This window comes from Chiloscyllium plagiosum, unplaced genomic scaffold (assembly GCF_037043375.1).
Source record: "Chiloscyllium plagiosum isolate Xiang-an unplaced genomic scaffold, Cpla_swu_hap1 HiC_scaffold_40, whole genome shotgun sequence".
In the NCBI taxonomy this organism is placed as follows: domain Eukaryota; kingdom Metazoa; phylum Chordata; class Chondrichthyes; order Orectolobiformes; family Hemiscylliidae; genus Chiloscyllium; species Chiloscyllium plagiosum.
The window spans coordinates 18931268-19003356 of NW_028270178.1; the positions used below are offsets into that span (position 1 = coordinate 18931268).

General features: G+C 40.1%; 1 protein-coding gene across 1 annotated transcript; it reads right to left on the reverse strand.

Moving 5' to 3' along the window:
• Positions 1–1407: 1407 nt before the first annotated feature.
• Positions 1408–58679, reverse strand: LOC122544125 (uncharacterized). The gene is made up of 24 exons (XM_043683164.2): positions 58549–58679; positions 55109–55701; positions 48051–49764; positions 44693–44779; positions 44052–44243; positions 43783–43855; positions 40680–40824; positions 39594–39763; positions 37876–38026; positions 33491–33606; positions 31538–31673; positions 29080–29195; positions 27924–28065; positions 26167–26279; positions 23306–23444; positions 21045–21461; positions 18869–19285; positions 17380–17772; positions 15865–16245; positions 12516–12682; positions 10749–10920; positions 8654–8820; positions 7101–7267; positions 1408–1813 (listed from the first exon to the last, which is right to left on the reverse strand). Exons 2-24 carry the CDS (start codon positions 55251–55253, stop codon positions 1786–1788), a joined length of 5748 nt encoding a protein of 1915 aa, XP_043539099.2. The 5' UTR covers positions 55254–55701; positions 58549–58679; the 3' UTR covers positions 1408–1785.
• Positions 58680–72089: the final 13410 nt, after the last annotated feature.

Genomic DNA, 72089 nt, shown 5'->3' on the forward strand with positions numbered 1-72089 from the left:
AGGTGACCTCCTACAGTTACTTCATGTGCAACCCATAACACTTCCTGTCTGTATGCTACCAACAACACAATTTGGTGCACTTCTGGTCATTTCTACTCTGCAATCAACAGTCGTAATCTCGGTTTTGTGTTTGGGTACTACCTTTAAGGTAATAAGCCTCAGGAATGCTCGCTGACTTTTTTTCTGAGTGTGCATCTCTCTCTCTCTCTCTCTCTCTCTCTCTCTCTCTCTCTCTCCCTCTCTCTCTCTCTCTCTCTCTCTATATATATATATATATATATCTTTTATTGTCTCGCTGTTCTGTTGTAAGCCCATGAGCCTTTCAGGAGTAAACACTTCTGCCTGATCATGGTTTTCCTTGCACCATTACATCAAACAGCGTGGCTTCTAACTGAACCTCAACACCTCCACACCTCCATCTTTCTGTTTAATTTTTGCTTCGTGCTGTGATTTATGATAGTGGAATTTTGTTACTACAGAGTCTGCAATACTTCCTGGTTACGTTTCTTTTAACTCATTGTTTCTCTGGTTTTTCTTTGGTTTCTCCACAACAAGAGGCGTCACCCCCACCTTGCCTCCTGCTAAACTATTCCCAAGAAAAAACACACATTCCTGGAACTGACACTCTGTCAATCACTCCCACTGTCAGTTGATGTGTTTAATCCTTGCCATCTCTATATATTAAATAGCAGTTGATCAAATCATTCTATTGCGTGTTCTGTGCAGTATAGTAGAATTTTCCTGGCTTCACATATTCTTCATCATTCAAGGTGTAAGGAGAATGTTTCACTGTCCTAAGACCATTACTATATATAATTAAACAGCCATTTATTCATAGATCCCTTGCTCTCTTACTTGGCCTTTGATGACATCCTATCCACAACAGTAAGTTATCTTCTATCTCGACACTGAAGCATGTTTCCTCTAGTGCCGTACTTTCAGACTATTGAAACATCAGGTTGCTAATTCCTTCATCAGTAATGATTTTCAGACTATATTTTGTCTTGTCCTGAGCCATTAATGACAACAATAATGACAAAACTGACTGACAGAAACGTAAGGAATAAAAGGAATGAGAAAGAGAAACAATGTTATTGATCTATCTGTCAGAATCGCAAACTAGAAACCACTTGTCAAACAACAATGCAAACTGATGTGCTGATGTAAATCAGCACCAAGCAACAAAAAGGCAAAAAGGTTTTACTTGCGTTCTGAAGACGTTGTACTGAAGCCGCAACGTTAACTCAGCATATCCTCCGCATATGCTGCTAGATTTGCTGGGTTTCTACTGCAATTTCACTTTCTGTTTATGCCTGATGTTTGATTCAATGGTTGGTGATTCTGCGCTAGTGTAGCTATTATGATGTGGTGTTAGTGAAGTATATCAAACAACACAAAGAGAGAAGATAGCATACGCAGGAGCTGAATTTACTGATTGTGCTTTCCACACAAATGAAAAGCAAACTGAATACTACAAGTAATTTCGAGCATGAAACTAGAACATCAACAATTTTTTGACAATTTTATCCTCAGTACTGAAATTTCTCAAAAAAGATTGGATACATTTAGACTTGAGATTAACTTCAACCACTTCTGATGTTGGGTAACATTGTGCATACTGGACAGAATAATTTCTCCTCCTTTTCGTGATTTCTCTCTCCTCCCGGCGAATGAAATTATATACTCATGTACAATGCAGAATGCGATTTGCAAATTCCATACCAAAACGACATTTATATATTCTGATAACGTCAGGATTTTGGCTTGGACACTATGAATTAACATTTAGGAACTGTGTGTGCTGTAAACTTGCCTGCAAATGAGAAAATGATAAAAGCCACATGTTATTTAACTTTAAAGAAGAAAGAAAATTAATTGTAATTCCAATCTTCATAATTACCGATTCATTGCTAATTAAGGATTGTTTCAATAAAATGTTCATGCACTTCCAGTAAGAGAGTCATTACCAACGTAAAAATCAAACTAACTTTGCAGATAATTTTTATCAAATAAATTGTAAACATCAGCACACTGTTTTAAAATTGCTTGCTTCTTTCTGACAATGCAAACCACTTAGTTCTCCATTTTCCAATTGCTCATCTAAAAAAAGTAAATTTGTGAAGTTAGTCATGGTTAAAAAAAAGGCAAAGAGAAAATTATTGCATGTTTGTATTGGTCTTCCCAACAGCCAAGGCTCTGAAAATAGCTGCATGTCAGGAAATGCAGGAAATGAGCAAGTCAAGAAAATCAAACAAAAATTAAATCATCATGAATATGTGACTGAACAGTATGAGTGGTATGGTTAACAATCCAGGGGACTTGTGGGACCTATCAGTGGGCATTTAAAGAAATGGCTAGTGAGATGAATTCGAATTGGTTTCAGTACTGTAAAATTGTATAAATTTCAGAATTGGAAACTGAATGCAGCAGCAGGAAGTGATCAGCTATCGATCTTAGCACCCCTCTGAGAGAACATGTTAGAACCTATTTCAAAGATATTAGATCATGACAGGAAAAGTGGAAATAACCGGGCAGAGTCAACGTGGTTTTGTGAAAGAGCAATTGCATTCAGCCAATTGATTTGAAGTTAATGACAAAATTAATATGACATGGCTGCTGGGAAACTGATGGGTGTACTGAGAAATCTGGACTTTATTTGATTGCATGCCACATGAGGAATTTTGTAGAAATCAAAGACCATGACGTCAGGGTAACACTGATATGGTTCTTAAATAGTCTAGTTAACGGAAAACAGACTGTAATTATAGGTGGTTCATTATTTCATGGCAAGATACAATGATATTGATTCTCGGGACGCAGTTGTTTACAATTTTTGTGCGTGACTTGGAGAAAAGGACTGGAACTTGCTTTTACTAATTGGCTGATGACACCGGGGGGAGGGGTTTTGGGGAGATTGAAACTGATGACGGGGAGATAAGGATAGTACATAAATAGCTTAACTAATTGCCAAAGATTTGAAGAAATGAAACAAAACGTGTGAAAATGTGATTTTCGTGATTTTGGCAGAACGCACAAAAGAAATATACATAAACAATGAGTGACTGATCCTCTGCATTGCTGGAGGTTCTGGTTAATCCTGGTCAATCATTGAAAAAAAGATTAGCTTTGCACAGAGAGCAAGTGATTATGAAAGCTTTCTTACTTTCATTGTTTGCAGTCTTAATGATTGAGCTCCTTTAAATTTTGAGCTAATGCTTCTCTTATTGTCAATTCACTTATGCCCAAATGTCAACTTATTTCTTTTCACCATGTATGTACTTTCATGGATATGCATCGATTCATGAATCTATCAGTTACCACCATCAGTATTGGGGTTATTGTATTCAGGGGACGTAATCAGTATTAATCCACGGTCGTGTTTATATTCTGGAAATCTGTGTTTGAATACTGCCACGGCAGATGGTGGAGCTTGAATGCAAAACTAGTCTTGAAACAGGATTCTAATGATGACAATGAAACCGTTGATATTTGTCTGGGAAATCCCCATCTCTTACACAACTGCACTTGAGGGAATGAAATCTGCTGTCCTTATCGAGTCTGGCCTACATGTGACTTCAGACCAACTACAATGTGGTTGAGATTGAGGAATGACCTTATAGAGGTGTACAAAATCATGAGGGACATGTATGGGTAAATATGCAAGGTATTTACCAGTGGTATGGGAGTACAGAACTAGAGAGCATAAGGTTAGTGTTTTTTTTTTGGGTGGGGGAGGATTTAAAGGGACCTAAGGCGGAACATTTTTTCATACTGAGTGCAGTGCATGCATGAAATGAGCTGAAAGAGGAAATGGTAGAGGCTGGTCTGTTTGCAACATTTAAAAGGCATCTAGATGGGCATATGAATAGAAGTGTTTTACAGGGATATGGGCCAAGTACTGGCAAATGGGACTGCATTAATTTAGGTTAACTGTTAAGCATGAACGAATTGGACCACCAGTCAGTTTCTGTGCTGTACATCTGTAAACTTTCAACTTGAAACAATGAATGGTGGGCTAGCCTGTGACTGCTACATCCCATATATGAATAATAAAAAACAGTTCTTAGAGTAATATATCCTTAAGCCAACCCAGGCAGCAAGCTATCTTATACCTGGTAAAAATGGAAAGTGAGAGAAGTAAAATATGATGTGAGAGGAAAAAAATCTCCAAGGAAGAAATAATCGCAGTAAGACAGAATCTAATATTCACTTTAACAGTGAAAATCCTAGTTTGAAAACAGTTATGTTTAACGAAATAAATGGAATTACCATGAAATTAGGACGAAGGTGCCTGAAGTGAACTGGTTAGGAAGAATAATAGGAAGGAAGCAGTGGGAGATAGTTAAGAAGGTAAATCACGATTTTCTTCAAAAAGGCATCCTCTTAAGCAGAAAAGACTCTAAGAGAGGAGTAAACAAACCGTGGTGAGCCAAGGAAGTTAGGCACAGTACAAAAAGAGTAATTGCTGGAAAAACTCAGTGTCTGGCAGAAAATGGAAGAAAAAACAGAGTTCATGCTTAAGGTCGCTTGACCTTTCCTCAGAACTGATGGTAGCAAGGAAAAGGTTGGGTAACATACAGAAGATAGGGTGGGCGGTGTGGTGGGAGGTAAGGAGTAAATGATAGGTGGTGAAAGAGTCCAAATGAAGGGAAGTAGAGTTAACCAGACAAAGTAATATATACCGATCTCACTGGGATGGTGAATGGTTGTTAATGGATACTGTTAGTGGCTAGAAATAGACAGTGTGTAATGACAGATTATGCAATAACAAGGCTTGCTGTGTGTGGTAGGCAATATGATAATTGGTCGAGATGGTTGCAGTGTTCCCAAGTGGAAATGAGGAGATATGGATAATGTGGAAAATAGAAAAAGTGGAAAATGCACCGAGCTTCGCTGGAGCTCAGCATCAAGCCTGAGACAAAGGTTTGGCCAAGGAACAGGATGGTGCGTTAAAGTGAAAGGCAACTGGATGCTCAGGGTCTTCCTTGCACGCAGAATGTAGTTATTTTGGGAAACGGTCACCCAGTCTATGCTTCGTTTTGCCAATGTCGAGGAGGCCACATTTTGAGCAGAGAATGTAGTAACTAAATCGTGGGAAGTGTAGGTAAAGTGCTGCTTCACCTGGAATGCTTGTTTACACTCGTGGATACTGAGGACGGTACAGGTAATAGTCAGGGGAATGTACTATGGGGCTATGGAGAGATGTTGGGAATGAAGGAAGTGTGGACGAGAACGTCCCAGAGGGAACAGTCCCTGTGGAACGTGGACAATGTACGGGATGTGAATATCTATATGGTGGTCGCATCTCGCTGCAGGTGGCAGAAAATGTGGCTGACGTTCTTCTGGATGTCAATGCTGGTGGGCTGGTAGATAAGGACAAGGGGAACGCTGTCACTGTTGCAGGAAAGAAGAGAGGGTGTGAGGGCTGAAGAGCCAGAGATGGTTCGGGCCTAGTTGAGAATTCTGTCAAAAGTAAAGCTCGGAATCCTCGGTTGAGGAAAGAAGGTAGACATTTCACAGGCTCCCTGTTTGAATTTCGTCTCATCAGAACATATGCAACGGAACTGGAGAAAGTTGGAGAATGGAATAGATTCTTTACAGGAAGCAGGATACGAGGGTGTAATAGTCCAGGGAACTATGGGATCCCGTGAGTCTTTGGTGGGCATTCGTGGTCAGCTTATCTCAAGAAATGGAAAAAAAAGATGTTAAGAAATGGAAGGGAAGAGTCATGGATAGACCAAGTGAATGTGAGGGCGGGGAGGAAGTTGGCGTTGCATTCCATTAAATTTCCAATTCCAGATAATTGAGGGAAACAGTACCAATTAAGTTATCCATATATTGTGGGAAGAAGGGTCAGGCATAACTGGGGTGCATGGGAGCCCACATGGCCACTCCTCTGACCAGAACAAAATGACAGGACTTAAAATAGAAGTCGTTGAGGGTGAGGACGAGCTCGGACAAGCGGAGGAGGGTGGTGGAAGGTGGGGATGTTCAGGCAATTGCGGAGAGGACTGAGACCATACTGGTGGTGGATGGATGTAAGAGGGATTGCACGTCCATGGTAAAGAGGTAACTCCAAAAGTGTAAAGCATCAGAGAAATCACAAAAGTTACTGCGCAGGAACTGGACCAGGGAAGTGTAGATCATCGTTATTTATGTTAAAGACTCTATTAATTTGAAAGAAAAAAAAAGCATATAAATCGGCATGAATTGGTGATGGCACTGAAGACTGGAATACATTCAGAATCCAGCAAAGAAGGTCTTAAGAAAAATGGTAAATCAGAAAGAAATTAAACCGTAAAGGCTATCAATATAACCGTAAAGGTTATGAATATAAAAGCTGGTAGTAAGAATTAGGATCCTAAAAGGTACAGCTATGGATATAAAGGATGCTTTGATTGTGTTCCTTCAATTGTTCTGTGGTAACAGCCCTGTGTTAAACTCTTTATGTGGCATTTGTATTCAGAAAGGGAGCGAGATAAAGAGTGGTTAATTACAGGCTAATTGGCCCAACATCTGCTTTGTGAAAAGGACCGGAATCAATTATTAAGGAAGTAAGAGTAGAATGTTTGGAGAATCATCTTTCAACCAAGCAAACTTAGTATGGCGTCATAAAAGGGAAATCTAGCCTGAGTATTTCATTAGAATCTCTTGCAGAATTCTCAAAGAGAATCATGTCTGATTGGGAACGGCAGGAAAGTGAACATGAGAAATATCGGATCAATTGTGATCCTTTTGACTGGTCGAGAAGATTATGGGACCCAAAAGGCCTAATCCTGCTCCATTTTTATCTTTTCTGATGGTGTATGGTCATCTACTTGTCGCATAATATTGCATGCAATATTTTACATACAAGAGAGCAATGGATTTGAATGTATTTTTAAAATTAATTTTGGAAGAACAGCACTTTAAAGGAATATGAATTATGACTGCATCACATTCCTTACAATATCTTCATTAATTCAAGGTGCTTTCAGATTGATGCTCGTTAGCCTATTAAGTAATACATGATATCTAAGTAAAATAAAAAAGATCAGAATCAACGACTTCATGCATTTGAAAACTAACATGATGTATATAACAGAAAGATAATGTCATACTTTAATAGATCATTCCGTATTTTACTCAGCTTTGGTGTCATATCATTCATCTTCAAACATGTTTCCCACATTATCTTCATTGCTCCAATTCCATTCACTGTTACTTTATCAAGAATCAACTGGAAAGCCTCGCTCTTCCCCTTTTCATGTATCATTTTTCTCATATGCTAGGAACATATTGCAAGATGATTTAAAATCAATAGCATGAATTGCAACATTAAAAAATATAAATGCAAAGAACTGCAGTTGCTGGAAATTTGAAATAAAGCAACAGAAAGAGCTGGAGAGAAATCAGTCACCACTTCGTATCTCGTGATTCTTTCTCAGAAGTTTTCCAAAGACGAGTCTCTGTGGCTGAAATGGTACCCCTGTTTCTCTCCACAGATCCTGCCAGACCTGCAGTTTTGCCAGCTATTTCTGTTTTTCTTCCAAAACAAAATAAGACCAGATGGCCAATTGCACAGGTACATCCAAATACGCATCCACTCACATGCATAAACCCATCACAGTCACGCACACATAATTGACCAAGCTGAAACACACATTCACACACTCACATGAAATTGCACCCATATACACACACTTACATGCACACACTCGCGCTGTCTCTCCTGCATGCGTACAGATGGAAGTTTATGAGTTTGATTTGTATTTGCAGAATTACAATATGTTTTGCTCAAAAACTGCATATCAAGGATTCTATAAGTTCAACTTTCGAAATAGAACCAGTCTCACTCAGGTTTGGGAGATAGACAGACTTTAATCTCACACCTTTTCGGCATTGTCTGAGCTGAGGTGGCACCAATTGTTACAAAAGCTGAAGCTGTTTTGAGAATGTAATTTAAATGAAGTTCTTACTTATTTACTTATTAAAGAACGAGAACTTGCATATCCCATTCTAACAGATGAAAGACATAATCTGATTTTTTTTTTAATCTATCATTACAGCTCCATGACACTGCAACACTTTTGCTCTAAATTCTGGGCCTTATGGTCTTAGACGTTGCAACCAACTGATGAAGAGACAGCTCTTTGCAAGCTAATGTTTCAAAATAACCATACTGAAATGTGTTTTTTTTCGCAAATTAAAACAATGAGGTCAAGCCCTTCATTGTCTTCATAGATTATCAATGCATCATGCTTCATTGTGACAATGTGGTCCTCAACTATTGTAAATTTCTGACCTGGTTACAAATGGTCCCGATACCAACCTGGTAGCAACAGTTGCACTTCTAGAATGTAGTCACTAAAGTTTTGTAAGATCCTATTGCAATGCATCACCTTTTAAATAATTTCCTCTCTTTATTTGAAAGCTGAAAATAGCGCCTTTGTTAAGGAGTTATTCACTTGTCACTTTTCTAAATGTTCTCTGTAGATGTGCCCATTTATTTCTGGTTCTGTGATGTGATGTGATGTGTCTTAATGATCGTAATTTGGAAATTTGATCACTAAGTCTCTCTGGACCTGAAATCCAGGCCGAAAATGAGAATCACAAATTGAATCGGAAAAGTGTATATGGCTTCCGATCACAATCATTAATTGAAACAACGTACCTCGCTCTCTTTGTCAGAGATAAAACATTTCTTCAGTAAATTCAACGCAACATGTTGACCAAATTCGTCGACTGCATCTTCCAAGCTCTTTCTGTAGTCTGCTGTGATAACTTGCAGGTCAGATTCTGAGACATTCCTCAGAAATTCGTTTAGCTTAACCTCCTCAACTGCAACGTGAAGGAAGTGAAGAGAAATATTGTTTCCAGTACAATATGTTGGGAATTATTTCTTAATGTGGTGTTTGTGTACTAAGTAACATTTGCGGTACATAATTCACTGTTAATGACTATTTCCAATAATTTCCAGCAATTTAACAACCCCTTGACTTTTAATAGTTTTATCATCATTGAAACGCCTTGCAATCAGCACAGAAAGGCACTGAACTCGCCATGCTCATACAGAGGCTGCAAGAGATAGTCAGAGGCTAGGGATTATTCAGTGAGTATCTCCAAACCTAAGTCCCCAAAAATTGTCCACAAACTACACAGCACAAGTTAGGATTGTGATGGAATACTCCCCACTTGCTTTGATGGGAGCAGCCCCAACAAAACTGAATAAGCTTTGTCCATTCAGGACAATACAAACTGTTTGATTAGCATCACATGCACACATGTCCACTGTCTGCACTGCTGATACTCAACAGCAGCATTGAAATTCATCTACAATATGCACTCCTGAAATTTACCAAATATCTTTGACAGCACCTCCCAAACCTACGGCCACTTACATCTGGAAGAGAAGGTGCTGGACACAAGTGTGAACACCACTGTCTCCACATTCTCCCAGCCAAACACCATCCTGACTTGGAAATACATCACCATTCCTTCACTATCGCTGAGTGAAACTACTGGATCACCTACCCCAAGTGCAAAGTGTATTGACGCATATCAGGGAGATTGCAGTATTTCAAGAAGGCAACTCTTCACCGCTACATTCATGGCAACCTGGGTTGAGTAATAATTGCTGGCCCGACCACTGAGACCAATATTTTATGAAAGAATGAAAGAGAATGCTTTGATTTTCATTTATTTCATTCTCTGGCCTAGTGAACATTCTCATTTTGTTTCTTCAGTCCACCTTTCAGTGACTATTGGAATGATTAGTAAGATGTCAAACACAACTTCACGGTGATTTTGAAATGATATAGGGAGCGATGACATCGAAGCTGTATCCTTCACACAATGTTAGATATGTTTTTAGTTTGTTAGTATACGTTTCAAATCATCCTACAAAAATAGTTCACTCTCTTCACCTGCAGCGTAGTGGACGTGTTCAGAGGCTGACACTGAGACACACGCCAACTATACAACAGTAGACGGAAGTGAATCATTTTCTTTATCTGCAGAGTAGGTGTATATGTTCGGCACAAAACCATGGGCTGAATAACCTATTCCTGTTGTCTGCTGTTCTATGTTCTATGATTACTTGGACATGTACAGCGGCTGAGATTGAGACTGATGTGAGCAGTACAACAGCAGATGGAAGTGATGGAAATGTACAGTGAAGTAACTTAAAACAGCTAACTGATGATTGGATGGAATAGTTTGAAGGGAGATGGAGTGGTGAGGCCAAGAAGGGATTTACACAAACACGAATGCAGAATTATCAAATGTAGTTGTTGAACCGGGAGCCGCTGCTCATCAGTGAGCCAAGGTCGTGTTGAGGAAAAACACTTAGTTGCAGAGTTGTAAAATGTAGGTAATACAGAGACACGCAAGAAGGTCCTGAGACTCACATTTGCACAACTATTTCAGTCAATCATGTCTGCCCAGACCCTCACTGATCATCCAAATAACACACCTTGGGAAAAAATCCAATTCACTGCCCAGCAATCTCTGTTAGAGGGTAGGGGTGGGAGACTGGGAGTAGGTTTGTTCACGATCAGGGTATTCATGCTGAGAGTGGATCACTGGTTGGTGATTACCCACAAGTGTTTATTTAAAGAGTTGTGTGAAACGCTGCACACTGGCCATCTGTCTGCATGAATGCCGTTGTTAATTTGAATGGATGCAATGTGATGCTGCCCTCCCTCTTACCGAATCTTTTGATATGTATGCACAACATGTGCTTACTATTGTACCTAGCGAGATCATACCTTTCTTGAGTAGATCATTCCGTATTTCATTCAGCTTTGGTGTCACGCCATCTATGTTCACACATATTTCCCACATTGCCTTCACTGCTACGGGTCCAATTGTTCTTACTTTATCAAAAATGAATTTTGAAGCCTCACTGTTGCATTTCTCTTTTATCAGCCTCCTCGAATGCTAGAAACACATTGCAGTATGATTCAAAATCAATACCATGAAATGTACATGTATGAAATTAAAAAAAAATAAGTTTGCCAGTCATGGCTGACAGGTTATATAAAATTACATTCAAAGTCACAGTAATGACCCTTAACTTCACCCTGTGGCATTGATTTGTTTGCTTGCCATTGCTACATTTTCTTTTCAATTCAACTGTAGTAACACAGTGGATACATTTTGCAATGCAGTCTTCAACATATTTCCACTTTATCTGATGCTGAATATACGGTATACATAAATTAGCAAATCAGGACATTGTTTACTTTTAATTTTTCATTCCAGATTACCAATAGTGCGGTGGTTTGCTATTCCGTTTCTGACTGTTTGTTTTCCAAATTTTAATGCAATATTAAAGAGATTGGAAGAATATATTAACACTTCTGAATGACAGACTAGTGAATGTATGGAAAAAATGAACTAAAGCAGATATTAACGAACGAATATTAATATTTAACAATAAATATTGTCAGTGCATCTTCTTAAATAATGATAAACTGTTTATCAAATACATGCAGAGTAATTCGGTCTCGGATTTCACATTTGTTTTGTTCATTCACATGCTTTGGGCATCACTTGCTGGACCAATATTTATTAACTCTCCCAAATTGCCCCTGAGGCAGTTAAGAGTCAAGCAGAATACAGCGATTCAGGACATAATGTATCAAGTTATGTCTCCTGATTCAATAATAACTGGCACACGTGACATACAGACTATTAAAGGACCCATATATGTTATTGTTCTGAAGAGAGAACTTGCAACATGTTCACCCACAGTATCTCCACTACTTCATTGTCTTCATTGATCAATAAATACTTTGCATCCATCAACAATCTGATTTTGGATTTAGGATTATGAGGTTAAATCCCACAGTAGTCTTCATAGATTATCACTGCATCATGCTTCCTTCTGGTAATGTGTTATTCAACTATCGTAAGCATCTAGCCTGGTTACAACTTGCTGAAAAATGTTTTGCTGGAAAAGCGCAGTAGGTCAGGCAGAATTTAAGGAGCAGAAGAATCGACGTTTCGGGCGTAGGCCCTGAAGAAGGGCTTACGCCCGAAACGTCGATTCTCCTGCTCCTTGGATGCTGCCTGACCTGCTGCGCTTTTCCAGCAACACATTTTTCAGCTCTGATCTCCAGCATCTGCAGTCCTCGCTTTCTCCTGGTAACACATTGTCTCTACTTCAAACCAGAAACAGCAGTTGTGCCCTCAGAATGCAGTTGCTCAGATCTGTATGTCTCTATTGAAATATAATTCTGCTTTAAACAATTTACCCTCCTTTACTGAAAGCTTGAAGATCGCAACTTGGACAAGGAGTCATTCACCTGTCATATCAATAAGTGTTCTCTGGAAAAAAAGTATCCATTTATTTCTAGGTATGCACTATGCTGTGATTTGTTGCCTTAATGAGAAGAGCAGGTAACTTTGCTCATTAAGTTTCAGTGTACCCGGAATCCAGGCACAAAATGAGAATCACAATTTGAATCTGAAAAATGTTTCTGGCTTCAGATCGAAACCAAAACTCAAAAAATGTCAAGAATCCAACATACCTCACTTTCTTTGTCAGAAATTAATTGTTTACTAAGTAAATTCACAACAAGCTGTTGACCAAATTCCTCCACTGCATCTTTCAGTCTCTGTTTGAAGTGTGCTGTGAGAGCTTGCAGATCATATTCTGAGACATTCCTGAGAAATTCATTGAGCTTGAACCCATCATCTACAAAGCAAAGAAAGAGGAGTGAAATATTATTTGCACTACAACACATTGGAAATTATTTCTTAAAGTGATGCCATTGTGTCAAATATAAAAAGTTTTGATTTTATTTCCTTTTCCTCTACGACTTTTTAGAAATTCTCAGTTCAACCTCCGATGAATTGCAGAAATCCAACAGATATCAGAAATTAAAGTTGAAACTTGATCAGCTGGGGAGCTGGGCTGAGAAATGGCAAATTGAGTTTAATAAAGGTATGTGTGGCGCCTTGCATTATGGAAACTCAAATCAAGGTCGGAGTTTTATGGTGAATGGTAGGGATTTAAGGTGTGTAGTGGAACAGAGGGATCTTGGACTTCAGGTTCACAGTTGTCTGAAAGTGGAGTCACGGGTAGACAGGGTAAAGAAAAAGACTGTTGGCACATTGGCCTTCATCAGTCAGGTCATTGGGTCTAGAATTAGACATGTTATGTTGCAGTAAACAGGATTTTGGTGAGGCTGCATGTTGAGTGTTCTGTTCATTTCTGGTCGCCTTGTTAAAGGAAGGATATCATTAAACGGAACCGAATGCAAAAGAAATTTACAAGGATGTTGCCTGGAAAAATGCTCTGAGTTGTATGGTGAGATTGGACTAGGTAAAGCATTTTTTTAACAGCGTAAGAGAGTGAGGGGAATTTTAAAGAGATGTAGAGGATCATGAGAGGCATGGATGGAATGAATTCACCTAGTCGTATTTTAACCCAGGGTTAGGAAATTGAGGCCTGGAGAACATCGGTTTTGGTTCGAGGGGAAAGAATAAAAGGGAACCTGAGGGACAACCTTTTTACACAGAGGGTTGTTCGCTTATGGAATGAACTGCCAGCGCAGGTGTTTGAGTTGGATACATTAATAACATTTAAAATACATTTGGGCAAATACATGAATAAGAAAGGATTGGAAGCAAATGGGCCAAGTGCAGGGGAGTGGCATGAGCGCCGACAGATATTTTTGGTCTGGACCAGTTGGGCCAAGGGGCTGTCTCCTCGGTGGAGGACTCAATGACTATTGAAATGATTAATTCGATGACAGATTTAACTCTTTATAATTTATATGTTATTCATGTTTTATACAAACTATTTGCATGTGAATGCATGAAACATGTTTACTAAGTTTGCGAATCACACCAGAATTGGTGCTGTAGTGGAACATGAGTAAGGTTATCTAAGATTACAAAATGAACTACATCATTGCATCGAGGAGTGGCAGATGGATTTTAATTGAGATAAATGGGAGATGCTGCACTTTTGATAAGATGAAGAAGGGTAGGATTTTTACGGTTTATGGTCAGACACTGAGGAGTGTTGTAGAACAGAGAGATCAAAGGGTTCAGCTGCATATTTCCTTGAAAATTGTGACACAAGTAGGCAGGGTAGTGAAGCACGCATTTGGCATGCTTGAGTTCATTGCTCAGATATTAAACAAAGGATTTTGGACAACATGTTGTTTTACAGGTCATTAGTGAGTGAAGGTTTGAAGTTTTAAGGCACAGTTCTAGTTTCCCTGCTATAGCAATGGTATTGTTAAATTGGAGAGGGTACAGATAAGCTTAACATGGGAGTTATCAGGTCTTGAGTTTAAACTATATTATCATTCTACCAGTACGACAGAGGGGAACACGTGTCAAAAGCTATTTCTTTCACACATTCCTACATGATAGAAAAATCAGTTTTAATTGTAGAAGCAGTGTATGGGGAGGCTGACAGAAAGGATATGCAAATTTCAATTGATTATGATGTGTTTTCCAGATTATGTTGAAAACCAGGTGTAATTGGAAAGGTGTTCTTGACATCGTCCAGTTCCTTCTGAGATGTTGTATTTGAGAACAACGGTAACATAACATTAATATTGACCTCTCTACGGCATTGCAAATCTTCCCCTAATGGTTTCTGAGGTGATTGGATGTTTACACCATCCTGCAACACACTATAATGAGGTAAACTTGCTGAGACCTCTGGCATGTTTCTGAATTCCTCACCTGCGTTCTGATCCATGACGTGTGCACTCATAGGAGAAACGTCTTTTAAAAGAAATCACATGTTAACGAAAATCTGCTTTGGGTGTAGGATTTCTCCTGCTTTCTGAATTGGATTGGGTGTAGCACGTTTTTCAAACACTTGACACTTCCCGTGTTCTCCAGTTTTAATTCCCTTCAGGTATTCGCTTTTTTAACATTATTATCGCAATGTTACGAATCAGCCTTTTCGTAAGTAATTCAACATTAGACCTGAAAATCTTTTGCCGAGTTGGTGTCTTAAAAGCATTTTGAATACATTTCACAAATGTGTTCTCCGAACAATAACGTCGCTTATTTTTTTTGAGGAATGTGCATTGAGTCTGATCCCTCAAGATTCCTGTTCTATTATGTTACTGTGTTTTGACTCTGGGACATGCACAAACTGGACAGCAGCAGATGGGAGTGAATCATCGTCAGTTTCCTGCAGTGTCCTGGGCATGTATTGTGAAGAAACTTGAAACAACGGGATTGGATGGGATGTAACAGTTTGAAGGAATAAGGGGGCTGAGGCCAGGGAGAGATTTGCAAACACAACGATGTTGAATTATCAAATCCAGGTATTGTTGAACCAGGAGCCAAAGGACGTCAGGGAATTCAGGTAGTGATGGGGAAAAGGGACTTGGTGAGTTAATTCACAAAGCAAAGAAACCTGACAGCGGGAACATCCAAGACATTTTCATGCCGATAGACTGTTATTAGTGGGTGCCTCAAGAGTGTTGGGAATATTCAAATGGTGACATGTCATGCCCATGTCTGTATTATAGATGTCACAAATTGTTTTGAATATGTTGGAGAGTTTTAAGCTGTTGATGGACTTGTTTTCTCCAAAAAATTAAATCAACATGTGTCATGGAACAAGTATTTTACAGGGAAAAAAACTACAAAAGCAATTTTTAAATCAGAATTCTGTATAAACTCTTTCTTGATACAAATGAGTGAAGTATAAATTGTAATTGTCAGAGCATGACAGAATCCTGACCCCAAAGGTAACAGTCTCACACAGGAAGGAAAGACAATTAGAGCAAAAGAGAATGACTACTTTGATGGAAGTTCCCTGGATGTGACAATTTTTTAATCTTTATATTAATTGAACACATAGCGTTATCTCACCGGGCGCATGATCACGATTCTCACCTGCTCGAGGTCCCTTTGCTTTCCCTGCCCTGTCGAAAAAAATTATCCTTCCATCTGGAGGCATATTGTTACTGGAAACGCTGTCTGAAACTTTCTCCTCTTGCTGAAGACTAGTTGATGTGGGCTTCCTTACTGCAGGGGTAATCTTCACATTGTCCAGTTCATACTGAGGTGTGGCATTTGATAACAAAGGGATAATAGTTTTAACATGTCCTTTTCTACAAATCTGCAGTTCATCCTGCAATGGTTTCTGAAGTGATTTTATGTTTACATCATCCTGGATCTCCCTGTTATGAAGTGAACTTGATGAGTCTGTTGTCATGTTTCTGGATTCCTCAGGCGTGTACTGGTCCATGCAATCTCCATGCAGAAAAGGAATATCTTTGGGAAGAAGGAAACGATTTTAAAAAATGAAGTCACAAATATTTCTCCTCCACTGGGGTTTAATTAGGCTGGGCAAAACTTAATACATCTTTCAATAACCTGACACGTTCCGTGTTGTCAACTTTCAAATAATTTCAGGTGTCCACTATTCTGTAACATTATTTTAACAAGTTAATTAATTAACCATTTTACATACTTCAAACTGAGACATAAAAATACATTCTCCAATTTTTACTTGAAGAGTACTTTGTAGATATTTGAAGAATTTGGTCTCCCAACATCAATGTGACTTCATTTTACACTGAATATGTGGAGAGTCAGTCCCCCACCCTCCCCCCAAGGTTCCTTTACTCCTCTGTTACTGTATACTGATTCTGAGACACAAATGATTTCTACAGAAGCAGATGGGTGTGAATAATGTGCAAGGTTTGTGAATTCCTCACCTGTGTTCTGATCTATGACATGCACAATGAAGAAACCTGAAACAGCTGACTAATGATGGGATGAAGCTATTTGAATGAAACAGAGGGATTTGCATAAACGGCAAATTTGAATGATCAAATCCAGTTGAAGTTGCACTCAGACCAAAATGGACGTCAGTGAGCCTAGCTCGTGATGGGGAAATGGGACGTGGTTTGACGATTCGCAAAGTGCAAGATGACTGTGGGACAAACAGTTCATTTTCATTCTGACAGACAGGTTTTAGTGGGTGCTAAAGAGTGATAAGACTATACAAACAGTAACCTGTCAGGTCAGTGTTTGTGTTATCCTTGTGGCACATTGTTTATGTTGGAGAGTTTCACACAGACATGAAACTGGACTTATCCAAAAATAAGTCAACACCCCAAATGATTCAATTATTTAACAGAAGAAACCTACAATAGTAAAATTTGAGTAAGGATTCTACGTAACCTCTTTCCTGAGATAAATTAATGAAGTATAAATCGTAAATAAGAGAGCATTTCGCATTTCTGATAACCATGTCAGCAGTCTTACACAGAGAGGAATAACAAATAAAGTAAAAGAAGATGAGCACTTTGATGGTAGTTCCCTGGATGTAATTAAATCTTTCTCAGTACATTAATTAAACACACAGTTTCATTCCGCCGGGTCCATTGTCACTGTTCTCACCTGCTCCAGGTCCCTTTGCTTTCACTGCCGTGCCGAACGAAATGCTCATTCCATCTGGAAGCATATTGCTACTGGGACCGCCGACTGAGATGTTTTCCTCTTGCAGAAGACCAATTGGTCTGGGATTCCTCACTTGATTGGAGCATGTAGGGGTACTCTTCACGTTGTCCAGTTCCTGCTGGGATGTTGTAGTTGAGAACAAAGGGATAACAGTTTTAACATGTCCTTCCCGACAAACCTGCAATTCATCCTGCAATAGTTTCTGAGGTGATTGAATGTTTACACTATCCTGGGTTTCCCTGTTATGAAGTAAACTTGCTGAGTCTGTCGTCATGTTTCTGAGTTCCTCACACAGGTGCGGGTCCGTGGAATCTCCATGCAGACCAGGAATATCTTCGGGGAATAAAAAACAAAGTATAAAAAGAAAAAGCTCAAATATTTCGAATTCTTTGGGGTTAATGTTGGCTGGGCACAATGTAATATATTTTTCAATAACTGGATACTTTCTGTGTTGTCCACTTTCAAATCTCTTCAGATGTTCACTGTTCTGTAACATGATTATAACAAGACAATTAATTATGCATTTTTCATACTTCAATATGAGAAATGGAAATCAATTCCACAGTTGTTACCTTAACAGCATTTTGTATATATTTGAAACAAATTGGTCTCCCAACATTAATGTCAATACATTTTACACGGAAGATGTGAGGAGACAGTCCCTCCAAGATTCCTTCATTCCTCTGTTACTGTATGTTGACACTGAGACACAAATGATATTTGCAGTAGCAGATGAGAGTGAATCACTTTCTGTTCCCAAGCAGTCTACAGGATATGTGTAATGAAGAAACCTGAAAAAGCTGACTTCTGATGGGATGAAACAGTTTGAAGAAAACGCAGGGATTTGCCAACATGGCAATTTTGAATGATAAAATCCAGTTGTGGTTGAACTTAGAACAAAGTGAACGTCAGTAAGCCCAGCTAATAATTGGGAAATGGGACTTGGTGTGAGGATCAATAAAGGAAAGTAAACTGTCGGTGCGACAAACAGATCATTATTATGCTGACAGACTGGTATTCGTGGGTGCTACAAGAGTGATAAGAAAATACAGACGGTCACATGTCGGGTCAGTGGCTGTGTTATAGGAGAAGCGCATTGTTCTAAACATGTCGGAGAGTTTTAAACAGGCATGAGGCTTGTCTTATCCAAAAAAAACAAGCCAATAGCCAAAATTATTCAAATATTTTACAAAATAAAACTGCAATACTAAATTCTGAATCAGGATTCAATGTAACTTCTTTCTTGAGGTAAATGAATGAAATATAAATTGTAAATATGAGAGCATTTCGCTTTTCTGATAACAAAATCAGCAATCTCACATAGGGAGGAATAACAAATAAAGTAAAAGAAAATGAACACTTTGATGGTGGTTCCCTGGATGTAATTAAATCTTTCTCGGTATATTAATTAAACACAGTTTCATCTCACCGGGTCCATTGTCACTGTTTTCAACTGCTCCAGGTCCCTTTGCCTTCACTGCTGCGCCAAACGGAACGCTCATTCCATCTGGAAGCATATTGATACTGGGACCGCCGATTGAGATGTTCTCCTCTTGCAGAAGACTAATTGGTCCGGGATTCCTCACTGGACTGGGGCATGTATGGGTACTCTTCACGTTGCCCAGTTCCTGCTGAGGTGTTGCAGTTGAGAACAAAGGGATAGTTGTTTTAACATGTCCTTCCCTACAAACCTGTAGTTCATCCTGCAATGGTTTCTGAGGTGATTGAATGTTTACACTATCCTGGATTTCCCTGTTATGAAGTAAACTTGGTGAGTCTGTTGTCGTGTTTCTGAATTCCTCACACATGTGCTCGTCCATGGAATCTCCATGCAGAACAAGAGATTCTACGGGAAGAAACAAAAGTTTAACGAAATGAAAAGCACAAATATTTCTCTTCCACTGGTGTTTGAATGAGCTGGACAAAATCTAATACATCTTTCAATAACCAGATACTTGCGGTGTGGTCGACTTTCAAATACCTTCAGGTGTTACGCATTCTTCAACATTATTTTAACATGTTAATTAATTAACCATTTTACAAACTTCAAAATGAGAAATAAAAACGAATTTTCCAGTTTTTACCAGACGAACATTTTGCAGATATTTGAAGAATATTTTCTCCGAACATTAAAGTCACTTCATTTTACATGGAATATATGGAGAGTCAATTCCCCCCAAGATTCCTTTACTCCTCTGTTACTGTATGTTGACTCTGAATCACAAATGATCTTTACAGTATCAGATGGGAGTGAATCATTTTTTGTTCATTAGCAGTGTACAGGATCTGTGTAATGAAGAAACCAAAAAGGACATCAGTGAGCCTAGATGGCGATGGGAAAATGGCACTTGGTGAGAGGTTTGATAAAGCACAAGAAAACGATCGTGGGCAAACAGGTCATTCTCATGCTGATAGATTGGTATTAGTGTGAGGTACAAGAGTGATGAGAATATGCCAACGGTAACATGTCAGGTTAGTGACTGTATAAAAGGAACGGCACGTTGTTCTCAAAATGTCGGAATGATTCAACAAGACATGAGTCTAGTTTTATCCAAAAACGAGCCAACGGCCAAAATGATTCAATTATTTTACAGAAGAAAACTGCAATAGCATATTTGGAAGCAGGATTCTATGTAACCTCTATTTTCAGATAAGATAATGAAGTATAAACTTTATGTATCCTTAGCAGGACTTATACACTTCATGGTAAGTTCCGAGGGAGTGTTGCTGAAGAAAGAGACCTTGGAGTGCAGGTTCATAGCTCCTTGAAAGTGGAGTCGCTCCTTGAAGTAGATAGGACAGTGAATAAGGCGTTTGGTATGCTTTCCTTTATGGATCAGAGTATTGAGTACAGGAGTTGGGAGGTCATGTTGCGGTTGTACAGGACATTGGTTAGGCCACTGTTGGAATATTGCATGCAATTCTGGTCTCCTTCCTATCGAAAATATGTTGTGAAAATTGGAAGGGCTCAGAAAAGATTTACAAGGATGTCACCAGGGTTGGAGGATCTGAGCTACAGGGAGAGGCTGAACAGGCTGGGGCTGTTTTCCCTGGAGCGTCGGAGGCTGAGGAGTGACCTAATAAAGGTTTACAAAATTATGACGGGCATGGATAGGATAAATAGGCAAAGTATTTTCACTGGGGTCGGGGAGTCCAGAGCTAGAGGGCAAAGGTTTAGGGTGAGATGGGTAAGATATAAAAGAGACCAAAGGGGCAACTTTTTCATGCAGAGGGTGGTACATGTATGGAATGAGCTGCCAGTGGATATGGTGGAGGCTGGTACAATTGCAACATTGAAGAGGCATTTGGATGGGTATATGAATAAGAAGAGTTTGGAGGAATATGGGCCAGTTGCTGGCAGGTAGGACTAGATTTGGTTGGGATATTTGGTCAGCATGGACCGGTTGGACCGAGGGGTCTGTTTCCATGCAATACATATCTCTGACTCTTTGACTCTATGACTGAATTCCTGATAACAATGTTTACAGTCTCACACAGGAGAGAATAACAAATAAAGTAAAAGAAAATGAACAGTTTGATGGTGGTTCACTGGATGTAATTAAATCTTTCTCGGTATATTAATTAAACACACAGTTTCATCTCACCGGGTCCATTGTCACTGTTTTCAACTGCTCCAGGTCCCTTTGCCTTCACTGCTGCGCCAAACGGAACGCTCATTCCATCTGGAAGCATATTTATACTGGGACCGCCGATTGAGATGTTCTCCTCTTGCAGAAGACCAATTGGTCCGGGATTCCTCACTGGACTGGGGCATGTATGGGTACTCTTCACGTTGCCCAGTTCCTGCTGAGGTGTTGCAGTTGAGAACAAAGGGATAGTTGTTTTAACATGTCCTTCCCTACAAACCTGCAGTTTATCCTGCAATGGTTTCTGAAGTGATTGAATGTTTACACTATCCTGGATTTCCCTGTTATGAAGTAAACTTGGTGAGTCTGTTGTCGTGTTTCTGAATTCCTCACACATGTGCTCGTCCATGGAATCTCCATGCAGAACAGGAGATTCTGCGGGAAGAAACAAAAGTTTAACGAAATGAAAAGCACAAATATTTCTCTTCCACTGGGGTTTAAATGGGCTAGACAAAATCTAATACATCTTTCAATAACCCGATACTTGAGGTGTGGTCGACTTTCAAATACCTTCAGGTATTAAGCATTCTGCAACATTATTTTAACATGTTAATTAATTAACCATTTTACAAACTTCAAAATGAGAAATAAAAACAAATTCGCCAGCTTTTACCTGAAGAACACTTTGCAGATATTTGAAGAATTTGTTCTCCCAACATTAAAGTCATTTCATTTTACATGGAATATATGGAAAGTCAGACCCCCCAAGATTCCTTTACTCCTCTGTTACTGTATGTTGACCCTGAGTCACAAATGATCTTTACAGTATCAGATGGGAGTGAATCATTTTTCTGTTCATAAGCAGTGTACGGGGTCTGTGTAATGAAGAAACCTAAAAAGGACGTCAGTGAGCCTAGATGGTGATGGGAAAATGAGACTTGATGAGAGGATTGATAAAGCACAAGAAAATGATCGTGGGCAAACAGGTCATTTTCATGCTGACAGATTGGTATTAGTGTGTGCTACGAGAGTGATGAGAATATACAAACGGTAACGTGTCTGGTCAGTGACTGTATAAATGTAACGGCACGTTGTTCTGAAAATGTCGGAATGATTCAAAAAGACACGAGGCTAGTTTTATCGAAAACGAGCCAACGGCCAAAATGATTCAATTATTTTATCAAAGAAAACTACAACAGTAAATCAGGATTTTATGTAACCTCTTTCTTCAGATAAGTGAATGAATAATAAATTGTAAATATCACAGCATGCCTGCATTCCTGATATAACAATATTAACATTCTCACACTGGTGGGGGGGAGGTGACAGCAAATAAAGTAAAGGAGAATGAGCACTATGATAGTTGTTCCCTGGACGTAATTAATTCTTTAATTTACGTGGATTAATTAAAAAGAATGTGTCATCGGGCTGGGTGCATGGTCACTGTTCTCATCTGCTCCAGGACCCGTTATTTTCTCTGTTATGTCTAAAAAAAAACTGTTAATTCCATTTGGGCGCGCGTTACCCCTGGGAACGCTGATTGTAGTTTTCTCCTCTTGCTGAAGAACAGTTGGATCTGGATTCCTGAGTGGCCGAGGACTTGCAGGGGTAATCTTCATAGGGACCATTTCGTTCTGAGGTTTTGTATTTGAGAACAATGGGATAATAGTTTTAGACTATCCCTCTCTGCAAAACTGCAGCTCATCCTCCAATTGTTTAAAAGGAGTTTGCATATTTATACAATGTTGGTCCTCCCTTTTATGAGAAAAAAAATTGCTTAGACTGTTACAGTATTTCAGAATTCCTCATTCGGTTTTGGATCCAAGACATCTCCATGCAGATCAGAAAATTCTTCAGGAAGAATAAAAAGGTTTGAAACAAAAATGAAATAGCATCAAATACTTCCCCTGCTTTGGTGTTTATGTCTAGGCACAACTTATTACATTTTTCAAAAACCTGATACTTTCCATGTTTTTCTCGTTCGAATTCCTTTTGGTGGTTTTTTTTATCTGTTCTATAGCGTTAATATAACTAACTTATCATTCTGCATATTTCAATATTACACATGAAAATCAATTCCCCAGTTCGTACCTTCAGTGCTTTTTGCATATAATTGAAGAATTTGGTTTCCCAAAGTCGATGTAATTTAATTTAGACCGAATATGGGTGGATTTTTTACTGGTCTCTGGGCAATTAGACATCAGCCTTAAAGAGTGATACAGCCCACATTACATGAATGTGTAAAGAATATCCGTACTATGAAATAAAAGTGATCTCACCGAATGCTTGTGCATGTATGCTGTTTTCATGGTCTCCATTTGAATGGGGTTGTGGAGCTGAATCTCCATTCATGGAATTCCTGGATTTAATGTCATTGCAAATGTCCGGTGTTTCAGACACAATATGTTTCTCTTTGTTCTGTTAGAGCAAGATTGTAAATCATCAGCAAGGGAGTGACATTTCCTTACATATTCTGTATTGACAATAAACAGAGCAAGGGAACTGGGTTTTGATATCTGCTCTGGTGAATATCTGTGTGGAGTTTGCACATTCTGTGGATTTGTAGGTTCGGCGCATTAGTCGGGGTAATGTAGCATAATTGGGTAGCGGAATGGGTCTGGGTAGATTACTCTTAGGAAAGTTGGTGTGCACTTGTTTGGAGAAAGGACCTGTTTCCACACTGCTGATAATCTATGAGAATACGATTCTCCCTGTGCCTGTGAGGGTTTTCTCGCATAGTCCAAAGATTTGCAGGTTTGGTCGAATGGCCACAGCAAGTTGCCCAGATGGCCATGGATGTACAGGCCAGATATATTACCCATACACATAAGGGTGAAGTGGTTCTCCTGGATGAAATATTTTTCAAATTGGGTGAATGGCGAACTTGCATGATGAGGTTTCTCTGATTCTAACTAATTAATTTGACAAATGCCCAATGAGTTGCATTATGTTTACTTCCCTGTGACTGAAACTGCCTTAAAATGTCAAATTAAGGAGAACAATTCTCCACAAATACTTGCTTTTACATTTTGCGTGATTGTAATGACAGACGTTAACAAGATCTCAATGTGTGATATGGCCATTAACTGTAGAAATCTTAAGGAATCCCTGCCTGGCAAAAGTAGATGCTAGACATGTTACTGACGCGTACAAATGCAGAAGGCACAGATATATTTCATCTCATATCAATTTGACTAATCCTTTGTTTGAATACAAGTGAGGAGCGATGTCTCAGAATAAAGATGTGAAGAGCACAAATGGAAGGCGTAGAAAGGTTGACAATATTGAGCCAACTGGGTGCTGACCAGAGAATAACATTTGTTCTCAGAGGCAAGGATGCCGATATGATGTGCAAGACGGAGGAAGAGTTTCAAGTCCAAAAGTCGAGGTTATCAGGGGATGTCTGAGTTAGATGTTTTAAATGTGGGTAAGGTCGATCGCCAAGCGGACAGCAGTTCAGACAGCCAGAATATAACTTTTTTTTATTATATCTTATGTCACATAGGGGAGAACTGGAGTTTGTATCGGTTATCTCAGAAATGAAACTTTGAGGATTAATGTGACATCATTGGAAATCAGATCGACATTAATTATATTCAAGCACGCATATGAAAGTGGAATTTGTACATTCTGAAGTGGATTGCTTTTTGGTTCATTGATATGTAAGATTATGCGCTAACACTATCGAAGTGTAACAGATGCAATATTTACTTCCTTTGGAAGCCACTGACATTATTCTGAGCTAAAAGTATTCCTCGATTTTCGTCTGAAAAAATACTTAGAAGTGGGAATTGAACGAATGAATAATTTTATTATCACGTGTACTGGACAGAGAGGAAACAGTAAAATAAAAATTCGAAAGCTCTCCCACTGTTGCCCCGGTCATACACCATTTTGAATAGTTAGAAGAATAAGGAAAATTAACAACAAAATAAGCATGGTCTAAAGTGTGTTCATCCGTCCTGAGCCAGCGTATTATCACTGACGCCCGCAAAACCGTCCTTCCTCCAACATTTTGCTACCATCGACACTGGAACCAACTAATATATAAGGCACCAATCTTCAAGCAGCATTTTTTACCGCGGGGCTGATTCTGCTCACACAATCTCGCTGACAACTACGACGTTCCCAACAACATCAGCCTGTCATCTCTTGCTGCTGTGCCAACCTCACTGATGTGTCCATAATGCCCTTCTCCCACAGCTTCGCCACCAGTGCCAGAACCAACCAGCGACAAAGTCAGCAACCCACAGCGGCTTCCTTTCGTTCTTGGTCTTACCGTGGTCGATGTAACCGCTGCTAACAAGCAGTCACCGATTCCAATGCTAGATTTCATGCACACTCCATGGAAAGTAAGAAATGAGTCAATTGAGTTCACAGTGGGCTCACTCACTGTCTCACTCACTGCTGCTATTACCATCAAAGATCAAGACAGGAGGGTGAGTAAAAGAAAGCAAAACGAAAAGGAAAGAGAAAGCATTAAAAAGAGGAACAGAGAAATAACAGTCAGTCATAGCGGAGATGTACTGGCTAACGACACCATCTCCATTGCCACCTTGATGATGAAAGTGCATGTGAAATGCATCAGACTGGTTACATCAAGCTGTTGTTGAATCATAGAGACCTCAAATCATTGAATCCCAGCAGTGCGGAAACAGGCCATTCGGCCCAAAGAGTCGGCACGAACTCTCCAAATGGCATCCCACCCAAGACCACCTTCACCACAACTCCGAAACATCACTTGGATTTTATCAAAGTTAACAAACCTGACCACATATTCTTGTACATTAGGCGGTACTTTTTTAAGCACGGCCTATCCACCTAAGCTGCACTGCTTTGCAGAAGACAAGATAGGTCCTTTGGCCCATCATGCCCTGCTGCCCAGAAACAGCCATCTAACTATTGTAGTCCTATTTGCCAGCACTTGGCCGAGAGTCTTGCCTGCCTTGTCCCTTCTTCTCAAATAAAATCGTATATTGGATAGCAATAAGTTTATATGAATCATAATGCAAACTCATGAACCTGGAATTACCAGAAAAAAATCAGGTTAATTTTACCATCGGATAATTTCTCTTTCTGACAAAGGAACCTCAAATTCTTTCAGAGTAAGTGAATTCTAATCGAAATAATTTACACTAACCTTGTCCACATCTTTTTTACTAACTTCCAGTAGTTTGTCCTGTTGTAGCTCTGCATCTCTGGATTGTTGAATGCCAGCTTCTGTTGACAAAGGTACACCTTCTCCATTACTCTCTAGAAAATGCAAAATAGTAATGACTTCAGTGAAAAATGCAAAGGTGAAATATAATAAACCCAAGGAGAGGCTACATCTTTTGTTTTGGGGCTTCAATGTGTGGGATATAATGGAATACATTTTCTCACTAACGTGATAACTTTTTTTTTGTTTTACCTGTGATATTAGTTTCAACCCTTCACTCTTCATTCCCATCACAAGGAAATTATTAATTAACAATTTTACAGTTTTATGCTAGATATGAAAACTCCATTCTCTAATTAGTTCCTTAAGTAAATTTTGCATACATTCGAATTGGTTGTCCAACCCAACATCAATGCTACTTAATTATACACAGAACAAGTGCACATTCAGATCTCCCTTTTTGCTGTAATACTCTTCACATTGATGTAAAAGTTCAAAATTTGTGCTTGATTTGCATCACTCTTCTTGCTCAGTAGTCCACAAGCAATAAGTTTTCATAATAATTTTTATTTCTTCGTTCCCCAATTCAATTCTAGGTAATAATATTGAGAAACGAATTTCACTTTCAGCACTGGTTACTGTGAAACTTTGAATTCAGAAAGCTGTTACACCACTCTATCCCTCTTTCCTGTCTTTGCTGTCATTGAGTGTCCTTCAGACCGACATCAATAGCTTCTTCAGTCATGGAATCAAGTGTGACAAGGAGAAGGCAGGAAAATGGGGTTGAGAAACATATCAGCCATGAAGGAATAGTACAGCAGACACAGTTTACAGAATGGTCTAATTCTGCTCCTATATGCTATTGTATTATGATGGTAAGAGGAACCGCCTTCATTTGCTTCTCTTCTTTTGTTACCTCCGAAGTTAAACACAACAAGTAGATCCCTTTGCTTCTACTACACGTTCATTTCCAGTCTGAATAACCGTTCCAATTCTGAAACTGAATAACCGCTCCAATTCTGAAACGGAGCAGGAAGCTCAGCCTCTGAATTCTCACTGTCAGCTGCAGCAAAATGTCTATTCCCCTAACTCTGTCGACTCCTACCCACACTACATTCCAATTCCATAAACAAAATCTCGACTTAAAAGTTTAACAATAACCATGAAACCGTTGTCGAATATCACGTAAATCCATTTGGTTCAGTGACGTCATTTCAGGAAGGAAACTGCTATCCTTACCTGGTCTGCTCTGCTTTTGACTCCAGACCCATAGCAATATGGTGGATTCTTGATTGCCCTCTGGGCAATTATGCACAAACAATAAAGGCTGGTCCAGACTAGGGTACCCACATCCCATGAATAAATAAACATAGAACATTACAGCGCAGTAAAGACCCTTCGGCCCTCGATGTTGCACCTCCCTGTCATACTAATCTGAAGCCCATCCCACCTACACTCTTCCATGTACGTCAATTTGCCGTCCAATGACGATTTAAATGCACTTAAACTTGGCGAATCTACTACCGATGCAGGCAAAGCATTCCATACCTTTACTACTCTCTGAGTAAAGAACATACCTCTGACATCTGTCTTATACATATCTCCTCTCAATTTAAAGTTGTGTCCCCTCGTGTTTGCCGTCCCCATACTTGGAAAAAGGCTCTCCCTGTCCACCCTATCTAACCCTCTGATTATCTTGCATGACTCATATCCATTGGAGGAAATAAATGTAACCCCACCAGAAACATTTTCGCCATTTTCATGGGCTCCATTTGGATGGAGTTGTGGAGTTGAATATGCATTCGCTGTATCCGTGGTGTTAATGTCATTGGCGTTGTCCTTAGAGCATAGCGTTTCAGTCACTCCATCTTCCTCTTTGTTCTGTTTGAGCAAGATTACACTTTGTTAACAAGGGAATGACAATGCCTCATCTATTCTGTAGTCACAAGGCAGAGAGTCAGGGACACGTGTTTGATACCAACTCTGCGGGACTGTCTGAGTGGAGCTTGCACATTCTACCTGTGCCTGCATGGGTTTCATCTGCTTTCCTCCCACAGTCCAAAGACATGGATTGGCAAATTTCCATGGATGTGTAGGGATGTATAAGCGAGGTAGTTTACCCACCATAAATATGAGGAGAGAGTGGGGTTCTGCTCCTGGTTTCAATGTTCTTTAGATGGGCTGAATTGCATCTATTTTCATTTTTAGGATTCGATGATTCTGAATTATTAATTTGACAAATGCCATAAAGTTTATCACGTTTATCTCCCTTTAACTGAAAGAGTCTTTAAATGTCAACATAAAAAGAAAAAAATAATCTTTAAAATATTTGCTTTTCCATCTTGATGCCAAGTTGATGCGTAAATTGCGTGGGAAAAATGATAGGTCAGGACTAAAATGCTCTCTTTCCATCATAGAGATCTGAAATAATAGAGATCCCTGCAATTCAGAAAGAAGGCATTCGCCCCATTTCGTCTGCACCAAATCTCAGAATGGCATCCCACCCAGACCCAAACCACCACAACCCCAAAACTGCATTGGGATTTTACCAGTAACTCCACCTAACCAACACACCGCTTAACTCTACGGAGCATTTTTGGCATTGCCTATCTAACTGAATTGCACACCGTTTATGCAGAGATAACCAGCTCGCTATTTTAATCGTATTTGCAAGCACTTGGGCCCCAGCCTTTACTGCTTGGTCTGTCTTCTCAAATAGAATCTTTCATTGGATGGGAATTACTTTTTGGCTCGTTATAGAAATTGCTGGTCCTCGAAATACAAGAAACAATATACTTTTGGTCAAATTCAAACATCAGTTAAGATCTATTTATGACAGAGGAAGTACGATTTCTTCAAGGTGAGTGAATTTTGACGGAGTGGATTTACACTGACCTTACACACATCTTCTGTACTAATTTCCAATGGATTGTTTTGCTGTTGCTCTGCATCTTTAGATTGTGGAATGTCAGCTCCTGTTGACAAATTTGCATCTTCTTCATTATCGTTCACTAGGAAATGCAAAACAAAACGTGATTAGAACATCGCAAATTCAATGCATTGAAAATTTGAAATATAAAAATGAATTAAACCACACGCAGAGAAAACTTCTTTTCCTTTGGGGCTTAATTGGGCTAAAAATAATGGAGTACATTTTTCACGAACGTGATACCTTTTGTGTTTTACTTTTGAAATTATTATCAACCCTTCACTAGTGATTCCCTTCGTAACAAAATGATTATCCAGCCATTTTACAGTTCTACACGAAATCTAAAACATGCATCCCTGGTTAGTTCCTTCAACATACTTTGCATTCATTCGAGGAATTTACCCGACTTAACATCAATGTTACTTAATTGTTTCCAGAATTAATGTACATTCAGATCCCCCTGTATTCCTGTGCTCCTCTGTCACATTGATGAGTAATTTCAACAAATGTGCTTTGATTTGCATCACTACTCTTGGTCGATGATCCACAAACAATACGTTTATATTTGGATTTTTACTTCTTAGTTCACCCAGTCTAATACTACGTAATAACAATGAGAAGTAAGATTAACTTTCAATACTGATTCCCAGAAACCTCTCAATTAAGGGAAGTATTACAAAACTTCCGAGTTTTCTGTCCTTGCTGTCATTGATTGTCTTTTAGGTCGATATCGACAGGTTTTTTTAAAGTAAATGAATCAAGGGTTACAGGGAGAAGGCAGGAGAACAGGTTTGAGAAGCATATCAGCCATGGAAAAATAGTAGAGCAGACACGGTATAACGAATAGTCTAGTTCTGCTCTGTTTTTTTATGGCATTATGTTCGTAAGAATAAGCTCTTTATCAGCTTCTCTTCTTTTGTTACAACCCGCGTTAACCGCAAATAGTTCCCTCGTTCATTTCCAGTTTGAACAAATAGCTCCAATCCTCAAACTAAGCATGTAGCACAAACTCTGAATTCTAACTTTCAGCTGCAGCAGAATGCCTATTCCCCCAACTCTACCGTCTCCTGCTTCCACTACATTCTAAATAAATAAGTGTAAATCTGGAATTGAGAGCAAAATGATGATTATGAAACATTTGTCAACTATCAGATAAATCCATTTGTTTCAGTAGCGTCCTTTAGGCACCGACACGGTCAAACCTATATGGCCTGATCTGCCTACAACTCCAGGCACACAGCAATATGTTGGACTCTTGATTGCCCCCTAGGCAATTAGGGTCGAGAATGTAGTGTTGGAAAAGCACAGCAGAGCAGGCAGCGTCCGAGAGGTAGGAGAATCAATGCTTTAGCCGTAAACCATTCATTATAAATGGGGCTTGTGGGTCGGTGCTGAGAGTTAAATGGGATGGGGTGGGGCTGGTGAAAGATCACTGAAGAAGTGTCAGGTGGAGATGGTGATTGTAAAGGTGATAGGTCAGAAGATGAGTGATGGACGGGTCCAGGGGACACTGCCGAGTTGGAGATTTGAGACTGGGATAATGAGGGGAGAGGAGAAACGAGGAAGCTTTTTTTTAAATCCTCATTTATCCCGTGTAGTTGCAGAGTCCCAAGGCAGAAAAAGAGGAGTTCCTCCTCCAGATGTCGCATGGAAACAGTTTGTCCCAGGACCTGAATGTCCTTGACAGTGAGGGAGGATAAGTTGACACGTCCAGCCAAGGACGGTGGGAAAGTTGACTGCCGATGTCCCGGAGATGTTCTCGGAAACAACCCGCAAGAAGGCATCCTGTCTTCCTGATGTAGAGGATACCACATCGGATGGCAACAGATGCAGTAAATGACGTTGGTAGAGGTGCTGGTACAGTTGTGATGGATGCGGAATGATCCCTTCAGGCCTTGGATAGAGGTGATGGGAGTGGTGTGGGCGCAGATTTTACACTTCCTGTGGTGCAAGGAGTGTGGTAGGCTGGTGGGGGATATGGACCTGGCGAGAGAGTTGCAGATGGAATGGTCTTTTCGGAATGCTGACAGGGTTGGGGAGTCAAATATATCTCTCGAGGTGCGGTCTGTTTGGAGGTGGTGGAAGTGGTGAAGGATGATGCGTTGTATGGGATGTTGTTGGGATGGAAGGTGAAGACTAGGAGTGTTCTGTCCTTGCGTTTTAGGAGGGGTGGTGTCCAAGGGCGGTGGTGCGTGAAGTGGAGGAGATGCGCTGGAGGGCATCACCAACCAGGTGGGAAGGAAAGTTGCAGTCGTGGAAGAAGGAGGTCATATGGGACTCACTTAGTTGGAATTGGTGATCCCAGAAACAGATCCAGCGGAGGCAGAGTAATTGACAATAAAAGATAATCCCGAATGGGTTGCCCACACTCTATGAATGAGTAAATAAAAGTCATATCCATTGCAGGAAATAAAATAATCTCACCAGAAACATCTTTTTCATGCTCTCCATTTGGATGTGGTTGTCGAGCTGATTCTGAATTCGTTTCAGTCATGGGTTTAATGTCATTGCAATTGTCCTTACACCGTAATATATCAGTCATAGCATTTTCCTCTTTGTTCTGTTTGAGCAAGAATACAATTTGTTAGCAAGGGAATGACAATTCCTTACCTATTCTGAATCTGCAATGCACAGAGTGAGGGATCTGGATTTGGTATCAGCTCTCGGGGACTGTCTGTGATAATTTTGCAAATTCTCCCCATTTCTGCGTTGGTTTCGATGGCTTTCTTCCCACAGTCCAAAGATGTAGATTGTCCATGTCAATTTTCTGCGAATGTCCAGGGAGTAATTGGCTAGGTAGATTAACCACGATTAAAATGAAGATCGTGTTGTGGTATGCTCATGGGGGAAATGTTGTTCTGATGGGCTGCATGGTGTCAATTTGCACTGTGGGGATTCTAAGATTAAAAATGATTAATTTGATTCGCGCCAGAAGGTTTACACCACAGTTACTTCCTTTTGACTGAAATAGGTTGTAAATGCCGAATTAAGGATAATAAATCACTCTAAAGCATTTGACCTTACATCTCGATTCATTGACAGGAGAGACAGCAAGATCACCTCACTTGTCTGATATGGCGATTGACTTTAGAAATCTCTAGGAATCCCTGAACAACAAAACAATGTGCTTAATATGCAACTGATGAGTAAAAATTCAGGAGGAACAGATATATTTCACATCAGAAGTGTCGGAATAAAATATCAGTTTAGTAAATATAGGGAGAAATATTCCAATGTAAAGAAGTGAAGAGTACAAATGGAAAGCACAGAGTGATTGTCAAAATTGAAAGAATTGCACATTAACTAGAAAATAATATGCAATACAACAATTCGTCCTTGGAGGCAAGGATGCTGATATGACTTGCAATAGAGAGGGCAAGTTAAAAATACAAATGATGGGGTGATGAGGACTGGACAGACCCAGTTGTGTTGATTATAGGTAAGATCCATCACCACCTGGACACCTGCTGAGACAAACAGTATGTAACTTCGTATTTCTGACATCACAAAGAGAACAACTGGAGCTATTATCACTTATCTCAGAAATAAAACATTGGCAATTCATGGGACATCATTGGAAGTCAGATCTACATTAATAATATCCAGGCTCTCGCCTAAAAGAGGTATTTCTGAAAACTTGTTGTACAGTTGTTGCTATTGAATATGATAAAATATGCAATAACGCCATCTATAGGTAGAAGATCCAATATTCATTTAGTTTGAGAGCCAGCCACATTACTCTGGAGTGAAATATGACCACGGTTTTCAGGTAAGAGAGACATGAAAGTAGAAATTGCGTGGATAATGCATAGGTTCGTAAGAAATTCGTAGTTATAGAGTCTCAGAGATCTAGAATTATAGAATCCCACACTGCAGAAAGAGATTTTTCTGCCCATCGAGTCTGTCCTAACACTTAGAAGGGCATCCCACCCAGACCCAAATCCATCGCCCCAATCCCTACATTCCCAAAAGACCCTCTGGTTTTTGCAATGGTTAACTCACTAACCAACATACCCTAACTACAGGGCAATTATTCTTAACAGGCCAATCCAACTATCCGGCACATCTATCCAAAACAATTAAAAGACGATTCAGCCCATCAGATCTGTGTCAGTTAGAGGCAACAAGACAAAAAAATTAATCTTATGTCCCAGTACTTGGTCCATGGTTTTTAATGTCTTGGTCTTTCTTCTCATGTAAAATGCAACATTGTAAATATTTATTTTCTAAGAACTGTGAGACTACTTGATGACCCTGTAAATACAATAAACAGTACACTTCTGTTGGGTTCCACTGTTGGATAAGATCCATTTATGACAAACGAAACTCAGCTTCAATTGGAGTGAATGAATTCTGATAGAATGGAATTGCACTGACCTCGTCCATATCTTCTTTAATTTTAAATGTATTGTCCTGCTGTAACGCTGCATCTTTGGATTGCTGAACGTCAGCCACAGTCGCCAAAGTTGCCATATTTACATTGTTATCACCCTCTATAAAATAAAACATTCATCACATCATTGCAAGATATAATGCACTAGCATCTTTAATTGGCAACAGTTCTGAACGACTGGAACATGCATAATTTACAACTGTACGAACGAATGTCAAGTACAATTGCTCATTAGAAACATGTAGAATTATTTATCTGTTTTGTAACCTCTTGCCATCCACAATAAATCTGTCGAATTGATGATTTCCTTATTTTGTTCTTACGTTTTGCAAGGTTTGTGAAGGTTTGTAGCTCAGGTTGAGGTTTAGGGTGTAGGTTTGCTCGCTGAGCTGTAGGTTTGATATCCAGACGTTTAATTACCTGGCTAGGTAACATCATCAGTAGCGACCTCCAAGTGAAGCGAAGCTGTTGTCGCCTGCTTTCTATTTATATCTTTCTCCTGGAGGGGGTTCCTGGGGTTTGTGGTGATGTAATTTCCTGTTCGTTTTCTGAGGGGTTTATAGATGGCATCTAGATCTATGTGTTTGTTTATGGCGTTGTGGTTGGAGTGCCAGGCCTCTAGGAATTCTCTGGCATGTCTTTGCTTAGCCTGTCCCAGGATAGATGTGTTGTCCCAGTTGAAATGGTGGGGGTTTTTTTCATCCGTGTGTAGGGCTACGAGGGAGGGAGGGTAGTGTCTTTTTGTTGCTAGCTGGTGTTCGTGTATCCTGGTGGCTAACTTTATTCCTGTTTGTCCTACGTAGTGTTTGTGGCAGCCCTTGCATTGAATTTTGTAGATGACGTTGGTTTTGTCCATGGGTTGTACTGTGTCTTTTAAATTTGTTAGTTTTTGTTTGAGAGTGTTGGTGGGTTTGTGTGCTACTAGGATTCCGAGGGGTTTCAGAAGTCTGGCTGTCATTTCTGAAACTTCTCTGATGTTTGGTAAGGTGGTCAGGGTTTCTGGCTGTGTTTGGTCTGCTTGTCATGGTTTGTTCTTGAGGAATCTGGGCACTGCGTTTTTTGAGTATCCGTTCTTCTTGAATACGTCGTATAGGGGGTTCTCCTCTGTTTTTTGAAGTTCATCTGTGCTGCAGTGTGTGGTAGCTCGTTGGAATAGTGTTCTGATACAGCTTCGTTTGTGTGTTTTGGGATGGTTGCTGGTGTAGTTGAGTATTTGGTCAGTGTTTGTCAGTTTTCTGTATACGCAGGTTTGTAATTCTCCCTTATCATTTCTTTCTACTGTGACGTCCAGAAAGGTGTCATCTAAGTAGCGAACCCAGATTTTTGGTTTGATAATTGGTAGGGCTGTTTGTTCTAGCCTTTGCATTACCGCTTCTGCTATGAATCCTGATAACGGAGATCCCATGGGTGTGCCGTTGGTTTGTTTGTAGTGAAGTGAAAGTGAAGTGTGTGGTGAGGCACAGGTCCACTAGTTTCATGATGTTTTCGTTGGTAATATGATTGATGGTGGTTGGTGTGTGTGTGATGGTCTCTTCTAAAAGTGTGGCTAGTGTTTCCTTTGCTCAGTCGAGATTGATGGAGGTGAACAGTGCTGTTACGTCGAATGAGATCATTGCTTCGTCTTCATCTATTTTGGTGTTTTTGATGATTTTTAGGAATTCCTGGGTGGAGTGGATGGAGTGTTGTGACTCTTCTACTAGGTACTTCAGTCTTGCGTGTAGTTCTTTGGCCAGTCTGTATTTGGTGTTCCGGGTAGTGAGACTGTGGGTCTGAGGGAGGCTCCTGGTTTATGGATTTTTGGTAGTCCGTAGAATCGTGGGGTGTTGGTCCCGTCGGGTTTCATTTTCTGGAATTCCGTCTTGTTTATTTGTCCGGAATTGTGTAATTTCCTGAGGAGATATGTAATTTTGTTTCCTAGTTGTGTGGTCGGGTCTAGCGCCACCTTTTGGTAAACGTTGGTGTCTGCGAGTAGTGCATTGGTTTTCTCAATGGAGTCCGACCATTTCGACTGCGACAACACATCTATCCTGGGACAGGCTAAGGAAAGACATGCCAGAGAATTCCTAGAGGCCTGGCATTCCAACCACAACGCCATAAAAAACACATAGATCTAGATGCTATCTATCAACCCCTCAGAAAACGAACAAGAAATGACATCACCACAAACCCCTGGAACCCCCTCCAGGAGAAAGATATAAATAGAAAGCAGGAGACAACAGCTTCGCTTCACTTGGAGTTCGCCACTGATGATGTTACCTAGCCAGGTAATTAAACGTCTGGATATCAAACCTACAGCTCAGCAAGCAAACCTACACCCTTGGCTTTTACTTGCCAAACATACAATTTGAAGTCATTGATTTTGCTTCAGCTTACTAAATATAAATTGGTGAACTGTCACATGTGTAAAGGTGTATAAATAATCGTACTACAATATGGTAACAGAAAACTTCCATTGGAATAAAACCAAAATAACTGCAGAGGCTGTAAAAAATAAATAAATATTGAAATTATTGGAAATACCCAGTAGGTCTGGCAGCATCTGTGAAGAGAAATAGAGTTAAGGATTCAGAATAGTCGCCCTTCCTCAGCATAGTAATTCTGCAGCCTTCTGGACTCAATATTGAATTCAATAACTTCAGGATTTGAGCTCTCCCATGACCTTACCCCAGTACCAGGCCTTGTGTAACACTGTCTGTAATAACTAATCCGTGTAACGCTGTCTGTAATGACATATTCTGTTATTACATTCAACCAATTTTTAGCAACTAACAGTCCCTATTAATAAGTATTAACACTCCCAACCAGATGACTATCCACTCCTTTATCTGTACAGCTGTTCTTCTCCCTCTTTGGACTCTAACCCAAATTCTCTTTTACTTCTCACACCCTCCCACCACTCTATCTTCTGCGAAGAAACGACAATTTCCGAGCTACCATCAGTTTTGAGAAAGAGTAAAATATCCAGAAAGTAAACTCAGATTTCACTCTACGGGGGCTGTCAGACTGATGATTATTTTCCAGCAACTTCTGTTTTTTTTTTTCTGAATTACAGCATCCGCAGTCTCTTTGGCTTTTATCTGGCACAAAGCTTAAATGCATAAAACAGTCCTCTTAAGTCTATTTTCTCCTATTCCCAGATGATTCTTTTTAACTCACCAGCTTGAAGTCTTCTTCTGCAATGGTGACACACAACATGTCTATATATCGTCCATTTATGTCTGCCATCCACCTATCCCATACCCCTCACCCACTGCCACTCTAAACTCTCCACTCAGAGTCATAGAGTCAAAGAGATGTACAGCATGGAAACAGACCCTTCGGTCCAACCCGTCCATGCTGACCAAATATCCCAACCCAATCTTGTCCGACCTGCCGGCACCCAGCCCATATCCTTCCAAACCCTTCCTATTCATATACCCATCCAAATGTCTCTTAAATATTGCAATTGTACCAGCCTCCACCACATCCTCTGGCAGCACATTCCATACACGTACCACCCTCTCTGTGAAAAAGTTGCCTCACAGGTCTCTTTTATATCTTTCCCCTCTCACCCTAAACCTATGCCCTCTAGTTCTGGACTACCCGACCCCAATGAAAAGACTTTGTCTATTTATCATATCCATGCCCCTCATAATTTTGTAAACCTCTATAAGGTCACCCCTCAGCCTTCGTCGCTCCAGGGAAAACAGCCCCAGCCTGTTCAGCCTCTCTCTTTAGCTCAGATCCTCCAGCCTCTTCAACGTAGATTCCCAATCTACGTCTCCTGTACATCTTCCTTCTGTAATGCGCCAAGCCCACTCAGACCCGTACCTAGTGTGCAAAACACTTTTTCAATTAAGACGTTATCCCCTCAGTACCTTGCCCAATAAGCTTTCATTCTTCAGGAAGTTTTCATGAGACAGATAGTGTGAAAAGGTGCAGGTTGACCTCATTGTAAATTCTCTTAGACGCTACCCGAGAGGGGCTGGATGTATTGTTTGTGATACAGAGTGACATCAAGGGAATGTGGTAATTTCTTACACTGGCTGAGATTGCTATAAAGGTCTGTTCTTCCACACCTCTAACCTCATCTGAGGCGCAGTGACCCTGAGGTTAATCCACCAGAAAGCATCTCTCTCCTTTTTTTTAATAGGGAAGAAGTCCTATGCTCCGGGTGGACTGTTGTGACTTTCACCCACAAGATTTGCCATATTTTGTCAATTCATTTTCAAAGAATACTCCATGCCAAACACATTGGAGGAACATTAGGTCGTAATGCATTGTCTGATTTGTATATCAGATATACCTTCTAATCCTGAGAAGAAGTTTATTTGTATAAAATGGTACACATTGCTGCAAATATGATTTCAACTGGAAAATAAAAACTCACCAGGGCCACTTGTGTTTCTGACATTTGGATGCTCGCAATTTTCTTCCAGTCCTAGAGGAACCTCCTCAAACATATTATTTGTCGGGCTGGCATCCTCATTGGAACTATCACCAAAGAATATAGTTTCCATATGTGCATTTTCCTCTTGGTGCTAAGCAAACAAAATTTGAATAGATGATCTGTGACAAAACCTTTATTTTCTGAACTTGTTCAGCTTTGCATGTTCCCACCCAATAACAATGAAAATCCCCCTGATCGAGTTTAGACAGGTAATAAAGAAATGAACCATACTGCAGATCGAAATTTCAAATTGTGTTTAAAACCTTGCTAATATATGGCGTTCAGAATTGTGTGCAGTTCATCAAATTACACCTAGTCTAATTTGTGAAGAGATGCATATTATTCTCTTATTTTGCAACCCAATAATATATGCAGGAACAGTCTGCAAAAAATGCATAGTCAGATAAGCAATAGACTGCGGTTATAGGTTGCGTGGGAATAACAACTTTAATGTTACATGTTTCCCTGAATTCAGGCATCCAATTTGTCTCTTTACATTAACATTTGCAGGTAGTCTATCAAACTGAGATTTTGAAATGTTCTCAATCCTAACAATTCCAGGTAATTTATTTGTTCCCCTCACTAGTTTCGGGAATGACCTCTCTTAAGGACGCAACTGTCTGCCACGTGTGACTGAAGAGGCCTATTTTCGATGTTTAAAAATGCCAGATGCATAACTGGAGCATAGTACTGGACTTGAGTCATTAATATTCTCTACAACATCACTGCCAAGTCTTTGACATTTTTCAAAACATGATGAAGCTTCATGGGCAAGTTCTTTTCAATTTGAAATCGCCTATCTATCCTTATGTCATAGCTTTGTTCTCAAAGATCGTTTCAGGGTGATTTTATTTTGTGGAAATTTCTTAATTCTCCCTTGAATGTTGTCTTTTTGATAATTGGGCAAAAGGGGCCAGGAGGAGACACATGAATCAGTTATCTGGAAATAGCATTGGATACATCGTAGTTGATCTTGTAACTGTTTTTTTTTTTGCCTTCATTATGTGTACAGCTGGCTCCAAGCATGAGACTCTGGCTTATTTTTCAGTTCGATAAGCTGAATAGCCTCTTTCCACCTTATAGAGATTCTACGATTCGAATCCAAACATGATTTAAACAATGCAGAATTTAACCTCACAATTTGGTCCCTTAGTTACTTCAACATCTGTGGAAACATCCAATCCATTCCCCAACGGCTTCATGTTGAACCCTCCTTAGCAATAATCGGTTTGGAATCCAATATTAGAAAGAGAAAAAATAATCATGTCCAGCAAATACAATTCTTGGGAGTTGAGATTTTCTACAAACCATGAACTACAAATCGGCTTGATGCCGATTCAATGCATGCAGGTGCAATATACCAGTTCCACTATACCAGTCTAATTCTAGTTCTTAATGACATGTCAGGATGAAGGATGAAAGAAGGATGAAGCACTGGAGGAAGGTGAAGACTGATCGACAACATTAAGTGGCCTGGAGGCTGAGGAATGAATGTTTAGTATGCAAAATATCACAGTGTAGAGAATCACAAAGCGGCAAGTCTGCTGTTTTAAGTTTACAACAAGAAACAAAACGTGTCACATAACATTGCTTATACGCAAATGATCTCAGTTGGTATGATTTGAGAACAGGACAAAATACATTTATGTAAAACCTACCTCCAATTCTCGGTCAGTGAGTGCATTTGGTTGAAACTGATTTGGACGCATATTGTTCACAGATTCCTCACCATTTTCAGATGGACTGCCCTGCTGACTCGCTGTATCTTTGGACAGCTCAGGGTCAGCCATAGTTGACTCAATGGGTGCAGCTGCAACATTATCTCCCACTATAAAATAAACATTGGGAAAACTAAAGCTGGAGAGTTGCAGGATATGGCAAATATTTCAAAAATCATCCATTCGTGAGCATCATGTGTTGCATGAAAATGTTCATGACTTCAGCATTAAGAACACAACGATTGCAAACCAAATGCCCTGTATTTACGATATAAATGTGTCCTAACTTGTCTTCTTTCTATTCTCCAACTCGACTCTGCCACCATCCAAATCCATTTCTAAGTTTATCATTTGCTTATCCAATTTGCAGAAAACTTCAAGGGCATGTATGTGTCATAGATAACTCTCCCCATGTCTGGATGCAACATGGACATAAAACGACGAATTGATAAATGGTCACAGTGGGTTATTAAAATGGATTGCAATTGGTTGGATATTCATTCATAGCCCCTGCCTTAATCTGGTCAACAATACTCAAACCGATATCTGTTCTGCCAAACTCTGTCAGGAATGATGTCTGATTTGTAAAGGAAAAGCAGTAATTTGAAAGTGTTTTATCTTATTGACTTTCGGCATGTGAGTTGGAGATATCTCCATGACTTACTGAGGTTAAAGCACATTGGTGAATATTCAGACTCTGAAATGGTGGGCACAAGACTGAAGATTGATTGATCCTCACATTAACTGAAGTGGTTTGGATGTATGTGCTCAGGGGTTTGGGGGTGTTTGACGGGATGGGGGTGGGGCGGGGTCGTCGGAGGGCTGATCTTTCAGCAGGGTCTCTCAGGTACATAATGATCATTTTATTGAATTGTGCCAGTCATCCCTGAATGATCCCCTGAGAGAGGGAGAGAGAGCAAGTGAGAGGGGAGAGAGAGAATAGGGGGTAGGGCTGATAGTGAACTTCTGGTGGCAACAAGGGATAGTCAATAAATACTATGAGGGAAAAAAGGTAAATCAACTCACCAGTTGCACAGTCATGACTACTATTACCATGGTGTTTATTTTCCTGCAGTCCTGGATTTTCAGCCTCAGTGATCACGTGTGTTGTGTCTTTGCTGTCAGTATCATGATTATGCAGAATTTCCATGGGTGAATTTTTGTCTTGGTCCTAAATATGACAAAGTCATGATTAGGTGTTTTATAGCTGTACCCTCAGCACATTAAGCAATCATTGCATAAGCACATGGATGATGATTGGATAGTGTAGGGGGAAGAGCTGACAATAGTTCACAGGTGGCTGCAACATTGAGGGCCAAAGGGCCACTTATGCGCTGTATTGTTCTATGTTCTTGGGGTTTCCAAATTGATTAAGATTCACATATCACTCGCTGGACTGTTAATTCAGAAATCCAGATCATGCTCTGGTGACTGGGATTCGTATCCATCCACAGCTGATAGTGGAATTTGAATTCCGCCATAAAATCTGGAAGCATGAATATAACGACTGTGGATTCATTGCTGAATATCTGAGAAACACATCTGATTCTTCAATGTTCCTTGAGGGACGGAAGCTGCCATGCTTCCCTGGTCGGGCCTACATGTGACTCCAGACCCAGAGCAATATGGTTGACACTTAACTGTAATTATGGATGTGCAATAAACGCTGGCCCACCAGCGACGTCCACTTCCCATGAGTGAATGGAAAAACAAACTAACACAGGGAAGGGGAGAACGTACAAAAACTACACAAACAGTCTGCAGAGGCTGGAATCAAGCCCAAGTGCATGGCACTGTGAGGGTAGCAGTGCGAATCACTGAGCTACCATGGCACCCACTGCACAGAAATCCTTAAAACAAATATAAAATATTAAAGTGTTTATTGTGTCAGAATTGAAACGAAAATGTCATCAAATTAGCTTGGGTGCATAATTTGTTAAACAAAAGTGCATTCGTTTCCTCATCCTGCCTTCAATAACATTGTTAAGCCTGGTATCTCAAACATTTTCATAATTCTCCACATCAAGCTCCACTTTCTGTGTGAGCGCATATTATACAAAGAACTCTGATCTATTGTTTCTCTTTTCAATTCCACTGTTCCATATTATTCTCATCATTCTGAAAACAAACCTCTGTGTTTTCCCTATTAATTTAAAGTGGAGAATTTCAGATGTTCTTGCATATCTCCTGTGTTATTGCTCCTCCCTGCGCCTAATAGGACTACCCGATGTCTTTACTGATATTTGCTCACAAACGACAATCCTACCAAACTGTTTCAGCAGTAGACTGAAGGGGAGATGATGGCCTTGTGGTTCTACTGTTGGATTGTTAATGCAGAAACGTAAGTAATGCCCTGACGCCCCAGATCCAAATCCTTCTGCGGCAGATGTTGTACTTTGCATTCTACATTGTATCTAATGATAGTTATGGATTGATTGTTTGGGGAAAATACAACCTGGCTCAGAAGTGTCCTTTGGAGGACAAAGCTTACCTTCCTGTCTGCGTTAAATGTGACCCCATACCTATAGCAATATGATTGATTCTGAACTGCCCCCTCGGAAATTCGGTATCGGCAATAAATGCTGGCCCAGCCAGCTACATCCTCACTCATGAATGAAATAAACAGAACCTGGGAATATTGCTTTTGTTCTACAGTCACACTTCATTTACACAAATTGTGAACTTCTAAATATTATTGGGATAAACATTGTAACTGCTTCGTTAAACTATTATAATCAAATAAATCATAATGTCATTTCATTAAAATTAGTGATGATGGTGAAGCGTGCCATTGGAATATTCTCGCTGGTTGAGTCCACAAGGAGAGCATGACCCCCAATTGGACTGAATGTTCAGCAGAATGGGGGATCTTGGGATGCCTGCCCAAAGATTCTTGAAGGGAGCTGCGCAGATTAACAGGGTGGTTAAGAAGGAAGATGGTATCTGTGTCTTTCTCAGTCGTTGGATCAATTATAAGGGCAGGGAGGTTAAGGTGCATCTGTACAGTACTTTTGTCAGGCTGCAGCTGGGGTGCTGATGCCATTTCTGGTCCCCTTACTACTGGAAGGATGGAATTGTACTGGAGGGGATGCAGAATTGAGTCAATATGGTATTGCCTGGGATATAACATTTCAGCGTGGGAGAGAGGTGAGAAAAGCTTAAGTTGTTTTTTTTAGGAGCAGAGAAGTTTGGAGGCGACCTGATTGAGTTGCATCAGATTATAAGGAGCATAGACAGGTGAATAGAAAGCAGTTGTTACTCTTTTTCGAAGGGTTAGTAACAAGGGAGCATATTTTAAAAGGGAAAGTAAATGTTTCCCCCTGAGGGTGCTGGATATCTGGAATGCATTAGGTTAGATTCCCTACAGTGTCGAAACAGACTCTTCCACTCAACAAGTGCACATCAACCCACTTCCCTCAGACTAATGCAACAGGCAATTTAACATAGCCAATTCACCTGACCTGGATATCTTGAAATCTGTAAGGATACTCATCCAGATACGTGAAGAAAGTGCAAACTCCACGCAGACACTTGCCCGAGGCTAGAATCAATCAAGGGTCCCTAGCACTGTGAGGCAGTAGCGCTGACTATTGAGCCATCATGCCGCCCTGCGGCTTGTTGAGGCAGGAAAAGTCACAATATTTTTAAAAACTACTTAGATGAGCACATGAATTATCAAAATATTCATGGTTCCGGGCCTTGTCTGGGAAAGTGGGCTCGTGCAGATTGTCGTTCATTGTAGGCAGAACAATCTTGATGGGTTGCACGGCCTCTTTTATGCTGTATGATTCTGTGATACACTAACACAGTTTATTATTTTACTTCAGACTCACAGATACTGGGGTTGGGAAATATATTTGCTCACTCTTGTGGATCTAAATGTCTGAATGCTGAACTGTATGCCACCGTCTGTCTGGGTTGTCGATCATTCTCCTGCCCACAACCATTTACCGCCTTCTCGCCACCAATCCGCCACCACCAGACCAAAAACACCGTCTTGTCATGCTATTCTCTCCTATTTAGTAGTAATGGCCAGAATTTTCTAACACACGACATCCAAAATGTTCTTTACAAATTGGCATCAAAATGCTTCTTTCTATATATATATAAGTGAAAAATCTATAATTACAGGCAGCAGATTAAACAGGTGGGTCGAATTCAAAATTTGATGATCTTCTGTAATTCCTTCATTGCGAATTAATCTGAAAGACATTGAAATCATGAAACATTTTCATCTTTAATTTTCAACCATTATTTAGTTATCACAATAAGTTTTAAAATTATGTATTAATGTTGAGACGGAAATAAAGCATTTTTCCATTATTCAAGACAAATGTACTGAAGGATAAATTAACTTTAAAAGAACAGTTAGTTAATACATACGTGTAATAAAAATACCTGATTTCTTTGATATTATTTTTGCATTTGATTAGATGGTACAAGGAGGGGATGCAGTTTTCAGTCAGTTTGTTTATTTGGTCTTCATCGTGATTATCATTACTCAAGTCAAGCTCCGACAATGAACTATTTTCACTGAGTACAGAGACGAGACCTTCCACACAATCATCTGTGAGATTGTTTGATTTTAACCTATACCATTAAAATATAAGTCATGTTTTAATAGAGCAAATTCGCATTCAAACACAAACAGACCAGCAAACAGGTAAACACAAAGACAAACGAAGTCAACAACAACAAAAAATATCCAGAACAACATGCAAATTCAAATACAGAATTAAATGTGCACACGTCCACATATATCCACAGAAGCACACACAAACACAAATACAAACACACAAACATGGTCAAAACACACAAACACGAAGACACATGCATTGGTCAACACAACATTTTATGAAGTATTGGCTTTGGTTTTTTGGAAGGGAAATGTGTTCACAGCTTATATGTGTCTGTAAACTTTCTGATTTTCATCCTGGCATAGCTGGAGGAACATATTATAGATCATACAGAACACATTAATCTGAGGTCTGAGGGAAATTAATACATTTTCTGATCAATATTTTAATAAAGTTACTCACTCCACTATCTGTATTTTGCAATCATGTTTTTTCAGAGCTGCAGCCAAGCAATTTATTCCAGCATCTCCAAACTCATTCCTGTTAAGTCTAAAGACCAGTAACATGTTGAAACCAAAAAAAAAATGACAGGCAGCAATGCAAAAAATGGAACATAGCTAATGATTCAATATATTTAACCCAAGATTGTTGGGAGCTCGGAGAGTGAAGATAGTATCTGTAAATCAAATGCAATTCAATCATTTGTGATATAGTATTAAGATGTAATACATAGTGAGCACTATAACATGTAATTCTTTAAATGATATCTCCTTTAAGTGAATTGGACAGTACACATGTTTAAATATTTACGTGCAGAGTAGGCATGGAGTCGTTTACATTAAACTTTGGACATATTTGCAGGTTGCAATCATGGCAAATATTTTACACATGGCAATTCCCTAAAGTGAGAATTGCAGTCTCAGACTTAGCTAAAATATACACTGAATACATGTGCAAAACAGATGCAGTTTTTGGAAGCTAAATCTCTAATGATCGACAGTTGTAAAGAACAAGGTGAGATGCACATCCCCTTTTGTTCTGCTTTGTTATAAAGTTTTCCACTATTTTTTTGCGACTGAAGTAAAGCTAGAAAGTATAATCCTAATTTTCAGAACCTCATTCAGAAAGCCAAAACAGATCTGCCTCTCTGAATTGCGTTGAAAATTAGTGGTTTGAAATAAATCTGTTGGACAATAATTGGGTACTGTGTGATTTTTAACTTTATCCACCCCGTCCAACACCAACACCTCCAAATCGTGAAATGTATTGTTGTTACTTTATCCAGCCAGATCAAATGAATAAATAAGATGCATTCCAACAGATATTTTCAATAAATCTCAAAATGCAAGTCCTTCTAATGGTCGGCCCTCGACTTTGTGCTGCTAGTCAGAGTTTACCAATGGATGCTGAATCCTGATTTCCTGGGAAAAAAAGGTACTGACAGAGGATCCCAAAAAGAAGAAATGGAGCAATGTGGAGTAGGGGGTGCGGTGGGGTGGGGGGAGGTATGGTTGAGTGGAAATGAAATGTAAAGTTGATGTCTGCTTCTGGCAACATGAGAACTTATGGCAGTTTCCTTTTGGTAATTAAAAGCACCCAGACTGAATATTGGCGAATTTATGAGTGGACACTTGCATGCGTGCAGCAAGTGAGTTAATAAATTTGAATGGGAAGTCTATGGTTAAGAAACAGGGAGGCTATAGCTTGTTGGAATTATTGCGAGTCTATTAATCCAGAGAACCAAGTAACATTCGGAGAACCCAATTATGAGTTCCATGAAGTATGGTGGAATTTAAATTCAGTACTAATCTACAGTTAAGAGTCAAATGTGGACCATGAAAGAATTGTCAGGAGAACACCCCATCCACTTCGTTGAGATTCCTTAGGAAGTTTTGCCATGGCCAGTCCTACATGTGACTCGATGGCCGCAGCAATGTTGTTGACACTTACTTAAGGATGGGCAATAATGCTCACCCAGTCGACAATGTCCAAATCCTGTGGATGAATTTTGAAAAATGCTGGCAGACGATTTGAACATGTGTGATTTATACATTATTAGGCATGTACCGGCTAAATTACTACCATAGCAAGATAGGACGGCCAGTATTTCGTGAGCTGGCTGCATTGCTCAGGTTCATAGGTGGGTATGTACTTTAATTGGATAGTTCTTTACATAGTGGATGGCACAGGATGAGGAAGGATGCTGGATGAGACGTGTAAGCAGGGGATTTGGTGGTATGAGTGTGGTTGTGTAAATAGCTAAGGTAGATATCTAGAATTTGTTTGAAAAGGAAAGTGAGATATTTTATTGGGTAGTTACACAAGATTAGGAGCTGAACATATAGTTGAGAAAGACAATTCATTTATTCTGTATCTCATTACGACAAGGCACACATTTGTTCAGGATGTTCTATCAAAGTTTCCAAAATGATGAATGGACAGGATGGACTCGATACGGTTCTCAATTGTAAAGGATTGAAACAAGAAGGTACAGAATTAAAAAAAAAAACTTTTTCACCGAGCGAATCACATTAATAGTATGGAAAGCAATGTCATAAAATGTAGTGGCGATGGCTCGTTTATGGCATTAATAGCTTATTGGATGATTCTTTAAATGGGAAAAATGCAGATTTTTGGGATGAACGCAAGACATTGGCAACAAGTCAAAATATTCTGTGAACCAGTAAAAATACAGTGGCTGAACGGCCACTTTCAGCAGTGTAACATTTCTGGGATTCTGTTCCTAAAGCTGGTGAGGAGCTGATGGACTCATTATTTGATTCTGTGCTGTTGGGTTCACCGAATCTATGAAAGGTCAGTTTTCAATTCCTTGAAATGTTATCAGATACTTGAATGAATGCAATGTTTTTGAATTCTTATTCGTTCACAGGATGTGTGTATTGCCTGCTGGGTAATATTTATGAGCCCGAGGACAGTTAAGAGTCAACTGCATTGCTATAGGTCTGGAGTCACATGCCAGCAAGTCCAGCTAAGAATGTCAGTTTCTTTGCCTAAAGGGGATGAGTGAACCAGATGGCATTTTCAGGCAATCAGCAATGTTTTTTTATGGCCATCAGAAGACTCGTAATTCCGTTTTTTAAAATTCCATTCCTGCTCTGGTGGTATTTGAACCCAAATGCCAAGAAGTTTACATGGCTCTTGATTTACAATCCAGGGTTAATATCACGTAGTCATTACCTATCATGTTACTCCTCTGTTCGCAGAATGTGTGACACACTGGGTTGCACCAACCAAAATTGTTTCGGTCCATAAAAATTAGGGACAAGAGTAGTGCTTTCCTCCTCTCCGCCCTGCTCTGCCATTCAATATTTACACTCCTCACGTCCACTTTACGCCCTTTTTCCAATAATCCTTGATTCCCCGACTGATTAAGAATATCTCACTTTCTCCCTCCCTCTGTCTGTCTCTCTGTGTGTCTCTCACTCACTCTCTTTCTCAGCCTTAAAAATGCACAAGGATTCTGTCCTCACAGCTGTCTGTCAGAAGGCGTTCCAAAGGCTCATAAAGAAGGAAGAACTTCCTTATTTTCTGAGCACTTTACTCTGATACCATACCCTCTGTTTCTAGACTCTCTCGTGAGGGCAACATTCTTTCAGCGTTTATCTTGTCAAGCTCCTTCAGAATCTTCGATGTACCTGATCAGCTCTTCCTCTATCTATCAGTACATTCCTGTCTATTATAGTTCCACGAATCATATCGATGAACTGAGATAATATTCCAAATAATTTACAATGTTCCATTTCACTACTATCATTGATATAGTGCAATGTTGTGACTTAACACGTTCAGAGAGAATTACCTGAGTATTTTACATTTGGACAAAATAGGCTCTAGCTGATGAACACCTCCATCTTGTATTCCACAAGCAGAGAGATTCAGGTCTTCTATCTGTTCCATGTGTACAAATGAAGTGGCAAGAGCTGCACAGTCAGACGGTTTCAGAAGACACTGGGTGAAAGTTATTGATTGTAGCGGTTGGAAGGAGTCACTAATCAATGGTTTGTCTTGAAATTCAACAAAGCAATGCATCAGCTGTAAGAAGACCCTCTGGCTTTGCATATCGCCCGTTTTCTGAATACGCCTCCTAATATTGTCCCTGAGCCAAACAGACACGAGTTGAGTTGCTTCAGAGGGAAAATCACCCAAAAGCTTCTGGAGCTGATTGTTCGAATTGTGTGAAAGCAGGCCAATTAAGAAACGTGAAAATATCTCGAATCTGTTGTCACTGCAGGTGAAGCCTTCATCAAGCTGCCTGTTCAGACCTTTTGAGGATGTGGTCAGACATTTGGCTACTGCAGCAATGAAATCTTGCAGAACAGATTGATTGAAGGCATAAGCAAATCTGTGTGACTCTCCAATCTCCCTCACAAAGGAAGAGATGAAAATGGAATCCTCAAGCTTGTGCTGATTGATTTGATCAGAATCAAATATAATGGTTTTGCTGCTAACTCCTTTCCAGGCCACCTCGCCAATTTTTATTAGTTGACTGCAAAGATTTCTCTCATCACAATGGCATCTTGCTAAAAGTTCAGTGATGTACGCGGAAAGCATCTCTGTGCTATTTGGAACCAGCAGTGGCCCCTGTTTCTCTTGTTCTTTCAGACGTTTCGTCAATAGTGAGGAAAGAACAGCGCAGTACAGAGGGGTATAGCACATGGTGTATAATGTCTCATTCTGCTGAATAGATTCCAATACACTCGTGGCTAATTGTTCATCTGCAAAACATTGGCGAAAATATTGTTTTATACTCTTCGAGGTGAACCCCAGGATCTCCCCTCTTAGATTTATTTTTGTCTTTGCTAAGTTCCCCATTTTCCAAGGCCGACTTGTGACCAGAATTGAACAACCATGCAGCAAGTATCCCTGGATAAGGCAACGCGCAATGTCTGATGTCCAATGCAGTGATTTGGTATCAAAACATTGATTCTGAGGGTCTTTGCATCTCTCCAAATCAATAAAATCCACGCCACTGTCAAACTTGTCTAAATCGTCGAATATGAACAATATGCTTCCAGGATCTTCCCATATATATTCTAATTTACTTGCAAGGTAGGGGTATGAATTCAGAATTAGGGTATTTAGATTTGTTTTGACATTTATTGAGTTTAATTGTGGTAAATTTAATTGAAATACAAATTTAAACTCTTGGTATATTCTCCCTTTAGCCCAATCATGGATTATCTTCTGGAGCAAAGTGCTCTTTCCAATTCCTGCAGCCCCAAATACCACAGTTGTTCCAAATTTGTCTGTTTCAGAGCCACTCCTCAGTAACTGATCGATCTGAACTTGATGCACACTCTTGACACTTTCTGTTTGCATTCTTTCACGTTCTTCACCTCGGGAATTTAGTTCATTTTCTATCAAGCTAAGTTCACGTATGGGAGCTACAATCATCATGTCTGTGTATTTCTCCTCAAGTGAAGATGTCTCACACTTATCTCTTCCTGAAGTTACTGTGGAACTCAACATCATAGTCTGTATCCGAAGGTTCTCCCTGTGTTGACACTCTTGCCCTTTAATTGAAAAGAATACATTTATTCCCGTAGTTCGTCTAATATAGGAGCAAAATATCACGGTCATACCCAATATTTATCCACTTCTTTGATAAAAACAGAAAAACTGATTTACAGTTTAGAGGAAGGACTTCAACTTTAAATATATCATGTAGTGGGCGGCACGGTGGCACAGTGGTTAGCATTGCTGCCTCGCAGCGCCAGAGACCCGGGGTCAATTCCCGACTCAGGCGACTGACTGTGTGGAGTTTGCACGTTCTCCCCGTGTCTGCGTGGGTTTCCTCCGGGGGCTCCGGTTTCCTCCCACAGTCCAAAGATGTGCAAGTCAGGTGAATTGGCCATGCTAAATTGCCCGTAGTGTTAGGTAAAGGGGTAAATGTAGGGGTATGGGTGGGTTACGCTTCGGCGGGTCGGTGTGGACTTGTTGGGCCGAAGGGCCTGTTTCCACACTGTAAGTAATCTAATCTAATATAAAAGTTCCAGAAGCAACATAACAGCACGTATAAGACTTATGCATAATATATCAACGAATATTTGGAAGCTCTGACATTGTGTATTAAAGTTTTTATGATTACTTTGAAGTAAGGGTGAAATTGCAATACACTATTGGGTTGCTATCTCATTAGAGAGAGAAAGCTGTTGGCAGTTTAGCCTGAGGCCAGGGAAGATATTGAGAAAGTGAGCCATTCAAGATAACTTCAGCCTGAAATTGAACCCACGCCCTTGCCATCACTGAACATCACAATTCTTCTGCCCCGTCAACTGAGCTATCCAATCCCAGCACAGTCAATGTGGCCAATCTTTCAAGGTAAGTTGCAATGTTCACTGTGTTTTGATCACGAGGCAGTCTGTGCCATCACCAGAAGCAGATAAACTCATTGCCCGATATATCACTCACTCAAATATCAACATCAAACCGGGGTCACTAATTTCTTTGGGCAAAAGTCCTCTACCCATCTCTCAGACATCTTCACCAACCTCCAAAACTCTCCCTCCACCTTGATACTTCGCTCTCGCCTTTTACCAGCACCGAGACTTCATCAAGAACTACTGGTGTAACATCAGTCATCTTCATTTCTCTGTCCCCCTCATCCACCTAACCTTTTCTCTTTGGACTGAATGTATTCCATGGTCTCTTGACATACCCTGACTTACTCATTTTCCCTACCGTCAAGGCTGGTGCTGTTGTTATCGGGTGGTGGCTGAGCACCAGCTCTCAGAAATCCTCCTATCTCCCCTTGTACAATAACCCCACCACTGATCTTTAGGCTGTTGAGTGCACGATTGCCGTTAACCTCATCAAATCTGGGATCTCCACGTGACAGCCTCCCAGCTCATATCCCTCAACCCTATAGCACTCGCCTCTATCTCGTTCCAACAATCCACAAACAAGACCATCCGGGCAGACTCATTTTTTCTGCCCCACAAAACTCATCCCTTCCTACCTTGACTTTGTTTTAACTCCACTTGTCCAGTTCCCCTCTACTTACATCTGGGATTCTACTTTGACAGTTTACGCCAGTTTTGGAATTTCCAGTTCACGGTCTCCATTCGCCTCCTCTTCACCATGGACATTCAACCCCTTAACACGTCCATTCCCCCACCAGTATAGTCTGGGGGCTCTCCCGTTCTTCCTACAAAGAGGCTTGAACCATCCCCATCCATCCACTACACTTCTCCATCTGCTGAGCTGATGCTCACTTTGAACAACATCTCCCTTAACTCCTCTCATTTTCTTCAGATCAGAGGGGTGCCCCCGGATTTCTGCCCCAATTTCACCCTTCCATATTGTAGATAATCTAATCTACACTAAGTTATGTGGGGAATGTGGCGTGTTCCTTGCTTTAGTCATACTCTAGCCCACACCCATCGCACTTTTTCTAGTGTACTGATGATATCATCAGTGCTGCTTTTGGCGCACGTCTTGAATGGGGGAGGTTTGTCAATTTCGCTTCCAATCTCCACCCCGCTCTGACATTCACCTGTTCGATCTCTGACTCCTGCCTCTCCTTTTTCATCATCTCTGTTTCCATTTCGAAAGGTAGGCTGATCTTTAATATCCGCTACAAATCCACCGACTTTCATGGTTACCTTCATGATGCTCCTCCCTTCCTTCTTCTTCGAAGGCTCTATTCGATTTTCCCAGTTTTTCTGCCTCTGTCACATCTGTTGTGATGATGCCAACTTCCTCTGGAGTGCTGGGGGTGGTGGTGTTGAAATACTTGCATTTATCCTCAACCGAAATTCCCCACCGCTGTAGTTCACGGGGTCCTCACCTGTGACCAGATCCTCTCCATCACTTCAGTCCTCACCCATTCTCTTCCCTCACAATAGCAGTAAGGTAACAACGATCATCAATGATCACCCCACTCGAATCTGCATCCATAGCATCGTTCATTGCCATTTCTTCTGTCTCCAGTGGAATGCCACTACTCGGCAGATTTTCCCCTCCCCTAAAGTGTCAGCTTTCCACAGGGACCATTCTATCCAGCACACCCTGGTCCTCTACTCCGTCACTCCCAATCCCTGACCCACAGCCTCGTGTCACCTTCCCCTGCATTTGCATAATTTGAAACCACTGCTCAAATAATTCCTCCATCCTCAATTTCCAAGGCTTCAGACACACCTCCCAGTGTGATTTACCTGCACTTCATTCAGTCTGGTCTACTGTACTCACTGTTCACAATGTGGTCTCCCTGACACGGGGGGAGACAAAATGTTGACCAGGTGGCAGTTTTGCAGAGCCTTCGTTCTGTGTGTAATAATGACCCTGCTCTTCCTATTGCTTACCACTTTAACAAACCACCCTGTTGGCTGACAAAATCTCTGTCTCAGGCTTGCTGCATTGCTCTCGTGAGGCTCAGCGCAAGAAGGAAAAACACAATCTGATTTTCTGCTTGGTGACCCTGCAGCCTTCAGTACTCAATAGCGTTCAATGCGTTTAGAACCGGAACACCTCCTTCCATGTCCTATACCCAACCCCACACCTCTGGCCCTGTCCTGATATTAGCAACTTTGAGCACAACCAATCCATTTTCAACTACCCATTGTGAGTTTCTCTTTCTCTTTGGCTTGTCATTATCCATGCTTTTGTCTGCCCATCTGTTGATGTCTCCATCTGGGCTCAATCACTTCCTGTTGCTTTCGTGGCTTCCTCCGCTATCCAGTCTTCAGCATATTTATAAATCTTTTGCTCACTACAGTCAGTACAGAAAAATGTCACTGGACCCAAAATATTACTCTGTTTCTCACTCTTCGGATGACGCCAGACCTGTTGAGTTTCTGCAGCGAGTTCTCCATTTTTTAAAGAAGTAGCTCATGCTGGGTTGAACAAATCCCCAAAACACCACTTCGATGTATAGGCCAGAAAAACAAAACAAAATTAAATAACGTTTTGTCTTTATATTTTCTAATGTGGATGAAGGGTTAGGCGCAGTCTCGTTAACTCATTTTGTCTTTTTCCAGATACAACCAGAGGTTATCTGTCATCAGTCCATACAGGGCTGTCTAAGCGTGTTTTAACATCAGATTCAGAAGGAAGTAAATCCAAGAGTACATGGCACCCTCAGCACACCACTGGTGTTACTGCCTTCATTCACATCCTCAAGCCATTGGGGAGGATCTGAGCTCCAACTTTTACGAACGGGAGATGCTTGAGATAACTGAACCCCAGCTAAAACATTATTTCTCTAATCCACCATTTTGGAATATAGCTTTGATATCTTCAACAATTTTAGGGCTTTCCCTTCGACTTTGCAACTGTTACCTTGTGATATTATGAACGTGGTCTGATTTATGAATTGTGACTGAAATGTTTGAGGAGGATAAAACTCAAACACTGGCCTCTGCCTTTGCTCTTTCAAGAGTTCACAAGTGCTCATTTGAAATAGTGGACAAATATCTTAGCCATCCTGAAATATCCATATTCCACTTTTGCTTAATGTTCTTTCGTGTTGATTGTTTTTGTTGGATGTGAAACAAGGTAGCGTAGTTACAAACTAAAATGCAATACAATACAATGGAGCACTGGAACAGGCCTTTCAGTCCACCAACCTCATGCTGATTGCTAATCCTTGTTTCACCCGCTACTTGCTGCACATGCAGAGCCATGCAGATCTTGGCAACTAGAGCTCAATGAAATATTCCAGATGTGGTACGACAAAAGTTTTGTAAAGCTGTAACATAGCTTGCCAACTTACATATTCAATGCCTAGGCCATTGAGGACAACTTCATGTATGCTTTCTTGACTGCCTTGTCTAATGGTGTTGCCACTTTCAGGGGTTTGTGGACCAGTGCACTCAAATCGCTCTGTATGTAAATACTCCTAAACGTTCCGACATTTATTATAAAAATTACATCTTAGTTAGATATTCCAAAATGCATCACCTCGCATTTGTCTGAATTTAACTCCATCTGCGATTCTATTCACCAAATTTGCAATCTTTCTGTATCCCACTCTATCCTTTGACAATCTTCCTTACTATCTGCAACTGCATCAATTTTGGTGTTATCCACAAATTTATTAATCAAACCACCGACATTTTCCTCCAGATTATCTGTGGATATAACAAACAGCAAAGGTCCCAGCACTGATCCCAACACAACGCCATTGCTAACTGATCTCCATTCCAAGAAACACCCTTCCACTATTCTCTGTATTCCACGACCAAATCAGTTTTGCATCAATCTAGCTGGCTCACCATGGATCCCAGGAGGCTCTACCTTCTGTGCCATCCTGCCATGAGGCATCATATTAAATGCCTGGCTGGGGTCCACGTAGGCAACAACCACTGCCCTTCTTTAATCAACCATTCCTGTCAACACCTCAACGAAAACTCAATTAAGTTAGTGAGACATGATCTTCCCCTCGCAAAAAAAAACATGCTCCCTATCACTAAAAGGTCCATTTGCTTCCAAATGTAAATAAATCCTGTTACTCCCCATCTTTTCTAACTGATCCCAATCATTTCGTCTGCCCAGTGCACCTAAGGTATGACATTCCTTAACAGTCTGTGCTCCACAACGGTGCAAAATTCTTCATTAAAAGTTACCTCTTACAGTCATGGGGCAGCTTGCTCCATAAGAACAGAAGAAGAGATTAATTGTGTACACTCCTAATTCAGAACACAGAAAGAGCACAATGTCTGACAATATTTAAGTTAAACAGTTTGCGAAGCGACTCGCTATGAATGTTAAGCATGTCTATTGTGTTTAAATCCTCAATTCGCCCATGAAAGTAATAATAGGTTACCTGCAACAGGAAATTTGTAATTGGAACACAATAAGCTGAGATAAAAAATAAACAGATATTTGGAATATCAATTCAGCACAAACAAATCTTACAACTTTTTGGATTCTTGTTTGGTCCTTCATCTTCCAAGTATGAGCGGTCATCTTTATTGACGATTTCCGTGGAGATTTTGTCATTACTATGAACAGGTGCCATAGCAGCAATCCGTTCGTCCCTTCGATTCGACATTTCATCCATTCTTTAGATTTTGACAGTCCTCCGATTTGTAGATCTGTTGGTTTGAAAATTGGTTGAGTGGTATCCCTTTCAGCAGTTTCAACTTTGAGCCTTTAATCTCCCCCAGCCGTTGATCTGCACTGATCAGTTCCTACATGTGCAATCTACATGTCATCCATCTCCATCAATATATTTCCTCCGGGAAAAGCAAATCAGGGCAAGTTTCCAACTTCTTCACTTAAAGAGAAATGTGTCGGTAATTGAATTGTTCATCCAGGCTGTGATGTGGACAAACACAATGTTCAGATCCTCCACCTAATATCACGTTGACTATGCCTTTGAAGCTATTAGTCTAAGTGTGAAAGGGACAGATGATTCTTTTGAATTTGGTTTTCATTTTTACTTTCAATTTCTGAGTTCCACATTGGGAAGTGTCTTGTTCTGAAATAAGGATGCCAGGAAGAAGATTCTGTAAATTAAAAAAAAATAATATTCAAGATTGGTATGGAAGATCGTGCTCTCTTTATGTTTTATTTGAAGCTGGGCTTTCAGAACCAGTCAAGGGGAGATGGATCAGCCTTTGATCCTATCCATTGCATAGCAGTTTCAAATGGCCGATTACCCTTAACCCCACTACTATTTACTTTGTTCCACCAGGAGGCTTTGCATGAATCTGCCACTATATTCAGAGAGCCATTACATGAGAAATTACATGAGGACCAGGCAAAAAGCTTGTTAAAATGAAACAACAGGCACAAAGTGAGTTATTAACTGTTATTGCAGAAGCTCGTAATGAGGTCTCGGTGTTGAGTCATTGCAATGAGTCAAATGACTCCTCTGGAACTCCGGTTGATGTAATGTGTTTAATCAGAAATGTTTCTTTGGTGTTTTACACTTCGAGAATTGATCTGAGAAGTGAATCTCTCAAAGCCTAAATGCCGAATGACCTTCTCGGGAACACCATTTGTGACTCAGCTTAGAAAAACCAGTATAGATAAAACGAATCTTGGAATTAAAAGCTACACAAGGGAGAGTCCAAATTGCAACATTAAACGTGCTAACATTCTGAGTACCTGTGATGTGTGGGTTACCATACATCATTACCACGGATTGGAGAATTTAGAAGGGGAAGAAACATTTTGCCCTTCTTTATAACGTCATTTATTGTCAGATCATAGGAATGGGAGTGGGCCAGCCTGCCCCTTATGCTTATTCCTCCATTCAGGGATTATGTGGCTCGTCTCTGATCTCACATTATGTACCTGCCTTTCACCCATAAATACTTATGCTTAGGACAAACTTATCTATCACAGTTTTAAAATTGAACAATAATCCAGCATCCACTACCATGTCTAGAAGATAGTTGTAAATCTCTACCACCCTTTGGGTTTACAAATGCTTCCTGAACGGTGTCCTGAACGGTCTCACCCTCATTCTCAGATTATTCCCAGAGTTCTAAAAGCCCCAAACAGTGGAAATAGTTTATTTTTATAAACCCTGCCTTTCCCTGCTACCATCTTGATTTGATTAGGTAATCCATTACACTTCTAAATTTCACAGAAAACATTTGTGTAAGCTTTCCTCATAAAATGACCACTGGCATTATGTGTAATGCTTGGAAATCCTTATTGGACTCCCTCCAATACATTGCTATGGTGAGGTGCCCAGATCTGCTCACAGTGCTCCATGTTTGGTCTAAATCGTGCTTGGATAACTGTAGCATAAATGCTACACCATATTATTCCAGTCCATTATAAAAAAAGGCCAGTATTCCATTAGCAAACGTCATTATTTTTCTACAGCTTTTTGTGCATTTTTAACATCTATGCACCTGAACACCGAAGACTCTACGGAAATTCATTACATTTAACTAGAAAGTACAGGAGAAATTGAGAATCAAAAAGATGGCGCTGGAAATCACACCAGGTCTTGAAGTATCCAAGAAGTTGGATAATCGACACCTCGTACAAAAGCTCTTGGTTGGAAATTTACCTCATTCCTGATGAAGGGCTTATGTCTGAAACGGCGACTGTCTGGTTCCTTGGATGCTGCCAGGCCTGCTGTACTTTTCCAGTCCACCCCCATCTAGAAAGTACCATGATCAATCCTTTTCCAGTCCAAAATAGATAACCTCACACTTGCTTATATTGAACATCATCTGTCACTGTTTTTCACATTCTCATGGTCTATTAATATCACTTTTTTAACTTTGTGATAACGCATACTGTCTTATAATGATGCCAAACACTGTTTCCTCAGCACAATTGGATCTGACTTTTTAAGCCATTATCCAAATTTGTAATAAATGAAATAAATAAATGTGGCCCGAACACAAATCTTTTAGAGACACCGCTGGTCAACTCCTGACAATTTGAAAAGCTACTCATCATCCCACCTTCTGCCATCTGCCGTTTTCCCAGCCATTCTGTGAGCTTTTACCTGCACAGGGCTTTATGTGAGACTTTATTGAATACTTCTGGAAAACCGTACAAACAACAAACATACACATTCCCATGTCCACTAACTTAGTCATCAATCCAAAAAAAGTCACTAAGTTTTATAAGGCATGACCTAACGGACACAAATACATGCTAGCTTTCCCTGATTAACTGAAAACGTTCTGGTTGTCCCGGGACCACATCTTTGTTTATAAACATTAACAATTTCCTTACCATAGTTCTTAGGTTAACTGATCTGCAATGTCCTGCTGAACATCTTTCAGCCTTCTGAAAAAGCAAACTGACAGGTGCAATTTTGTAATCCAGAGGGACGATTCCTGTGTCTCGAGACAACTGAGACCCTATAGTCAGGGCAGTTACATTGTGCTCCCTCCACACCCCCACTTTGTTTAGCACCTTCAGATGAATTCACCGACAAGTCAGAATGAAATTAGAGGACGATGCGAACAATGTGTTGGTCAAGGATGTAGTCAGGCATTCAAGTCAAAATTTAATGTCACTACTTCTGGTTACTGCTGGTAGAAATGATAAACGTAATGTCTTAGTATAATTTATGTTTTGAAGTCAAACTTGAATCTTCTGTTAGAATTAGTGAAAATGTCAACTTTTCAAACAGTCGTAGAAAGACCATACAAATATGGTCACTCGTCATTAACCTCAAACAATTTTAACCTCTGCAATAGTAAGTGTGAAGAGTCGAAGTCAACGAGAGTTAGAAAAGATGACAAAGCAATTGAACATTTAGAACAAAACCTAAGTTCACTAGATCCGTAAAAATGCAACAAATAAGATGCAAATGCAAGAACAGGATTTTGGAAGAAGAAAATACGAATGAATTAGTGCAGGTTTTTCCTTACTTGACAATAGATACTTTTTCTTCACTGCAGATTCATTTTTGATCTCTCTTATGCTCATGCAGAAAGATAATGAAAGTAGTTACAATGCAATGATCCCGACGAAACTCGGTTGAACAGGTTCAAAGTACTGCACCACCTTTCGACGGAATGGTAATCAAAAGGAAGTTTTCACTGCATTTGCAAAACATTAATGAGAGTTCAGGACGATACCGAACTCCTAATCTTGGTATCAGTCAAATAAATAACTGAACTTTGTGAATGGGTAGGTCCATTATTGCTTCATGAAAGCAATAAAAAATCTTACTGAAGATAACAATTGATTTGTTTTCTCGGGAGTAAAAACAAATTAAAAATATAGGAGCCGAGAGGATTACTGGGAGGATTAGAGGAGCAGATTAGTTGGCGTTTGTCAATTAAATTTGATCTTTGTCTCGGCAATCACTGAAGGAACTGGGAATGAGGTTTCAGTTTACAACCAGTTTCAAATTCAACAATCTGTTGGAATTTTTAAAGGAAGTAACAAGCAGGTAAAACCAAGAAGGTGACATTGATTATCAGGTAGATAGCTACCTGAACTTTTAGAGGGCCTTCTAAAAAGCTGCTGCACGGAAAGTTACCGAGTAAAATAATGGTCCATGGTGTTAAAGGCAAGGTATTGGCATGAATAGAAGGTGGGATGTCGGGCACAACGCACAGACTAGGAATACAGGGTTCTTTCTCAGAATGGTGGCCGGTGACTAATGGTCTTCCACAAGGTTCAGTGTTGGGACCACATCTTTTCACTTTATACATTAATGATCTAGATTGAGGAACCGAGAGCATTCAGGCTCAGTCTGTAGATGGTGCAAAGATTAATGCAGGGTCAAGTAATGTTGCAGAAGGGGGAGGCTGCTGAAGGATTTGGACTGGTTAGGACAGTGGGAAAAGAAGTGGCAGCTGAAGCACAACATGGGGAAATGTGAGGTCATGCACTTTGGTACGAAAGTATCGAGACATGGACTATTTAATAAATAAGGAGAAAATTCAGAAATTGAAAGTGCAACCAGAATTGGGAGTGAAATTCACGATTCTCTTAAGGTGAACTTTCAAGTTTAGTCGGTATTTAAGAAGGCAAAAATTTAATAAAGGACGAGCATATAAAAGCAGGTATGTCCTTCGGAATATTTATAAATCCCTGGTGAGACCACATTTAGAGCATTGTGAACAATCTCTAGCCCCATATCTCAGCAAGGATGTACTTGTCCTGAAACAGGTCCAAATAGGCTTCATGAGAATGATCCCAGAAATGAAAGGTTTAACATATGAGACCTCTGGGTTCATACTCAATGGAAGTTAGAAAGATGAGGGGGTAATCTACTTGAAACACACTGAATGGCCTGGACAGAATGGACATTGAATACGTGTTTCCATTGTTATGGGAGACTAGGATCTGAAGGCATAGCATCAGAGTAAAGGGAAGACCGTTTAAAATGGAGATAAGACAAACTTCTTCAGCCAGAAAATGGCGCATCGACGGAATTCATTAGTCTGAGGAGCCGAGGTCATTGATTATACTTTAAACAGAGATAAATAAGGAAATCAAAGGTCATGGCGAGAACGTGGGAGAATAAGCTTGAAAAACCTCTTTGTTAAAAACAAGGACTGCAGATGCTGGAAACCAAAGTCAAGATTAGAGTGGTGCTGGAAAAGCACAGCAGGTCAGGCGCCTATTTGCAATGATCGATTTGTGTAGTAGATTCGATAAGATGCATGGCCTAATTTCTGCTCCTCCGTCTTCTTGTATTATAGTCTTCTTCATGCGGCTTCTGTCAAAGAATTTACTAATGAACTATATGCCTCTTGTTTACTAGTTGCAAATAATTGTGACCAGATCTTTCTGCGGAGTAATTGGCTGGACCAGACAATGAAGAGACTGCATTTTATGTGCCATCTGCAATTTCAGATTCTATCGAACAGCTAATTCAGGAGTGACTGTTTTGCCAAGATGTTGAAAATGTGAAATTACTAATTCCTTTAATCCAAGGGGGCACAGTGACTCACTGATTAGCACAATTTCCTCACAGCACCAGGGATTTGTTTTCCATCCCACTCTTGGGCGACTGTCTGTGTGGAGTTTACATATACTCCCAGTATCTGCATAGGTTTCCTACAGGTGACAAATTTCCTCCCACAGTCCAAAGATGTGCAGAGGTTCAGTGCAGAGGCTGTGCTAAATTACCCATAGTACTGCAGGGTGTGTACATTTGGTGCTTCACTCATGACGAAATGGAAGTTTCAAGGGATGGGGGAAGGAGATGAGTCTGATTGGGATCATCTTTGCAGCATTGCTATGGAGTCATTAGGCCAAATGACCTGCTTCCACATTGTAGAATTCTGAGGATTACGAAATTAGTTTTGCCTGTTTCAAGCAGACTGCAATATCAGTTGATCCAGTGGATTTTGAACGATTTTTTTCGAGACATTGGAATGGTTTAAGATTTGACCGTGGTGCGTGGAATGTAGAAGTGTACAGCACATAAAGGATACTCTCGCTCGCGCTGGCTATTGAGAGGCCTTTAATAGTGATTACACCTTTCTTATTGCTGAGTTCTATGGGTATGGCCTTGCCTGATGATCCCTTCAAGAGGCCCTTTCTCAGTGAACCTGTGGCATTCTTCTCCATCCTTTCATAATCGTCTCCATTACACCAGAAGCATCTAAATTCTGAGACACTGAGCAGCTAGTCCAGCACTAAACGCCAAAAAGTTTACGTAATGGCTACCACATTGTACTTTGATGCACTAATCCATCCTCGAAGCTCTCTGGATTACTATTTCACTCCTTGTATTAAAATGAATGCACTTCGGATCACTAGTCGCACTAAGTACATCAACCTGGTTCTGCCCATTCTACCCACGAGATTCAACCTTCTCTTCCTTTCTCTGCAGTCACTCCACATGCAGAACCAACGCTTTGGTTCCTACCTCCAACACTTGTTTAACCGTCCTATCTGACAACCGCAAACCTTCCTGCCAGAGTATTGATGCCCCTTCAGGTTTACTGCATCACATTCGTGTGTATTGGTCTCTCTCTCTTTCTCTCTCTCTATCTCTCCCCCTCCGCCGCCCCCGCCCATCATTGTCCTGAAGAAATCCCAATGATTCAGAAAACTGAAGCCCTCCCTGCTATACCAGCCCTTTCGCCTCTCATTCACCTCTTTTTTTTATATCTCTGACCTCATTCGCACATGGCACTGGAACTAAACCCAAGATCACATCTTTACATCTCACCAGATAGGTATGGAATTTTCACCTTCTGCCTGTGTTTGAATTTATTGCACATAATCAGTCATAAAACACACATACGTATCAAAGTGCACATACTTTTCCACTGTATGATAAAAGTGCAACTCCCCCACACGATGGTTCAGTGGTTAGCACTGCTACCTTGCGGAACCTGGGACCCAGGTTCAATTCCAGCCTCGTGTGACTATCTCCCCGGGTCTGCGTGGGTTTCAAGCAGGTGCTTCAATTTCGTCCCTCACTGCAAAAATGCTCAAGTTAAATGAATTGGTCACTATACATTGCTCATCGTGTTCAGTGATATTTAGGTTCAATGCATGAAGCATGGGAAAAGTTGATTAAGGGTTTAGGGGAATGCTACTTTTGTGCACTTTTTGGGTCAAATTGCCTGTTTCAACACTCTAGGATGGCTAATATTCTCTTGGTAGTCTGCTGAAATAACCTTTCGAACTTTAATAACTTTTGAGGGATAGACGATAGACCGAATCAGCAATAACTCTTTTCAGAATAAACTTTCCTGGATGAAAGGGAAATGGCTAAACTGTTAGAAAACAATTAAATGCAACATGCCAATTAACCATCACTGACTAAAAGGAGGCAAAGCTTCATAAACGAACTGTTTCCTGGGAGGGCAGAGGGAAGAACTGCTTGATAACCTGCTGCATTCGGAAAATGGGGAATTAAGATTATCTGCCGAAAAAATGTTCTGAGAGAAAGGGTTTAATGGCAGGACAGGTTGTGGTTTGAAAAGACAGCTACCATCCAATATAAAAAGGAACAAGAAACCTACTCCTGACAAGAAGGAAGGTATAGACTTGACTACTCCAAAAGACTAGTTATTATTGTGGATGAACAGAGCGAAAGAGCTATTAACAATGTCACACCATTAATCACACAATAGTCAATTTGAGGCTAAGCTTTCATGATTGAGGGCTGTATTTTGCTTGCTACGTGCACTGAAGTTTAAATCATTGTTTCAGCACTTGATTGTCTTTGGACTTCTGAATAAGCAGAGTAATTAAAACTATATTGTCGTAATTTACACACAATAATATTCACCATACCTACTTATAATGACTTTATATAATCAACTGTTGTTATAGACCCGAGTCAAGATTGTGGTGCTGGAAAAGTACAGCACGTCAGACAGCATCTAAGGGGCAGGAGAATCAATGTTTTTGGAAAAGCCCTTCATTCGGTATATGTCCGAAATGAACATTCTCCTGTTCCTCGGAGCTGCCTGACCTGCTGCGCGGTTTCCAGCACCACAGTCTCGATTCTCATCTCCAGCATCTACAGTCCTCAAATTCTCCTATTGTTATGAACCAGGCCAACCACACTCAAAATTATTTGAAAAAGGTAGCCAGGATTCTGAAGTTTTCTTACTTTAAAAGCAGATGTGAGGTGGGTGTTCCAGGTGTGATACGGCTGTTCAAACCATTCAACTTCAAGGCAAATCAAAATTTGATAAAACACCATAGATGAAACATGAATATATGAAAACGGAAATTTTAACAACTTAACTATTGGGAATTGTAGCTGATCCATTATAGTAATATGTAGGAATTCGCTGTTCCAATCCAGTGACATCTAATAAACACAACCTTTGGCAGAAAGGTAAATTGAAACACAGATTCTTACAGGCAGGAGGGAACAACTTCTCGAGAGACATTTCATTGTAAGTTAGAGGAAGTCTTACTGAAGTGTGCAACTTTCCTGTATTCACATTTCTTTCGACTGCTACAGCTAGAAACAAACTAGAGAAACCTGAACTGGGAGAACTGACCACTCTCCTGTCATTGTTAAACTAGACACTTCAGTTACTCTGCAATTACAAACTCTTCAAAAGAAACATGGACAAAGTAACCCTTTGAAAGTGACCGCATCGTCACATTATGCATCAGACATGGTCACCATCCGACCAAATCGGGTTGCCCGAACACTTTATAAATGTGAATCGACTGATAAATGCCACAAAATGTGAAAACATAAGCCACTAGAAATAAAGTGTGCAAATAGTCTGATGATACATTTTAGAGAGAGATAGCTTTAACGTCTGTGTCCTTTATGGGACACAGAAGCGTTCCCTTACTCTTTCAGAGGGGAAAATCTGGAAAGGTGTTTTTAAAAAGCACAATGTGAATACATGCATTTTGCAGTCCTTTCCATATTTCTATTAAAAGTGTCCTCGCAGACATTTGTTTACGTTTTACACTGACTGCATTTCTCACATTCTATCAAAGTTAACGTTCTCCCATTTTAAAAAGTTCTACTTGCCATTGCTCTCTGCTTTTTGCTATTAAATAAAAATAATCGAAAAAGAAAATGGATTTGACCATTTCACTTTTTGCACTGCTCCGCCTTTTAATATGATAAAGACTGATCATCCGACTCCAAGTTGTTCCTGTTCTCTCCACGCACAGGGGGTCCACAATTTATGATCATTCCACGTGCAAACCCTCGTACTTATGAATATGATCCCATTGTGTGGGTCACTTAATTAAGATTGAGACAAGAGAGTTGTGAGCCTTTGTCAAACAGATATATGGGGCAGTGTCCTTTTACACATTGAAGGCTGACATAGATCTTTGATCATTCGGGGAATCAAAATTTACTGGAAAAGGTATGAGGATTGTCAGATGTTCTACAATTATATTCAGAGCAGGCTTGAAGAGTTAAAAGTGTCAATAAGTTTGGAACTTGGAAAGGCATAGCAAGTCAGGCACCGTCCAAGGAGCAGAAGTGTTTTGGTCATAAGCCCTCCATCTAAAAGGGTTAAAAAGTTTACCTCTGTTCCTATTTCTTCTGGTCTTATGATGTAAAGTATTTTTCCAGGACTTGGCCTACAGCTTTGTATGATTTGGCATCACAAGTGTGAATCTATCATCCTGACAAGCAGTGAGTTCCAGATTCCCACCAGCTTCTGAGTGAAAACGTTTTTACTAACTTTCCTTCTAAACATCCTGCACCTGACTTTAAATCAATGCCCTGATGTCATTGATCATTACAACAATGGAGGTTATTTCTTCCAGTCTACCCTCTCTGTGCCCGTTTTATTTTAATCCTTAGACATCACCTTCTAAATGCACAACGACGTCCTTTTAAAGGGCAGCAGAAGCATAGGAGTACCACCACCTGCAAGTGTCCATCAACCCATTCACAATCCTGAGTTGGAAATATATCACAATGCTAGAATTCCTTCACTAAGAGCATTGTAGAACATAACACAAAATGTGGTTTTTCAACAGTTTAAGAAGGAAGCTCCTAACATTCAAATGGGGATGGGTAATAAATGCTGGCCTGCGTCCTGCAAGTGGATTCATAAGACATCTCACTCATGTATATTCTGTAGAAATCTGCGTTTCAACTGTAAATGTATGATCACCTGGACAATATGTAAATTCAAACATGAATCAAATCCGGACATCTATTTTCCCAAGGAAATTTTATTTCACTTCCACTTAATGTTTAGGCAATCCAGGAATCAAGGTTCTAGGAGTTAGCAATATTTTCTTCAACTCTTCTCGAACTTTTCTCTGAGTAGCTGCATAGATGCATGTATTTAGTGATGAACTCAAATGTTTCAGATTAATTTCGACTTCGGTGGCTTTATATCCAGGAGCTGAGTCGTCATCTCTATAATAATTGGTGTTGGTCATTATGATCATTAGGAAACTCACAGCAGCCATCATCCAGAGCAATATAAACCTGCTTGATATCGTGAGGAGCAAAATGATTGAATTCTTCTGGTTCTCCATCTTAAGGTCGCTTTGTGCCCTGCTGTGGTGACCTCTGAGTTCCCTGTACACTCTGCTAGCCACTAAAATCCAAGTGATTATCAAAGAGTTTAATAAAATGATTACGGCAAATGGAAGCCGGACGAGCATGATGCTGTGAAATCGAGATTAAGGTAATACAACAGGTAAAGATGAGAAAGCTCCATTTGCTTAACAGCTCCCCTGCACATTACTAAGCGTTTGTTCTGCTCCATCGACAAATGCAATGTTGCTATCTTCGACAACGATAAAAATGGAGAAAGCTATTATGCTATTATGGTGATTCTCACCGTGCAATACTTTAATTTAACCATAAGGTTGCATATAGCAATGAATCTGTCAAACGTAAAAGTGGCCGTGAACCAGGTAGATAAATCAAGGGCAACAGTAGTCAGGTACAGAACAAACCTGCACACATATGTGAGGGATAAAAATGAAAGTGGAAAGTGGTAACTGAACATATAATACAATATTACATTGATGATCATGACCAGTCGACCTGCTGTTGACAAAGCCACCATACATTTCGACAGGACACCGTTTCTCTGTAAGTAAATCGTGATTGTGACCAGGTTTGCTGTAATGAAGACAGAAGGAATAATCAAGCTTATATTTCTGATTGAATTGCATTTGGAACTTCCTGTGATAGAACAGTTTACTCAATATACAGTTTAATCAGCTGAATGAAGCATGTTTAGAACAGCATTGCAATTGAAACCATCATCTAGGAAAGTTTTCCATGGGAATAATTAGCTTCTCCAACATTCACAATGCATATGGTTATAAGAATGCCTGGAGTTCTACAAACTAACTTTCAAAGCAAACATTTACACCTCTGTAACATTAGCACATGAAAAGTCTGAATACATGTGTGTAGTTCAAGACTTTGTTCTTGGAATGAATTACTATATAAGGCTCACACTTGGCAAACAGGTTAGCTTACCAAGCATGCACTATGAGCAAGGAGATAGTTAACACCACAGTAAAATACAAAGTACAGTGTCTTACCGGGAACACAGATAATGGCACGAATCGGATAGTATATCTCCTTGATCTACAAAAGAGCCTGTTGCCCCATTTTCCAAAGAATATGGCGGATTTATTATCAGCTGAATGACTTCATTTAGTGCACAGAAGAGGCAATGACAGAGTACCAATGTTTATACACAAATTAATCCTCTAGTGATGCAATTGGTTCACTGTCTTTGAACAAACGATCTCAGTGTAGGTGTTCTTTTGTGCCAATGTACATGAAGAAAAGCAGATTAGTTATTTGTTTGACTGTGACTTTTTTTTTCTTAAAAAGACAATCTCACTCTAACTTATCAACGTAAATGAAAGTTGATATGCTCAATGTTTGGGTTGAATATCCCTCTGAAAATCAGTTATTCGCAGACCACATTGCACTCAGTATATCACAACACTTCCCTGGACTGAGTCCAATTCGTCCACATTTTGTAGAAAGGGAGTCAGTCAGGTCCTCCAGCACAGGAGATAGATGCAACCTCGCTCATGCTGTATCCTACATGATATACATTCGGTCTACATTCACATTGATATCCACGTTGATTTTGCTTCAAACGTGTCACATGCTTAATGTTTTACTGTTGACCAAAACCTAAATTGGACGTCCCATTACCTACGGCGGCTGTAAGAGTATCACAGAAGCAAATACAGTGATTAACTTACATCCTGATTCCCCAAAGCCTGTCCACCAGCTACAAGGCACACGTCAGCAGTGTCATAGAATACCCCTCACTTACCTGAATGTATGCCACTCCAAGAACACTAAAGAAGCTTGTCAACATCCAGGACAAAGCAGCCCACGTGATTGACACCATGGTCACAAACATTCCGTCCCTCTTCCACCAAAGCTCAGCACCAGCAGTGTGTACCATCCACAAGATGCACTGTAGAAACTCATCAAATTTCCTTACACAGCAAAACCATAATCCACGCTGGCGTGAAAGAAAATAGCGAATACGTGGGAACACGACCGCTTTGGACTTAATACTTGCTCCCTCCCCCCCGACCCCCAAAAGATTCACCATTCTGATTTGTAAATACACTGTTCTTTCAGTGTCACTGGATCAAATTTCTGCAACATCCTTCGAAAAGCATTGTGGTGCACTTAGATCAGATAAACTGCAGTGGTTTAAGAGGGGAGCTCACCACCGCCTTCTGAAGCGCTGTCAGAGACAGACAGTGAGTGCTGGCCAAGAAAGCCAAGAAAGCATTTCCAACATCGCGAAAATCAAAGATAATAATATTCACTCGTACACAGAGGTACCTTTATTTTCAGTCATTAACTCATTCTGTCATATTACACAATAAACTGTCTACTATGGACTGTTCTATGGTCAGATGCGAAATGTTCTGCTCCATGGTACCATCTCTAACTAATTTCACATAGATGTTACAATTGCCAATAGGATTTCTTAATTAAATTCACATGTAAATTAAAAGGTCTCATGATTGTTCCTTTATCACCGCTCCCAAAGTTACTTCTATTATATGTCTTCATACATTCTCGTCACCAGACTGTCCATCACTCCCATTAATGATTTCTTTTGCTTACTTTCCTCATGTCCATCCAAACCAATTTTACATCTTCATCTCCTGAGCCTAGAGCATCCCTGAATATTGCACTGAAACCAAACTTCATGTTGAGTCTTACCGAGATCACCATATTGCTGAACGCTATTAACCATTGAATATTCAGAACCCATTCATTGTAATCCTGCAGCAAAATCTCTGTATTGTCTTCCAAGTCATATTAATCAATTTCAGTGCACGCTATCAAATCATGAAGTTCTTTGTGAACCTTATGTGCATTGAAATAATAAGCGTTTGTCATCTATACCATCCCCGCAATGTCTTAACACTGTAATATCTAAGTCTTGATTGCAGGTCAATGTTTTAGGGATGTTTCTATCCATTCTCTGACATTTTTGCTAAATGTGTATCTTATCTGCATGACTCAACACTATTCCTTCATTTGTCATATTGGCTTGATCCTCTAAGCCAACTTTTGAAAATTTGCTTAAAGCTCTATTTCCCTCCACAACTGACTTGTGGAACAATAGTCCCAGTACAGTTCAAGTGTAAGTATCCGAGTGGGTCAAATCCCATTTTTCTCAGAGCTGCTGCCAGTGCCTCATGAAACAGAACCCACTTCCCTGACACCAGACATGGAGACACGCAATCAATTCTCTCTTCGTGTCCACCTTCTGTGAAATTTCAAATGGCTCAGCTTGTAATCCCAATAGGTCTCCCTTCATACATTCTCTGTTCTAATGTGGCACTGAGTTTATTATACCTGCCTCAGCACAACTTCTTTCTGAAGTATTCCAGGCTAGTTGAGTCGGATTTGGACAGTGATCGTGGATACTACCCCTGTCGCTGTATGTTTTTCAGTAACACAAAGCACACACCCTGTCCCTCAGCACTGACCACAAACGCACAGTCGTCGTCTGAATGCACACTGCTTGCTGCAACGTTATTCGACAGACTATCCCACACTGACACTATATTTCTCCTTCACCCTCAATCCCAAATAGATCCTGTGCTATGGTACAACAGCAAGTTCACTCATCCATAACGCACAACTACCTCTCATCCCAACGAGCCAAATAACCTCAAATACTTTGTACAATTGGAAATACACAAGCCTCCTTCCACTGAGCCTTTTTCCTGTCCTAAATTGCAGTCACTCTGCTTTAACACAATCTAAAAGTTTGCTGATAACACTAACTTGATGGGTCGGATGTTAAACAATAATGGGTCCGCGTATAATAAGGAGATAGAGAGACTAGTGGTATGGTGTAAAGATAACAAACTCACCCTCTATGTCATTGAAACAAAGGACCTTGGTATTGACTTCATCTAGCTAAGTGGAGGACACCCCCTGCCTGTACCAATGGTGCTAAGGTGGAAATGCACTCAAACACTAAGATCCCAAAGAGTAAATACCATGAAAGATCTGTCCTGGTCCTTCCACACAAACACAACAGTGAACAAACTACAACAATCCCAATTTCTCGGAAGTATAAGCAAATTGGGCACATCTGCAATGGTTCTTACCATTGTTTGAAAAGTAGCACCACAAAAATGATCTTACCCAGATATATCAGAGTCTGGTTTGGCAACTGCTCTCTCCAAGACCACAAGAAATTAGTGTTGTGAACGCAGCCCTGTGAATCACACAAACAAGCCTTCCATCCACTGACTCTGTCCATACATCACCCTGCCTCAGAAAAGCAGCCACCATCAACAAAGACCCCATCCAGGTTGTTTATATTCTCTTCCAACCTCTCCCATTAGTTGGAAGATTGAAAGGCAAGAAAACTTATTACAACAGATTCCAGACTTCTGTATTAGGGTTGATCTTTCTCTGCACCTTCTCTGTAGCTGTAACAATATATTCTGCATTCGGTTCTATTAGCATGAAGTATTGATGTTCCATGTTGTGACGACATGTTGGCCATAAGAAGTGTATTTTGTGTTTTTTTTTTGAACCGAATAGATTATTTTTAAGTCATTGGCACCGAGGTGATTACTTGAGTACAACAAAGTAAGAATTTGGGCAGGCTTTAGGATGTGCTTGAAATTTGGAAAAAATAGAAGCAGACTGAACAGATAAAGCCCAGCCTCCCCAGAGACAGGAATTTTGGTTTTAGTTTTTCAGCAGCAGTTGCTGCTGGGGTCTTGAAGCTGGCTTATAATGCTGCAGTAAACTATCCTTGTTACTCTGTCTCTCAGATTTTCTATTGATATTTACTCTCCTGTATAGAATTTACATATTTCACTGAATTTGCCTTTGCAAGGGACGGTACTGAATGAGAACGGTTACTATTTAGTAGCCGAATAACCTGCTGGTTTTTTTTAAGAGCTCCTATGTAGTAAAGTGATTCTAATTCTTTATGTTGTTGTATTTTAACTGTAGTGCATGATTTGTCACTACAGGTTAATCACGCAGCAATTACATTCACCAGGAATGTCATCAGAACCTTTGGAATTGGTTAAATTGAACTCCAAATGAATCAGTTCGAGTTAAATGCAATGGCAAGGGGGAAAGAAAAAAAAAGAGTAATCTTGGCAGAGCGAACAGAAAGACAAAAGCAAATGAAACAGTTTGAAATATGATTTAAAGCAGAGGGAAAACAAAATTAAAAGGAAGACATTCGCTGAAGACAGGGAGAAAGCGAGAACGAAAGGCGAAAAAATGTCTTTTGAATTTCAGAGGCTGCAACTGAAATGTCAAAGTCGTCTTCAGAATGGCAGACCTGCATCTACCTATCATCTTCTCACCTACCTTCCCCAGCTCCACCCCAGCCCTCCGTTTATCTCGCATCCCCCTTCAGCTTCCACATTCTTGAAGAAGGGATCATGCCTGAAAAATATACTGTCCAGCTCCTCACATGCTGCCTGACCTGCTATCCTTTACCAGCGCCACCCTTTGCGACTTTAAAATGGCAGAGGTAGAGTTGAAATGTAGCAGTAATGATGAGGACAGAGATGGAGAACAAACTCATTGTCGACAAAAGCGGAGGGGGGGAGCTGTTTAAATGCTTCCAAGTGTTGTTTTTCTTCCGTAAGAAGGATGTCGAAGTCTTCTCCATTATATTTCAGAAAGAACAAAAAAGAAATGAAATGCCCAGTGACTGAGTGGGTGTGTTGATCCAAACAAATTTGATAGATGGAGTAAGAGAGGTAGATGCATCACTCCCAGAGGAGGAATCTGGGGAGTATAAGGAGGTGAAGAATGCTTTGTTAAGTGCATACGAGCTAGTACCAGAAGCTGACAGACAACATTTTATGAATCTAAATGGGAACTTGATTCACGCGAATGTGGAGTTTGAATCGAATTATAAAAATAACGTTGACAGTTGTATAAGAGTATTAAAAATAAATCTAAACTATGACGCTCTTACAGAGATGATTATTTTGGAGGAACTCAAAACTTCATTTCCTGAAGTAACGAGAACACCTGGGAGAACAGAAAGTTAAGACTGCAAGGTTAGCAGATCAAATAGCAGATATTCATGCGTTGAAGTTTGGCTTCCAACCTCAATTTCAATTTGTAAGGGACAGAACTTGATTAAAAGGGACATCCTCAGGTGGTAATGGACAAAAACAAAGACCTCAATACAGACAGTAAAGATAGTTTACCACAGGGTAAAAAGGAAATCCACGCGGTGAAATGAGAAATGAAAAAAAGCCCAGGTGTTTTCACTGACATAAAGTAGGCAACATGAACTTATGGTGCTGTTAGTTTAGAAGAAGGCACTTGCAAGACTGATAAGAAAAATACGATAACCCATTGCAATTTGTTGAAGTGTAAAGGAAAACACAGCAGCAGATATAAAGCTGCAAAATATTATAAAACATGGTCAGGGGTTGGTTGACAGTAAAATGCTATTACTGTTTAATGGCAACTATGGTTTGGAGAAGCAGGTGTGGGACTGGGGAGGATAAGGTGAAA

Excerpts from the sequence above, each read along its gene's own strand:
- LOC122544125 (XM_043683164.2), bottom strand. The coding sequence starts at position 55,253 with ATGGATGAAATGTCGAATCGAAGGGACGAACGGATTGCTGCTATGGCA. Across the intron at positions 31,674-33,490 it reads TTAAAGAAGATATGGACGAG|AACAAAGAGGAAAATGCTAT; the intron begins GTCAGTGCAATT and ends TTGCTCAAACAG. Across the intron at positions 19,286-21,044 it reads AAACAGTGACAATGGACCCG|AATCTCTTGTTCTGCATGGA; the intron begins GTGAGATGAAAC and ends TTCTTCCCGTAG.